General features: G+C 43.6%; 1 protein-coding gene across 6 annotated transcripts; it reads left to right on the top strand.

Annotated features, from left to right (window-relative positions):
• Nucleotides 1-24311: 24311 nt before the first annotated feature.
• PELI1 (pellino E3 ubiquitin protein ligase 1) lies at nt 24312-70286 on the top strand. 6 transcript variants are annotated; one of them, XM_030489966.1, is made up of 9 exons: nt 24345-24668; nt 25323-25374; nt 59306-59373; nt 61257-61401; nt 62491-62620; nt 64206-64307; nt 66342-66539; nt 66649-66837; nt 67818-70286. In XM_030489966.1, exons 2-9 carry the CDS (start codon nt 25337-25339, stop codon nt 68382-68384), a joined length of 1437 nt encoding a protein of 478 aa, XP_030345826.1. In that variant the 5' UTR covers nt 24345-24668; nt 25323-25336; the 3' UTR covers nt 68385-70286. The 6 variants fall into 6 exon arrangements, with proteins under 6 accessions (XP_030345830.1, XP_030345826.1, XP_030345829.1 ...); XM_030489967.1 differs by having other exon boundaries at nt 24355-24668; nt 25323-25370; XM_030489970.1 differs by lacking the exon at nt 59306-59373 and having other exon boundaries at nt 24312-24668.
• The last annotated feature ends 1250 nt before the right edge of the window (nt 70287-71536 follow it).

The following is a 71536-nucleotide window of genomic DNA, read 5'->3' as shown; positions in this document are numbered from 1 at the left end:
AAAATCCAACTGTACAAGGTTACAGCGAGGGCCGGGCTCCCGCAGCAGAGCCTTGTGAGTGGAGGAAATTCAGCTCAGCAACAGCAATGAGACTCTGCAGTGATAAAAGCTCAAAGCACATCCCCAAAACACAGTGTCGGACTTTGCATGAAACACGAAAGGGCTGTCCAGGGCAGGATGAGCCTGTGGCATCATGAGGGGCTGACTCAGAGACACATACAGCTCTCATCCCTCAGTGAAGTCATGAAGAAGGGGTTAAGAAAAGACTTATTTGGTTGCAGACAAAACACTAGCAACTGAAAATAAACAGGCAAGATATCAGCTCCCATTGAGCTTTAAATAAAATGCAGGGTTTTGGAAAAAAATAGTTGTTTGTTTCAAGCACAGCTTCAAGGAAGGTAGAAAAACCTTTGATCTCCTCAGTCTCTGCAGTGCAGCTTTCAGCTTCAGGTGTGCATCTTGTTGGGTTAATGTAGTGATTTTCTTGTATACTTGGTGTAGAAAGAAAAGAAATCTCACCTGCCTCATCTGTAATAACAGATGAGATTTGATTTGATACATTTAATTATGCTGTATGGCACAACAGATTCCTCAGTCACTAATAAATGTATGAGAAACATATGAATAAACGAGATATTGCACTAAAAAAGCCCAGCCCTGAGAAGGTATCAAAACAAGGATGAAAGCCTTTCCCGAGGCACTTGTGTGGCATTCGTGACATTGGAGGGATGGTCTCATTGCAGGTCATGGCTCTGGTGCAAGACATGATGGTGGTGGGGAGCTCAGGATGTGATGGAGACAGTAGTCCAGCAGCACCCAGGAAGTTTTCCTTTGAGGGATGTTGTTTCATGCCTACCTATCTGCTCTGCAATTCCTAATGCCTTGGCAAGCTGGAGCCTCCCATGAATGTGACCCTTGACACCTCCAAGATCTGAATTCTAGAGGGGGGACAATAGGGATGGATTTGTTTTTACAAATGTGCTTTTGGTTCAATAAGTGCCACTAAGCAATACAATTGGTTTGAGCTCTGTTTTCTCCTCTTCTTTCTGAGGGTCTGATTTCACAGCCCTTTGTTCCCCTTTAAACATACATAGATCACTTTAAAGATATAGCTGCATTTCCCTGCTCTGCTAATTAAAGCCCCAAAATTTGTGTTCACTGTGTTAATGCAATACGCCTGTCTAGTCCTTAATGTGCACAGAGATAACTCCATGTTGCAGCACTTTGATCGTGCCTGGACACATCTGCAGTGGCAGCAGCAGTTCCCACTGCCCTGATGCCAGCCCAGGCAAGGAGAGAGGGATCTCAGGGAGGAAGAGTACCTCCAGCACCCAAAAGGGACCCCCTTTAGTTAAAGAGTGTAGTGGGTACAAGTCCTCCTGCACAATGGGTTGGTGATGACCAGCCCCAGGCACATAATGGGGATCTGGAGTGAGGCTCTGCTTCCATGTATGAAGGAGTTTATAATCCCAGCCAGAGTACCCTCAACCCAAGGCTGCACCATCCCTGTTCCCCTTCTACCAACCCATCCATGCAACATTTCTGTCTGCTGTTTCTACTCTCAAACACATGTCCTATCTCTTCATGTGACCTTTGGGGGTGACATATTTGGTAAAAGGATGTGTAGCAACGTCCTCTATAACTCACACGATGCAGGAAAGCACCCACTTTTTTTACTCAGCAGGGTTGGAAAGTTAAATAGATATGTGGTAACTGAAGGGATAATTTCTTTGACCATGAAGAAAGTGAGCTGTGCATGTCCAAGGGGACATGGGACCCATGGGACCATGGGCACAGCTGATGTAGGAGGAGGTGATGTGGCTGTAATGGGGAGAAGGAAGAGGGACATGGTGAGATAATAGCATCCACAAGGCAGATTTAGGGACCTGGGTGGTTGATGCTGCAGGTGGGGTGAACACAGTCCTGTGGTTGAGTTGGTGGCATGAGTACTGTCCTTCAGACAACCATGAGCATGATTAGACCGTAGCACTTGGGCTTTTTGGACAGGGGAGAAGAGGAACATGTAGAGGAAGGAGGAGAATGAGCAAACTATTGCATGAAAAGAAATGGATGGGGACAAATTCAATGAGACCTGAAGAAGTTATTGTCTGAGGAAGGACTGTTGTGGGGGAAGAGGCAGGGAACCCATCGCTGCTTGGGGGGGTGCTCTGGAGGAGCTGGAAGCCTTGGGGAAAGCAGGACTTTAGCTTACCCCTCTAAAAGCATAAATTGCACCAAGTCGTCGCCCTCACTGGCTGTGCTGAGACTCCTGGTGTCCAGACAGCTGCCTGGATCAAAAAGGCAAGTGAGGTCCACGGTCATCTCACTTTTCTGCTGCTCCTCGTGCCTGTAACAGAGCTGGGAAACCACCCTGGTTTCCAGTGCCCAGTGGGTAGTTCGTCAGCCCCCAGCAGGTAATTCATTCATCAGCCCTCAAGGCTTTTCCCCTGCTCAACCCCGCCTCGACACCAGCAAGCAGACCACAGCTCCCCATCACCTCCACCAGCTTCGCCTGCTTCAACCCAATCTGTTTTGCATTGATGCAAGAAAAAAGCTGCACAAAGCTGTTTAGAAACAGGCCCCTCTGGTTATTTCCAGCTACTCCAAAGCTGTTTGAAATCATACACCAAGACCTCCTGACGCTGCTTTTTCCCTGTACTCTCATTTTTTCTGTCCTTGCCTCCACTCTGGTGGCCTATTTCACCAGCCCATCAGTCGGATGAACCACAGGTTTGCTGCACCGCAGCCACGCACCCGGAGCTGCTGGGAGGAGGCAGTACCCATTGCAGCCCCCAGCTTCCCATCCAGCACCTCCTCAGCCAGGCTGCAGCACAAGAAGCCAAGCCGTGTAGCAGCAGTGGCAGCAGGGTGGCAGCAGCAGCTGCTGTGTTCAAGAAAAACAAGCAGATTCTTTTCAGAGATGGAGAATTTGCTCCCCCTGCTTGAATGCTTCAGTCAGCTATAATAGTAATTACATATTATTAATAATTATTAATATTATATACTTACTATAAGTCTAAGGATAATGTCACTTTGCCACTGCATCACTACCTCTCACCTAGCAGCATCTCAGTGTTGCAGGCACTCCTTGTCCCTCTCTTAAGGACCTCCTGTGCTGCAGCTGATGGATCCCAGGAGCTGGTAGAGCTCTGAGCAGAGCTCTCTGGGCACTGTGTTCTTGTGGTCCTTTTTGGTCAGGCTGCTGCCTCCAGGGTCCCTATGGGGTGATTCACCTGCATGTGTGCAGTGAGGTTTAAGATGCTCCCGTCACTGCAGCGTGAGTGCGACATCCAGAAGAAAGGTTCACTGTTGGCTTTCTCTTTGCTTTTGAAAGGCAGAGACAGGGTTTTTACATCCCATCCTGTCATTGTGTCTGAAAACTCAGCATTTGCTTAGCTGTACGCTCGGCAAATGCAGGCACTGGTCCAGCAGTGCTTGGGGACCTGCGTATCTCTTGAGGAGTCCCAGCATCTCCAAGTAGAGAAATGCTGCATAATGTGATCTCCTCCACTAAGAAGTAAGAAAGCACTTATAAAAAACATATGTCTGATGTCTTTCGTGTAGGCATAAATTCTTCAGACTCTCTGATCCCTCTTTCTCATGTCCATTTATTCTGGAGGTTAAGAAATACGATATTTTTATCTTCTTTCTGTCTGCTCCCCCTCCTTCTTGGCCCCGCATCTAATATCTAATAAATAATGTAGCATCTGTCCACACAGCTGTTTGTGGTCTGATCTTATGTTATGGATTGTGATAGTGGAAGGGTTGAGCTGAACCTGCTTTGCTCTCTTTCACGTAGAAAAACTATGCCAGTATCCTCTGTAAGAGATGCTCCATTCAGGTATCGATCCCTGTATCAAAGCTATAAGCTGGTTGAAGCAACAGTTTTCCCACCCTTCACATTAGCACCCTGGCTCAGCAAATGGAGAAAGTGTACAGGGCTTAAGGGAATAAAACCTTGGGGATTTAAGTGTACACCTAAGGTTTAACAAGTGCTTAAGTGCATTCCTGAACCAGGGCCTGAGGGAATGATGTTATTGTATTACCCAGCCTTTGTGGGATTGTCATGGTCCAGCACGAGCAGCCAGGCAGACACAGAGGTTTCCTGCATCAGTCATATGGCTCTCATGAATTCCCTTCAGCATTAACTGGGTTGGTTTCTCCTCTCAGGACAAGGAATGCACAAGGAAACCTGTGATGCAGATGCTTCTGTGGCTATGTCTGTATCACACACATTGAAATCTTGCTTTAGTTCCTGATGTTTGCTCTTTGGTCTGGGGGAAACATGACTCTCGCCTGCATCACAGCAATAAAAAAAGCACCCTTTTGGGGCTGTATATGGGGAGATGCAAGCTGACCCTATGGTAAAGGTTTACTTTCATATAAGTGGGGTTCCTTAAATACGCAGCTCTGTGTAGCGGCTGGACCCCACTAAGTGCTGAGACCCCTCTGTGGCCAGCCAAAAGGATCCTGGGGCCAGGTTGTAGGATTTAATCCTGATGTTCAGAAACTCTTTCTGCAAATAAATCTTTTTTCTCAGTCTGAGAGAGCAGCAAAGTGTTGTACCACATGCACACAAGCACATGCCCACTCTAGTGGAGGAAGCCATCCGGGCTTGTTGGGCTGCAGGAGCAGGGAAAACCTCCCACCAAGCAGGTACTCACTGCACAGGGCTGGCTCCCCATAAACTCCTTATGCCTCCCCCTGACGCTTGCACTGAACAGACACAGTGGCTGCCATGTTAGAGGCCGGCTGAAATAAGAGTTTCAGGGAAACATAAAGTCAGGGTGAAACTCGTGTGAGGAACAGGGCCTTGGCCAGCAAATAGTTTCCATGCAAAGGATGAGGAATCCCCAGATGCTCAAAGTGTGTCATTTTGCCTTCTTTTTCACGCTACCTGGTTATATTGATATTTCCCATAATCAAACAATTTTTTAAAAAATATGAAAACATTTTAAAAATCCTTTAAAATACCTTTTCTTTTAAAATTATGTTTGCTTTAAAAATTACTTCAATCCTAATTGAAAATGAGGGAAAGGTTGGTTTTCAGGGGTTAAATGACTTGGAAACAGAGTGAAATAGCTCTGCTCCAAGTTATATGCAAATACCTGAACCAAAACAAAAAAATTGGTTGGGTGGGCTTTGGGGTTTTTCTTGAATCAAAAAAGTTAAACCAAGCCCAAGATGGGGGTTGTGAGTTCTTTTTCTGCAGCACCAGAGGAAGAAGAAAAGGCTGTGGGCATCCTATGAGTTTTCCTGCAGTCAGGGAGTTGTCACCCAGCCACACATGGCTGTTTTCCAGTGCAATAAACAACAGTGGCTGCAATCTCAGCTCAACTCTGATCCCTTTTAAGTGTTTTATCTGCTGTCCTGACATGCATCTTCTATTGCCAGAGCTCTTGTAAAACTGTTCTGAAGCCTGCTCTGCTGAGGGGATCCCCAGTTGAGCGGTTCGGTGGTTCTGCTTTAACAAGGGGGGAAACATGCTCACACCCCCCCTGAAATCAATGAGGAATGGCAGCCTGCCCTCTGGGAATACTCCTTTGAAACAGTTTCAGAGTCTTCAGCAAAGGCAGGAGGAATGGGAGAGTTGCCTTTGAACACATGGACATCCCATGGCAGGACAGACCTATTGAACGTCTATTAAGATCTAAGAGCAAATGCAAAGTGCATCTTGATCCCCACCTTCCCTAAGGGAAAGGATGAAAATCAATCACGCCCCCTCCACCGTGAAATGATGGATAGTGCCGAGGAGGCTGTGAGCGGTAACTTTCCTTCCTGGAGTCTCTCTCCTGCTATTGCAGCTGAGATCAGCCCAATGGCATTAACCTGAAATATGGTGTTTGACCAGCAATGAGGCCACCTCAGGACCTGCACAGGAACCACCAACTTTTTAAGTCTCATTTTTTTATTACAGGGCTCTTCAATCCTCCCAAGTGGCCACCTGGTGACTTATTTTGGCATCCACAGCCCTATTACTTTCTAGCTTTCAGTGGCCTCTGAGTAAATAGCCATTACCACCACCTTGCAAGCCCTTTCATGCTCTTTACACACATCATGCTTTTTCAGCATGCAGTATTACCAGGCCTGCCTGGTCTCTAGACGTTTGTGTGCACCAATGTATATGAAGAGCTGTCCTTGCTTGGAGAAGAAAGTGCAGCAAGAAATACCTGTTCTGGCAACCTGAGTCCTTCCCCCAGAGCGCTCCCAAGCTATTTGCAGGGATGCCACACGAGGCAGCACCGGCCTCTTCCTCTGGTTATTGTTGAGACTCGCTGTGGCTTTGTCAGGCAGGAAATACTTTAGAGGCATATGAAAGTCGTCCCTGAACTTCAGAACATGCTTGAAGCATGTGAATTTTCCTGCCGATGATTTCCCTCAGCCACCTCTTCCTGAAATGCCAGCTAATCCTGTCTTCAGGCAAAGCAACCCCCTCCCACTTTGCAATGGGAAGCAGATCCCTGCCTGCCCTCAGACTTCTCTCTGTTACTATAACTTTCTCTCCTCATTAGAGCTGTTTCCTTTAAATACTATGAAAAATCCATTTTATTTTTGGCTTACCCATCCCTAATGCTCAGCTTTCCCCATGCGCCCATTCCTGGGCAGCAAGAGCCTCCTCTGTGCAGGATGCGGTGGCAGGGGACAAGCAATGGGCTGTATCCATGGGGCACTAGGTGGTCCTCAAGGCTTGTCTGAAGCTGTTTGATGGCTTTCCTCAGCAGGGTCATGGGGGACGCTTTCAGAAACTGTCCGAAGCCCTCATTCTGTTGAAATGGGTGAGTTTGGAGACAGGGTGCTGGTGGCACCAGACAGGAGCACACCCAAATGCTCTGGCTGCAGGTTTTGTAGATGTTGCTGAGATGAGGACATGCAACTTGTTGAGCAATTCACATATGCAGGAATTCAGCCCTGGATATTCACATGGAGTAATCCTGCCATGAGATGTGTTTATATATGTAATGTGTTTACAGCTTCTGTAAACCACTTTCAGAGCCATAGAAGAAATTATTTTGGGATGCTTTGCACTGAAGGCTACTTCTCCATGGTGATAATTTCATGCTCCTGCTGTGCTCAGTTGATCCTCGCTTCGAAATAATTCTGGTTTTCAGATACAGGCCCCCTGTGTCTGTATCTGTATTAGGGTGGATTGAGTGTCTTCTGATGGTGTTGTCACCAGATGTACAAATCTGGAAGCTGTGTTGCACACCCATTTGCAATGCTGACTGAATTCTGCCCTTTGGAGAAAGGCTTAGCTCATATTCAACCCCGAAGGATCGAGAGAATTAGTTGTTGTGTTGCACTGTTCTCTAAGAACAGTGTGCTCAGCATCACGCACAGTTCACAAGCAGATGAGGACCAAGCCTTTCTACCCTGTAGCCCTAACTTGGTACCAACGAATACCTGCTGTAATTTGGCTGGCTTGCCCTTCTGGAGGGACACCAGCTATTTGTTGACAGACCAAGTCTCCAGGTCCCTCAGCCTCCTAAACTAAGCAGATCTGGACCAGGGACGCCTTTGGATCAGCAACGGTTCCTCACCTTTGAAGCCCGGTGGTGACTTGAACACCATGCATCCCAATCCAAGCACTCCCGTCCTTGGGCAGCTGGCAGCTGGGGAGGCACCAAAGGTCGGTGTCCTCAGGTCACACTGACAGAGGCTCAGATTCAAGCCCCTCAGATGGTGTGTTGGCTCTGGTCCAGGCTGGAAGACAGGCTCCAGAAGGAAGTGGTGCGTAAGCGGTGCAGCCCACTGCAGACAGATCCACCTCCCATCCCTTTCCAGCTTCTTGGCATTCCTTCGACACCCTTGTGCTTCCAACAAGGGGCCACATCGTGACTCCACAAGCGTCTGCACTGACATCTGCCAAGCAAGGTGCTAACTAGCATGACTAAAAGAATCCGAAACTGGCCCTGGGATTGCCAAATCTCTGCCTTTGACTAGAAACGCATAGTGTTTTTCACTAATGTTACGTGCCCATGGAAAATATCACCCAATATCTGATACCTCAATCCCCTTTTGTCCCTCCTTCACCTGCCTATGAGGGTTGCAGGAGCTCTGAGTCTCAAAAGCAGCTGGTGAAACACCAATAGCATGAGCTAAAGCACAGGCAGAGAGATGCCAGGGCTGTGCTTGCAGACACAGCACTGCAAGGAGTAGGGAGAAGCCAAACAACTCAAAATGCAAAGCAGTCCCAGTGGTCAGTTGTGCAAGGCTGGCTGCCATGCAATCTCCTTGCATGCTGCGTGTAAATGGGCAGTTCTCCTGTGTTCGTGCAGCAGCACCCAATTCACTTACACATGAGCACCCACTGAGTTTGTGCTTTCATATCCAAAATAATTTATGCCTGAGTGCTCGATTAATTTACACATGGGCAGCTGAACAACTTACATATGAGCATAAAGAGGTGTCAAGAAGTGCTCCATGCAAGAGGGCAGACCTTGGTGGGCAACAAGCAGCTCACAATATTGAGCTGGGGAGCCGGAGCAGGAGAAATTATATTGGTGACTTGGGAGACCAGGTCTCTGGGGACACCGAGGGAAAAAGTGTTGTATTTGTAATGGGCGTATATTCAAACTGCTGTAATGACCTTGGTTTTGTCTTGTACGGACAAGGCCTGATGTTTGTAATAAATGCAAGGGGTGGGATTTGTAATCGATACATGTTCAGACCATTGTGGCCTTCCTGGCTAAGTGTTTTGCAGGAGCAAGGTATGAAGTTTGCAATAAGTATTGCATTAAGGTTTTTACATTAACTTCTCCAACCTGGTCCTCAGGGACAAAGGGTGAAGTCATGAAAAGCACATGTGATAACGTTGACCCTGATAATCTAGTCCATGGTGAAAGGGCTGGAGCTCGTAACAGATAAAACCTGGGACTGTGATGCTGATAACCCCTGGACTCTGGCTCCAGGGGGCAAGGAGTGAAGTTTTATCGAGTGTATGAACATGTTTCTTCAGTATTAATCGCTCCGCCTGATCTGCAGGAAGGGAGAGTGGAGCTTGTAATTGACATGTATTAAGATTACGACAATGTTGTAAGTAAAGTTGGTAAAAGATTTGCGCTCAAACAGCTTTTAAGGATAAGCTTCAAGGAGAGGAACGAGTTGGGCAAGAACTGCAGGGATTACTGCATTCACCCACTGGCACTAATTAGTTCACACCCGAGCACCCAATGGGTTCATGCATGATCAACCGATTAAAGCACGCATAAGCACCCCGTTAATTCGTGCATGAGCACCCAGTGAGTGCCTGCATGAGAACCCAGATAATCCATGCCTGGGCAACCAATTAATGCACCCATGAATGCCTGATTAATTTACACATGAGTACTCTTTCTGTTCATGCATGAGTACCCAAATGACTCATGCATGAGTACCTGATTAGCTCACGCATGGGCACCCAATTAATTAATGCATGGGTACCAAATTAATTTATGCATGATCACCTAACTGGTTCCCACCTGAGCACCCAAACAGTTCTATATCCAAAAAGTGATGAGAAGTATGTGTTACCTGGCAGTAAAATAGATAAAGCAAAAACTTTCCAGGTTGAGACTGTTTTACTTGCAACACTACTGAGCCCTGCTCATATGGCAACAGTGCAGCATCACGTAGGACCTGTCACTGGGACATGGAAGTGGGCTAGAAAGAAAGAAGCAGGGGCTTCTTTTTTTTAGGTTTTACCCTAATGGTGACACTGGGATGATTGCCTGGCTTGCCGTGCATGACAGCTGGGGATGGGACCTGCAGGAACATTCCCTTCTTCATGGCTTTTTTTCCCCTTCTAAGCAGCACCCAAGATGAGTTTGGTGGCACATCCCATGGTCTGAAAGGCTTTACAAGCCTCTTCAGCCTGGACTTTTGGGGGAATACCAACTCCAGCTGCAGGCAAATGTGTTCTTTAGACAAGCTCTGGGATTTTTTGACTGCCAACTTTTAATTGCTTTGCAGTAAGCACATCAATAAAACATAACCTGACAGAAATGGGCCATTGGGACAATATCTGAGTTCTGGTTACCATGGTTTTTAACTTGCAAAGGGTCAGAGCATCATACCCGTGAGTGTCTCAGCCCCATGAGCATCATATGCGGGTCAGTTAGTTCACTTGGAGTTTTCTGCGTGGCACTGTACAGAATCCTCCACCAAGGTAGATGTTCAGCCAGATAGCCACTTTCTCATTCTCTGCAGACACATGGAGGGTGAAACTGCTGGCTCAGGCCAACGGCGACCCACAGCTAACCACTGACATTGGCTTCTATTTACCTGTTTGGGTGTTACTGCAGATGCTACTTATTTGGTTGTCATTTTTTTTTCTGTATTGCATGACCTAGCAAACATAAATAATTGACCATGGCAGGGATGAAATGACAAATAATAACCAGGTAAGTGCAAGCATATTTGCACAAGAAAGAGGCAAAGTAGGTGGTGCCAACATTGGCAACATTAAATCAGGTTAGGAGCAAACTCAGCACAAAGCCCCTTCACCTCAATGTAGACCTAATTCCCACTGATCTCAGATAACTCAGGGAAACCCAGTTTAAGCTTAGTGAAGCACTTACAGAGCCTTACAGGACCAATTTTGAAGCTCACACCTCCAAAACCAGGCAGCACTCAATTCAGACACACACCCTGAAGGCCAAATCCTGCCTTGGGCTTTGCTACAGATGCTCCTGGACAGGGAAAACCAGTTTGGTGTGGTTGAACCTGTGAATATCTCTCTTTGTTGGAGTATCCAGCTCAACACAGCAAAGCAATAGGGCTCAGACAGCATGCAGGAAGGAGAGGATGTGTGCTTGGGTGCTGCAATGGGTACTGCAATGGGTGCTGAGCCACCCTAAGGTGTCTCCTTTCCTATGTCTGTACATGGTCATGAAGGAAGCTCCCTTGACCTGGCATGGTGGGACTGGTGCTCCAGAGGAGGGTTCACTTGCACTCTCAACCCACCTTGCAGATCCTATCAATCCGTTCGAGGATGGGGTGAAAGCTGTACTCCTCATCCATCTCAAATGATACATCTCATCTCATGTTCAGGAAAGGATGTGTTATTCCTCTCTCTTACATCTGCTGCCCACCTGGGATGTTGGAAAAAACACCACCTTTTTCTCTGCCCTTTTCTAATCTTTGTTGTAGGAGGAAGTTTGTGACTTCAAAGCAAAAAGGGATGGGGAAGCCTAACTTTAGGAATCCTTAAAGAATAAATCAAGAAAAGCTTTTTCTCTTCCCAAAGTCTAAAATAAAAGGTTTTGTTGTGTTTTAAAAAAACCAAAAACCAATAAAGTTAGGCCACTGTTCTGCTGTCCCAGATAGATGTGAGCTGGCCACAAGGACTGAACAACCTTTAGCAGCGACTGCCAGGATCCAGGATGGAACACGGGGAGGCAGTGGGCAGGCAGCTCTGCTTGTAAAGTAAGCTTTGCATGAGCGCCCTGGTATCTTCTAAACACCCCTCTTACAGCTGAGGTCGAGGGGAGATAGCAAAAACCTTTTCTCCTCCCCATACCAGATTTGCAACCGCTCTGCTCCAGGTTTGCCAAGCAGCGTGGCAGTGAGAGCTGGCAAGCCTTTCTCGAAACGAAAGCCACGTGGGGCCGGATGAAGCTGAGAAGGGTCCTAAATTAATAAATGTAATAGTACAAGAAATCCACACCAGGGCAGTGACTTTAATGGAAATAAGCTGCTTGACTTTGCCCTTGGAAGTTTATGGCGTTTAAAACAATTGTAAACATGTCAGTGTACATGGATACGGTTTCTATAGCAGCACAGCAACAGTTAAGGGCTTGCTCCCAAACATACCCCAAAGGAAACTAAAAATAGTGTGTCTGTTGTATCAAAATCTGTATACATATTCGGGAAGACATACAGAAACCAGGATTTTGTGAGCCTCCATCAGCTTCTTTTCCCCCCAGTTTTTTCCCCTTTTCTGAAGGGGGACTGGGAGGACGGTGCTGGATTAAGCAGCAGCGAGTGGGGAGGGATGAGCCTGATGCTGTGTGTCCCCTTCCTGGTCCTTCCCGGCCAGGACCAAGGCAGGAGGATGCTGTATCCTCTCCTCCCTGCCCTGGCATAAATGGACCCACTGGGCAGTGGTCAAAGAGAAATCCAGTTTTCTCCTCTCTGCTCTGTCCTTATCGTTGCCTGGTTGCAAGCGATGCCTGCGCATGCCCACTGCTGTGCCACTGCCTTTGCTGCAGCCTGGAAACCAGTACAACTGCTGGCTTTTGCTGGCAGCACTGAAAGGCTTGAGTACATGGCATACATCATGTACACCACATACATCCTCCCTTCCTGCAGCAAGGCAGGGTGCAAAGCGATGTGCAGTCCTGGCCATCACTGCTGCAGGGCAGGAAGGGCAGTAGCAACAGAGTGCAGGCTCAATTGAGTTTAGGACTTGGGGAAGTTTTCTCTTGCCTTTGAAACAGCATTTAAACAAGCTCAGGAAGCTGGTTGCTCTGTGAAGCAGAACTCTGATGAGGGTAGAAAGTGCCTCCTCACTTGGCCAGCCTGTCCCAGGGGCCCATATCCCTGTCTAGGGTGGCTTTTGCCCCCAAGCGCTGTCACTGGCAGCATCTGCTCCAGCAACCCAAAGTTGCCTTTGAAGCAGAGGGCACTATGTTCATGTGGTTTTACAGCAGGAAAAAGGTGGTGAATGGCCTTTCTGGGAAGGAGGGTGTGTGCTTCCCAAGAGAACCCTTCAGAAACACGCCTGTGGCTCCACGGGAAGGTTTTGCACTGACGACATTCTTCTCGATAAGAGTGCAAAAGTCCATTACAGTCCTTAGAGACTGTGTTGAGTGTCACAGTAAAACCAAGGCGTGCAGCAGAGAAGCCAGCCAAAACATACAGCAGATACGCACGTCAGAGCCAGCACCAAGAAATTGAACTTGATGCAAAGCAAGAATTTTCAATGCAGAGATAAGGACTCAGGACCTGCTGTGGGCCATCTCTTTCCCAAAGAATACAATCTTGACATTACCTTTCTTCCATGCTCTTTCACAGTCAGGAAAATGCCAATTATAAAGGTTGGATGAAATGCAGGAATACTTAAACCCCATCCTTCATAATTAAACCGTTTCACTTCTTCCTTAGGCTTTTTTTTTAAAGCACCAGTCATCTCATGGTAAAGTACAAAAGATACAATGAGAGTTAAGTGTCCAACTACCCCACGGCACCGGTGCCATAGCCAGTGCATCATTCATAAACACAGCATCCCACCAGGCATTCAGGAGAGCCACAGGCACAAAGAGTGTTATTCATACCTGATATTTTGACCAGCTCTACTCATGCTAAAATGATGCTGTTTTTACAACATAAAAGCCTTATGCTTTTTGTTTATTCTTAATTATAAACAGGTACTTTCCTGTGTTTTAAACAGGCATTGCATGCCATAGCAGTTAATGAATGACTGGTCTCTGTTAATAAAACCTGCACAAGTGGATTTATTATGGGCATTAGTTTGCAAAATAGTACCTTCATAAAGAAACATTTCAGAGAAAGGCTTTGGGACTGTGGTCAGTATTGGGGGAAATTGCTTGCTAACAGGCTGAAATCATCATCTTCTTCATGGGTAGGAAACAGGCTCCAGCTTTGCTCTCTGCTCATGCAGTCCTATGCTTTGAGAGGTGGCTCATGGCCCTTGCTTTTTGCTTTGCTCTTCCAGCTTTTAGGATGTGACTACCCCCAGCGTGACCTGAATTCGTGTTTGTTTGGGGAAAATGGGTGCTGGGTCAAAAATACCCTTTGGCTGAAGCGTGGTTATGGCATCAGCTATGTGTTTATGCAACAGAAGGTGTAGCAATGACACCATCCCTGAGCCAATTGGGAAAATGGACTGAACTTCTTGACTTCACCTGGTCCTCCCTGCACATCATTCCACCTCCCACTCAGTCATTACCCTCAGTGCCAAAGAAAAAGGCTCTCCCCACCCCAAGACATCCAGAAAAAGGTCATGCCCATGCTCAGCCAACATTAAACTGCAGTTTTGGCTTCTGCCTTGCATTCCCAGCCACCTCCATGCAGGATATGCCAGAGGAGAGCCCAGACACACTGTCTCCCAGCTGATTTTACTCATGGGTTATTTAAAGCAGACATTGATAGCTCTGAAGTCAAGGCAGCTGAGCACAGCCACCAGTGGCTAATGAAGGTGAATGTCACGAGTCATCATCTAAGTGATTAGTATAATTAAACCAAGCTGTGAAATACCAGTGCGAGCATTAGCAAAGTTCCTCTGATGGGAAGTTTGCTTCACTAGATTGAAAACTAGGTGCTTCCTTTGAATTTCCTGATGCACTACCTGTGGCTGTGCAGGTTTTCCTTTGCATCAGCCCTCTTGTCCTGGCACAGTTGCTGAGCACTGCCCGCATCTTGGGGGCTACTCTTGCCATGACCACGGACAAGCTGCTCCATTGATTTTGGTCTTGCTGCCCCAAGCTGCAAAGCACAGATGAAAATATTTCACTGCCTACCTGACAAGGCTGATGTGCAGATTAATTAATACTTCTCAAGTGCCTTGAAAATTGCCAAGTATTATTGCTACATAACAACTGTTACTATGTAGGGAAAGTTCCTGCCACTGGATCCAGGCACGGACACCGCACGTACGTTTCCTGGCCTCACAGAGGTCAAATCTCACTTTTGCAGCCAGAAAAATCCTCCTTTTGGCCTCTCCAACACTTTGCTGCTTCTGCAGCTTTTGTTATTCCCTTTGGTACATTGGAGGGTGCAAGACAGTAACATCAGCTGTGTGCCCTATCCCAAAGCAACACAAGTGATGGTTGCTGCCAGCGTCAGGACCCAGGCAGCAACTGGTCTTGGCATGGCTGGGCTGTGTCAGAGCACAGCTCGCTTCCGTCGGGATTTGCTGGGCTGCCGATGCTGGGTGGCCCCAGAGCAAGCCTGTCTTCCCTGAGTGATTGGCCATATCCAAAAACAGCACCACCACCCAGCCCTGAAAAACTGCTCAGCTCCTGCCATGGTGGCAGTGAAGCAAGGGTGGACCTGCCGAGCAATGCGGGCTGTGATACCACACCTTAGTATCTGAGTGAGTCACAAGGTGCTCCATGAGCAGGTTGTTTCATTTGTCTTCCCCTTTTTGCACAATGGGGATATGAGTGTTTTAAAATTAGCATGTTTCCTCCTCCATTTCCTACTTTTCTTGCTGGAAAGCCTGATTTCCCCTGTCTGTGGACGCTGGCTTCATAGACATCATATTGGTCATTCACGCTGAGGACCATCAGTGTCGCGGGCACAGAGGAAGCGGCGTGAGCTTGGGTTATGCCAGTGACTCTTGGACCACCATTCAGCCTCAAAGACCATAGATAAATTAATAAATTAAATATGTCCTGAGTGGTTCCTAGTCCTGAGGGCAGCTGGCAATGTACTACTGCTGTCAAAGTCTCCTGTAGCTTCAGACAAGGCGGTCCCATCAAAACTGCCTCATCTGAGTGGTTCCCAGCTCATGCAATTTCCTAACCATGCCTGAGCAGTGCTTGGGCTCATTGGCCTGGTCCAAAACAATGCTGAGGCTCTGGCATGGATTATTTTGTTGTAGCAGACACAGCCAACTGATTTTAGGGGCCATTTATCACCAAGCCATTAGAGGCCATTCAGTGATGGGGTCCTGGCAAAGACCACTAGTGGTGGGTGGAACAATATTGCATCTTCCTCAGGATCATACAAGAGGACCCAATGGAGGCACTAGAGCCCAAGCTGGTGGGCAGGGAGGGCTGAGCATTTGCTAGGCGGGTGGGATGCTGGCTCCTGTTAGTGAGCCTGTGCTTTCATAGCTCTGATTCATTCTGGGTTACAGCAAGCTGCCACACTCCAACTCTGCAGACACCAGCCTGGGACATGGTGTTCTTCATTGTCTGGATAATATTCAAAGCATTTTTCCTCACCAACATTGCAGTGATTTGCTTCAGGCCAGCTCAAGTAAAACTGAGGGGCTGGGCTGCAGGAGGGGAGTTTTCCCATGGGAAAGGACAAGGTCATGTCAAATGAAGTTCAGTGACAGTAAATGCAAATTAAAGTGCAATGGCAAGAAACATTTTGATCTTTTAGGTGAAAGCAAGGAGATTTGGTATCGGCTGTATCAGTCCAGGAACGAAACACAGCTATGAATGGCCAAATATTGACTTCAAAATCCAGCAATGCCCCTACAGGCAAAAAGAAATACCAAAGCAGTGGTAGGATCCAGATGCAGACCCCAAGGAAGGGGCAAACACAGTGGGTACCGGCTGGTCTAGAGAAGAAAGATGAAGAGCTGCTGCTAGCCCTGTCCCACTGGGCCTTCAGTTAAATGGAGAACATGAGAAATTTGAAACGCTTGACATACAACCCTGGAAGCTCATTGCCCAATGCCTCTGCAGTCAGTAGGAGCCTTTGAGATCCTCCCCAAGAGACGTTACTCACATCACCAGCGGCATCTGAGACACTGCTTGGTTAGTGCTGGACATACCCAGAGGAGACCTGGTGGGTCCAGTCACAGCCAGGCCACCTTGGGTCTTGCTGGAGGCATGTCGCCATCCTCAACAAGGGTGGAAATGTTGAAGATGGCCATGCCAGCCTGACCCTGGCAGGACTTTCAATCATGTCCTAACTGCAAATCCCCCTTGAGCAATGATTAAACAAACCTTGTTTTGTCAGAGGCTACAGAGGCCTCCTTCTCTTTAGCTTCTTCCTCGGTCTGCCAGCCTTCAATCAGCCAGAAGACACCATGTTCATCATATTTTTTGAGTGGGAAAGCCAAGGAAAGAGTATTACTCTGTTACCGTGCAGACAGGTCATGTGGCTTAAATCATAGCTACAACAGGCCTTCTGGCGTATGAGTTGCCAGGCAGAAAGCACAGGATTTTTTCCATAACATGTGGAGGGAGGAAAAGAAGCAAAAAACCCCCAGCTTTGGCTGCCTATGTTGAATACAAACAAAAATACATAGACATCTGTGGATTTGTGTGTTTTCAAGGACTTACAAGCTGCTTCGTTTCTTCAGCTAACCCATGGTTAGGCAGCATGGACTTGGATGTGTTGCGGACTATCTCTAAGTGGTAAATTGGGAAGGGGACAGTGGCTGCTCCTCTCAAAGGAGGGTATGAAAGGGGAGGCTGAAACATCTGGGTGTAAGGTGGGTGCTATGGGTGTCCCCACTGCTTGCCAGTGCTTTTAAAATACAGTAAGGTACCATCTCAGTGTGTCCATTGCTCATGCTCCTGTGCTGGCCCTAATCCAGATGATATTCTGGGCCAAGCCCCTTCATTTTCTACATCAGTTTCCTCAAATGTAAAAGGGGCTGTGGAGGTCACCTATGAAGTGAATCCATCCTATGGGCACCAGGAGCACTCACAAGCTGATGTTTATGTACTGATTTTCTTATTACTTCATCCTCCAGACTGATACACCAGCTCTAACGAGCAATGCATAGTGTTTTCATTTCACCTAATTATGCATTTAAATATGCCTTGCTAAAGTAACACCTGCCTCCTCTGTTTTGCTGGTTGAGTCATGGGTTGGGTGAGGGGGAGATGCTACCATGTGCTCTTTGGGAAGATGCATGGGGTTGATGTCCTTACAGTGACAGCTTCAGAGATTGTGCTTTAGAGAACAAAAGAAAAAGAAGGGGAAAAAAACCCCTTTAATTTTGGGAGTGGGTGTCTGGAAAACCTGAGATGTGTGTTTGCATGGTCCATGGGAGGACCACTGTGAGGTTGAGCAGCAGTTTCGTACCTTCTCTTATCTCAGCCACCGGTGACATGCTCCTGGGGTACTGCTGGTGGAGGGCTGACTGCACTTAGGGGGGTACAGTTGGTGAAGAAATCACTGCAGAGCAGTGATTCTAGAACAAACTAGACCCATGTGTGAGGAAAAGCAATGAAATACACACCAGAGCCCACAGGGTGCACTTCTGTCCTCAGTGGAGGGACAGCAGGAGTCTTCATGGGCTGCTAAGTTCCTCTTTTGCAGTTATCTTCAAAGGGAGGTCCTCTGAACGCACTGCAGTTTTTGTCCCTCATCATCAATTAGTGTAGTTCAGTGGGATTGATACATGTCCATCTGGGTGGCTGGCTGCCAGCAGCATCCTAACCAAACACTGTGCTGGTGCAACAGTTCCATCCCTCCCTCCTCTCTGCCATTATGAAGTGCCCCTTGATTTTACATCTCTGCAAATACACTTTGAGAGGATAGATGTTTGCTTATTAACTTAAAGCAAATTACATTTCTAAGAACTGGTGGAAGAACGTAATTTAATTGGCGCACACGATCAGTCTGGTTGATTGTGAATGATTGCACAGCCACCCCTTTACTCTGCCTCAGCGCAGAGCAACTAAGTACAAGCACACACCCACATCACTGGGCATGGAAAAGGATCAACGGGCTGCCAGGCTCAGGGTGGTTTTTAAACCATGATTTGATGTTGAGCCTTGATGGACCAAAGGCTGAGTTGGTAATGAGACGGAGGAACTAGCATGCTCCTTTTGAAGAACCCGAAAACCTGATGATCAGGGCGATGTCTGCACTTTGGGTTACAGCATCATGTCATATGTTTGACAAACTCTGACCTCCTGTCAGCTGGAGCTAAATATTAATTTGCTTAACCCTTCCAAGAAGGAATTCAGCAGTGACTTGTAATCTCAAATATCTTCACGTGACCGAAGTCTGACTAATGGCTTAATCACAGCTCGTGGCACTGAGCCATGGTCATTACCCACGCAGGCACTCACAGCAGCACATCGTGGCACCAGCAGCCACCCAGGGCCCTGTCATCATGCTTGGTCCCCGCAGCTTCCGTCCCCAGTGGAGTTTGTTTGGGTATAGGTTTGAATCCCTCTGAATTTGGGTGCTGGATGAGAAAGGTGATGCTAACCTGTATTTCTCAGCCTGGGGAGGCAGCTGGTTTAGCGAGGCATGAGGACACCCCTTGGGGACACAGGTTCTCCCTCAGGAATGAGGAGCATCTCTGAGGTTTTGGGGAGGACTTGGTGAAGTATCCTGGCAGGCTGAACTTGGCAGCCCAGGTCTAGAAGATGATCTGGGCATGGTCAGAAGATGCACCGGAGCCAGAGGGGGAATTTTGGACCAGCCATGTGCTTTTGGGGAGGCAGGATGTTCAGCAGCATGGCCACGAGCCCAGCCAAGCCACTCTGGTTTGGGGTTATTTTATTTGATGTGATAGACAGGAGCAGTGCAGTGTGAATGAGCTGTTGCTATTGGGGCCATATGCAGCTTAGAGCAGCACAGAAACCTGGCCAAGAGCCTTTATGATTTCTTCATCACTGCAGTGAGATCACAGGGCCATACGTGCTCTGATGGGAACATTAGGGGGGACCATGTGTCGATTTATTTTATATCTGGCTCGGAAAGCCTGTTCGACACAAATGCTGGAACAGTGGCTGTCAGAAAACAGAAAATAGTTGTTTAAATATCAAAGATGACTTCAGAGCTTCACTTCACTGGGCAGCAGCTCCATGTTTCAGTGCTGGGAGGGGAAAAATGGTCTGAAATGAGATGGATCAGCAGAGGTGATGCTCTACGTACCCACCCTTCCTTCTCCAATCAATTATCCATGGTGCTGGGTCACCTCAGGCCAGCTTGGCTCCCCCATAAATGAGTCTTTTATGTCTCAGCTCCCTGCTGTCTCACCATGGAGTGGTACAAGCTTACGGGACAAGGGGATGTGTCAGGATCAGAGGGAAAACCAGCCCCCAGGCTTGCTGCTGGCAGCTAGCTGAGTTATGAAGTCCAGTTTTTAGCACCAGCTTCTCCAGGCCTGTGGGCATGTCACAGAGGACTGTAAGCCCCGAGTGGTGGTTGCTCTTTTTCCATAGCAAGAGATGTGTTAAATATAAGGAAATACCAAAAGCAGCCACTAAACTCAGCTGTTTCCTCTCTTGTTTTTTTAAAGTGGGGAAAGAAAAGCTTTTTGAAAACTGTTCCTCCTACAAGAGGAATGCTTTGTAATGATGATTTGTCTCTCGAGCTTCCTCTGAACTGTGTTTGAGAAAGAAATGAACCCCGAGGCAGGATGGAGATCAGAAAAGGAACTGTGAGCAGGGCTAAGCCAGGCAGCTGTGAGAAGGATGAACGCTTGCGCAGACTGAAGAATGGATTGGACCAATTCATGAAGCAGAAGTTCCTCACAGAATCACGGAATCAACTAGGTTGGAAAAGACCTTTAAGATCATCAAGTCCAACCATTACCCCAGGACTGCCAAGTCCACCACTAAACCATATCACTGAGGGCCTCATCTACACAGTTTTTGAATACTTCCAGGGGCAGTGATTCCACCACTTTCCTGAAAAGCCAAAGGCTATTCATAATAAAGGTGCTAATTTAGAGTTAAATAAAAGAGGGTCAGCAATGGGACACTGGCCCTGGCCCTGCTGTGAATGCTGTAGATGCTCTCCTGGACAGGGCCAGGCTTGGGTCCAAGACTGCAGGGGTGCTGGGATAATGGAAATCCCTCATCTGTGCTTTTTCTTCTGAGGGAGGGTGGCACAGCCGGGCAAGATCAGGAAAGAGCCTCCCAAGGGCCAAAGTGATAAGCCTATCAGCTACTACAGAAGAGTACAGCGGTGGCAGCAGCCTGGAGCAGCTCTTGGGAGCTGAACAGGACCCCATTCAACATGGCAAGAGGACATGAATGACAGGGGCAAAGCTCTGTACGGTGAATGCCGAGCTCATCCTCTGTCCCCCGGCTTTCTTCAGCATCCTCTTCGGGTGCTTCTGCTGGCTGCACCTAATTCCTATATGGCTTAGTAAAGTGAGCATGGGACAGCAGCGTGAGGTCTAGCAATCTAGCCCCAGCACGCCCCAGGCGTAATATTCACCTCCCCACACCTCAGTTTCCCCTAGTAAATTGGATAATAATGAGATCTATTAACACTGTCATGTTACATCACACGTGTGGCAAATGATTCATTACATGCGAAGTTCCGAGCACGTAAGGCAGCACGCAGGGGTCAGGCAGCACGCAGGGCTCATCCCAGCGTGATGCCTATCTGTGAATGAGGTGGCTTTCCACCTATCCCTCACCTTCTTCCTCATCCCATCTCCCCCATCTTTTTTCCCCCATCCTGGGGAAGAAAGTAGCTGGAGCCTGGGACAAGGGATGTGGCTTCTTTCCAGGTGGGATCCAGCAGGCTTTTGGTGCTGGGACTCATGCCAGGAGCTTCCCCACCACACCTCCTTGCTGCCATCACCTGCAATCCTTCTCCCATGTGCCTGCATGTGTGCTCCTTACTACCTCATGGCCAAATCCCATGGGAAGCAACACCCCCAGCAACTATGGGGAGACGAGGGGTGCACTCCTGCTCAAGGGTGAGGGTATGACTTGCCCTGTAGCACAGGATTAGGGGATGCTGGTATCGGTAGCTCAGAAAGAGGGGATTAAAGAATGCCTCGATCTGAGGACTATAAATACCTAAGTTGGAAATAAAGCAGAGATAATGGGCTGCCGAGTGCGAGAACAAAGTCACAGCAAATCCAAAGGCAAACCAATAAACACTCCATGGAGAGCTCAGTTTTAACACCGGGCTTTGTTTGCAGCAGTCACCAAAAGAGGGGGTGGATTTACCACCAAGGCTATTTTAATCTCAGGTGTCAACCCTTCTTTGAAAGAAAAACTGCCTTTGAGGCAAAAGCTATTTTTGGGATGCCCGAGGTTACGCGCCAGAGGTCAGAAAGGATGATCACCCTGACCCTTTTGTTCTTATAATCTGGGAGCTGCAAGTTATATCTCTTAATCTCTCTTTAAAAATCCCAGGGCCAATGAAACTCGGGTTAATGACTAGTAGAGCTGTGCTTACGCAGCTTGGCACCACTGTTTCTAACCCTTGCTAATTCCTTAGCAGCTCTCGGTGTGACAGCAACAGAAGCATCTCCACTGACTTTATGTGTCGTGCTGGGGCAGGGCAATGTTGTTTTCTGAGTGATGCAGTGGCAAAAGACCCCATTTCCCTAAAAAAATCTGTTTATTTGTCACTAAGTACAAGAAAACAAAAATAAATTTGAAGGCCACAGCCAGGCTGTGATTTCCATTAAGCTACAGAAAACATAGAACAAAATCATATAATGTAGTCCTTCTTGCATTGCTAGAAGGGTCTTTCAGCTGAACTAGTATTTCAAGGTATTTATTACAAGAAGGTATTTTGTCCACACAAATGTTCTTGAAGAACCACTACAAGAGTCATCACCATCATTCGGAGCAGCCTATAGTATGGAGTGATCTCTGTGTCTTACTCAAAATATGTTTTTATATATTTATTTAAGCACACACAGAGCAAGACTTATCTTGACAGGATCAGGGCAGCACACCACAGATTATAACATCCAGGATTATTTATTTCACTCTCACAAAGAAATGAGGCTAAAAATCCACAAAGCAGCACCAGGTGTGAGCCGGAGTGGTGTCAGGCTTGCACACCAGGCGTCAGCCGCTCCATTCAGCTCATATTCAGTCCTGAGCCTGTGTAACAGCCTTTGAGCATCACCCCTGGCTCCTGGCAAGTGAGTTTCTTATTCCACCATTCTTTACGTTATTAAAAAACAGTAGGCTTTGGTTTGCAGATATGGGGAGGTTTGCTCATGCAGAAACATTTCTGTAACAAAGAATTTTGAGGGTTTAGTTGTATCTGTAAAGGATCCGTCAGTCTCTCATTCAAATTCTCAAAGCAATGTGAGGCTCCCACGCTTTAAACACATGTGTAGCTGTGGCTGCTGGCCATGGATCCCCGCAGGTGGGGACTGCTGCCCTGCCATCTATCTTCAACATATTGCCCCGGCGTTCCACCATGAGGACCAGAAGGCCAGGACGGAGATCCATAAATATGCGTAGATGTTTGGAAAGCCAACTTATAATGGAGGAAGGGAGAGTGTTTGCTGCATCCCTGCCCCAGGATGTGCTGCAGCTCTGCAGCCCCAGTGGTACCCAGCTCCCAGCATGGCCAAGCCACATTCGGGGGACTGGGAGGCTGCAGTCTGGGTTTTGCTTGCTGGGGCTGGGCTCACTGATGGCAGGAACAGCCCGATCCCCTGAAATGGTGACACCCCACCACAGATGTGATATGCGCATATATGCACACGTGTTATATATACACACATGCATATTTATGGATAAGTGTATGCAAGTGCACACATATATATATGCACATGCACAGACATATATACATACATATACATATACATATATATACACACATATATACACATACATAGATGCATATACATGTGTGTCGAGGTGGGCCCGTACAAACCCGATGGAGTTCAACAAGGCCAAGTGCAAGGTCCTGCACCTGGGCCAGGACAATCCCAAGCACAAACACTGGGCAGAGACTGGATTGAGAGCAGCCCTGAGGAGAAGGACTTGGGGTTGTTGGTCGATGAGAAGCTCAACATGTCCCAGCCATGTGCGCTTGCAGCCCAGAAACCAACCGTGTCCTCGGCTGCATCCCCAGCAGCGTGAGCAGCAGGTCGAGGGAGGGGATTCTTCCCCTCTGCTCCACTCTCATGAGATCTCCCTCTTGCAATCCTGCATCCAGCTCTGGGGAGCCCAACAGAAGAGGGACGTGGACCTGCCTGAGCAAGTCCAGAGGAGGCCATGAAGATGATCAGAGGGCTGGAGCACCTCTGCTATGGACACAGGCTGAGAGAGCTGGGCTTGTTCAGCCTGGAGATGGGAAGACTCCAGGAAGACCTTACAGCAGCTTCCAATACCTAAAGGAGTCCTACGGGAAATCTGGAGAGGGGCTTCTTACAAGGGTGTGTAGTGTGTAGTGACAGGACAAGGGGGAATGGCTTTAACCTGACAGAGGGGAGATTTAGATTAGGCATCATGAAGAAATTCTTCCCTGTGAGGGTGGCGAGACACTGGCACAGGTTGTCCAGAGAAGCTGTGGCTGCCCCATCCCTGGCAGTGTTCAAGGCCAGGCTGGACACAGGGGCTTGGAGCAACCTGCTCTAGTGGAAGATGTCCCTGCCCATGGCAGGGGGTTGGAACTGGGTGAGCTTTAAGGTCCCTTCTAACCCAAACCATTCTGTGAGTCTATGTTTCTATGTATACACACGTATTATACACATATAGACAGACACTTACATACAGAAACATATGTACATATATAGACATGCACATACGCATATTCACAGATATATACACACATATATACATACACAGACGTATATACACATACACATGCTTACATACACCCGTACCCGCCAGTACACACATAGCGGAGCTCCCCGCGGCGGGGAACTACAACTCCCATCATGCCGCCGGGCGGGGGGCGTGGCCCCGCCCGGTGTGTGGCCCCGCCCCCGCCTGTGGGGTGCGCGAGCGCGCAGCGGCTGCCGACCCAGAGGGCGGGCGGCGCGGTGAGGCGAGGCGGCGGCACCGGCGGGCGGGGAGGAGGAGGCGCGGAGCCGGCGTCCATCGGGTGTTCTCTTCGGGCGCTCCCCGGCAGCTGCAGCCGCTGTTTCCCTGCCTGTCGCTCGCCACACCGGCCCGCGGGGGCTGCGGACGCTCTTTGCCTTTCCTCTCGCTCAACCGGAGCTATCGTCGGCCGTGAGGAGACGGGGTCGGAGGCTGAGGCTGCCCCTTTCCTTTCCCCCTTGGTCCGCGGTTCCCCGGGGGATTTGCGACTGCCGGCGTGGGGTGCTGCTTCCTCCAGCTTCCTTCTTCCCGAGGGTGAGTATCGCGCCTGTCGCGACAGAGCCCGTATCGCGAGGGAGGGTGGGGGGCCGCTTCCTCGGGCTGCTTCCCCCCCCTTCACCCTCCTTCCCCGCCGCTTTGTGCTGCGCCTCGGTGGGGCTGCCGGTCTGTTACGGTCTTTAAAATAATTTTCTATATCTATTTTCCTTATCCGGAGGTTTGGGGAGTTTGTTCTCTTTTCTCCTTTCCTTTTTTTTTTCCTTATTTTTTTGGGTCTTTTTTTCCCGTCCCACCCACCCGGAGTTGGCCGAGCCCCGCTCCGGGGCTGGATGTGCTGGGGAAGCTCTTTGTCATGGAGCGGCTGCCGAGCCGCCTGCCCTCGGGAAGAACACCACTTCAAAACGAAAACAGAACAAGAACTCGCTCAGTGTTCGCACTACGGGGCTTTGCCGGGCTCGGGGGGTGCGTTTTTTGGGGCGGTGAGGGCGATATATTTGTTTTCGGTGGGGAATGAGGCCCCCCCCCCCGCTCAAGTCCAGGCTCCATTTATCGCAGCCCCCTGTGCCGGAGCGCTCAATGGGAGCTGCACGCAGGCGGGGAAAACAAAACAAAGGGGGATTTTGTTTTGCTGTTGTTAACCTGCAAAATCGTGGTGGGAAAGCTTTTTTCTTTATTTTTTTTATCCCCTAGCTCTTCCAAATTTGATGTTGTTTCACTCCGGAAGAATCCAGATAGCTGGTAGGTAAGTTGTGTCCTTTTTAATTTTAAGCTTCTTGAGGGATTTGGAAGGTTTCTCTCAGATCTTCAGGCTCGGCTCTTTTGTGAGCAGCCTGGCATCCAGCGCAACTTTGGTCGGGTTTTTCTTTTCACTCTTTTTTGTCTTTCCCCCCCCCAGATAGTTAAATAACTCAGTTTCAGGAAGAGCTAATAACAGGGGGACATTTCTGCCTCTAACATCCATGGAAAAAGGGTTTTAAAAGGCAGGGGAGAGGAGGAGCAATTGTGTTTTCAGCTGAATATGTTTTGCCTCTTAAACAGGGTATTTTAAAGCAATCGCTGTGGTTTTATACCGAAAGCTGAGTTGGTTTTCTTTTCCCCTTTGTTTTTGTTTTAACTACCCCCTCAAAACCTGCAGCTTCTTCACCTCTGCAAAATGCAGCTTCTAGAATACATGCAAGCAAAAAGCAGCCTAGCTGTACTGCTCGTGTTTCTGGCATTCCCTTTTAAAGGCCACTCATTTGCGTTTGCTGGGACGACTCTGCCTTGAAAACACCACTTGGCGAGTAAAATTACAAAGCATTTCAGCTAGACCTGGCGGCTCCGCGTTAGAAGGACGATGGGTTTATATTTTCCATTTTGAACACGCGTGGGGGGGGGGAGCCGGGGGAAAAAAGGCTGTTTCCGGTTTCTGTTCATCAGCTTTTCGTGGTTTTTTTGTTACAAAGCAGCAGCCAGATGACCTGTTGATGATACATCTTCTGTTGCTTTTTATGCTGGTAGGTTAGTGGAGATGAAAGCTTCAGCTTGAACAGGCTACCCAGATGTGTTGTCGTGCGGTCCGTGTGGCTTTGTAATGTTTTAGGCCGACAGTTTGGAAGTGAGTAATGTAGTTCAGGCGTCTGCATGGGACACTTGCTCCTCTCCTCTCCCTGGCCTCCTTCCCTCCAAGAAAAAGCCCAGTTTGTAGAAAATGGGGCATTCGTAGTTGGAAAAGTAGACCCTTTTAGTGCTGTGTAAGATTAAGTGTCCTAACTCTTTTGAAGATGTATGAATGGCCTGGCAGGAAGCTTTAGGAATGCGTTTTGGTTGTATATAGGCAGCTACCTTAAGCTTAAACGTCTCCTATTTCAAATGAATTAAACTTGAAGGAGCACCTCTGTTACGCTGAATGTAGTCTTGTGAAGTGTGCATAATGAATGTTTCTGTTCTTACTAATCACTGAAATGTATTTCTCAACACAGCAGGTCACCATGCTACTGTTCATCTTGGAAATTAAAATTTTAAGTAACTACTGGTCTTTCAGTTAAAGCAGAACTTAGATATTAGTATAAAGTCTGTCTGCTACAACTGTTTTGTATTTTGGTATCAATGCTGGTTTCTATTAAGAAACTAGGCATGGAAAACAGGATCCTTTCACTTCAGGATTTATCATGAGCGACTGTGTTTGTAGATGCAAAATAGAGCATCATCCGCTTGGAGCCAGTGGTGTTTAAAACTCTTATTCATTTGGAAGGAACTAATTGCAAGTATATCTTGATATAAAATGTCTTCTCAGACAGGAACTCTGGAATACAGGAAGGCAGAAAACCCGAAGCTGTTTGTAGATGCTAATCCGTGCCCTGAGCTAAAAAAGGAAGAATGAGGGTGTTTCAGGAGAAATCAATCACATTTAAGTGCGTACTTGTAAGCGAAATTACACAGTTGATTAGGAATTCCTGCAGGATGCCAGTAATTGGAGGTACTCGTTGCTAGCTGGTCACTGTGCGCCTAGCTGGTTCAACTGTAAAAGTTTTGACTGTACATAAAGAGGAAAAAGTCCAGCTCTTTTGCTTCCCAGACGTTCATTCCTTAATCTCCAGATTCAAAAGCGTGCTGACACACTGTCAAAGGAAGTGACAGCAAAGAGATGGTGTAAGAAGTAGGTCGAGCGCAGCTAAATGCTGCTGAGTTTCAGTGGAAAAATGTAAGCGTGTTTCCATCTGATCTGCTTTCTGTTTCCTTTCAATCTAGAGGCTAATAGGATGCACCAGTAAATCTCATACTCCTGCTACAGTCCCCCAATTCTCATGAAATTAATACTGCATCCCTAATTGGGCCCAGTTAGTCTGCCTGGATGGAAGGATTCATGGGGAAGAAGGTAAAATAGCAGTTTAGCTCTGATCCCATGAGGTGCAAATTGCGTCAGTTGGGCAAAGCTTAAGTGGCTCTGTGCCTCCCAAGAGGCGCATAGGCAGCCTGTGGGATGCATTTCCCTCTCCCTGTGCTGCTGTAGGCTGTCCAGTGGGTAGCTGGGGCATCGTGGTGTGTTCTTCATGGCCTTAACGTTTTGCAGTGGATGTGGCAATTAATACTCACAAGTGATTGTGTTTCTTGTTTAAAATGTTTGAATCGATACATTCAAAAGCCAGGTTAAAGACAAAAGTTCTTTGGCATGCTAGAAATCATCCTTCAACTTAAAAAAAGGCAAGCTATATGCTGTTGCAGCATTCTCCTAAAAGCAATAAATCTAGTGACAATAACTTGATTTGCAGAAAAATTACAGCCTGGAACTACGAATATGTTCTTTTCCAAGTATTCTATATTTCTATCGATTGAAAAGGAGATCTTGTTTCAAGTAGAAAGAGGTGCTTTGGTGCTTCGCACAAGTGAGTGCATAGCTTATGGGATACCCTACGTGAGCCCTGTGTCATGGACTTCTTTTGCTGACCCATGTCATGTGATTTGGAGCACCAAATGTTGCTAGCTGCTCAAAATGACCTTTCTGGAACAACCCTGTAGTCATGAATGGATGTGAAATACTTGACCGGAAAGCTCTACAGGGAAAGTCTGTTGTCCTCTGCTGGCACCTCGTGCTGAAGGCAGGTGGTCATCAATAGCAGTCTTGCTCCAGCAATGTCTCCTGGCTGGCATACTAGGTGTAAATGTTGTGAGGTGGTGGTTTGGGACGTGGGCTCAAGTGTGAACTAGACAGCAGCTTGTTTGAGTCAGACTGAACTCAGTGCCTGGGTGGAAGCATTTGGTTAAGGATTGACAGTATCCTCTGGTCCCTGCCATGCAGGAGCATGGTTCAGTTCATGAATAGGTAATAAAGGTTAATCTGCTAACCTTGTCTCTTAATCCATGCTGCTGAATTCAATGTTATTGACTTGACTGCCGCCCGTGGTACTTACTGCTATAAATGCTGAATTTTGGACTTGAATCTTATTTACTCGAGAGCAGAGTGGACTGAACCTGGCAGTGCAATTCTGGCTGCGGTTTCAGGATTGGGAGTGTCCTATAATTTTACTCTTCTAATTGAAGGTATGTGGCAGTTGTCAGAGTAGGAGCGGTCAAAACCTCTTACTCTAGTCCCATAATTATATTCCTCTTGGGAAGAGGATTCATTCAATTGACACATTGCACTACTTTCCTTGTTCACCACTGGAGTATGTTGTAGAAGACTTTGGATATGTATCATGCTGGCTCAAAACACTCTTCATCTCCCTTGATGTTGTCTGTACAGCTACGTCAACCAGATGTTTTTCTGTGCTGACCCTGTTTGTAGCAGATTAATTGCATAAATGTGTTTTTAGAAGGGAGAAAAGCATTCCTTTTGGGAAAAGCTTTTTTTAACAGTACACAGATACTTGGGCCAGAGAGGTGCCGTTCTGGCTGTATGAGACAGGGTGGGCGCATATGTGTTGTGGGGAGCAATTGCACCATCTAATTGACTAAAGTTAATCAAAATCCCAGATGTAGGCAAGCTTTTGCTGATAGGGTGCTTTTGTCAGCCTGTTAGTTTACATATTAAGTGTTCAGGGAGATAAGCGTGGTGGTTTTGTCAGGAAAGCTTTGGTCCCTAAACGCTGCATTTCCATTTGTGGGTCTGTAACATTTGTCGTAGTGGCTGAGGCTCTGTGTTGTAGACAGCATGCAAATTAACAGCAAGGAAAGTAGGAAAAAGCTGAAGTTAGAAAGACTAGAAGTGATATAGAAAATATTTTTTATTATTAGGATAGTTGATAATATGAATAGCTACTAGAGAATGCTGTTCTGTGGATTGATTGAGGTTTTGAGTGGGATGTATCAAAAATATTTTGTAGATGCTTGCAAGATACGGAATTGAAGCAAGTTGGTTGAGTAAGATTCTTTGGGGAATAGTTTATTTGAGCTAGGACTTGAAGAGAAGATGGGGAAAAAACCCAAACAAACCCAACCAAAACCACAAAAAAGAGAAAAAAAAAAACGGTATAAAGAAAACACAAAAGCCTGCCTAGACAAAATTGTCCTTAAGTAGACCACCATCAATGATTTTTTTCCTTCTGTTGCCAACTGATTCATCTGCCTGGATGTACTTAGTTGCTTGTACTTCACCTATGCAGTGTTTCTGCAACTGTATAACCATTTGAACTTCATTACAAATGTTTTAAAATACTTTCTCCTGGGCTGGAATACCTGTTTTCCTTACTTCATGGGCAAAGTGGGGGGATAGACATCAAATTCAAAGGGACTGATTTGTTTTCTGTAAGATGGCTGTTAAGATTTGCCATTGGCGTCAGTGGAATTCAAGCCCTTCATGAGTTTCTGGAGGCATAGCGAGAGCAAACTGCATGATCTGATTTGAGCATCTTACCCTCTCCTGCTTGCCTCTTGAGTGTTTCTGCTTAATTGTCTGATGGTTCATCTGCGGTAGTGTGCAACTGGAAAGTAGCAGCTGTTGAGTTGGTTTCCCCCTCCCTCTGCCAGCTTGGCCTCTAGGATGGTAACCCCTTGACCTGCATCATAGAATCATAGAATAGTTTGAGTTGGAACGGACCTTAAAGATCATCCAGTTCCAACCCCCTGCTACGGGCAGGGACACCTTCCACTAGAGCAGGTTGCTCAAAGCCCCATCCAACCTGGCCTGGAATAGTTCCAGGAATGGATTGTCCATAGTTTCTTTGGGCAACTTGTTCCAATGTCTCACCAGCCTCACAGTGAAGAATTTCTTCTGATTCACAATCATTCATATTGTTGATTTGTGTTGTCTGAATTGTTCTTTGGGTCAGGGCAACCAAACTGGCATCTCTGTGTTAGTTATAGCTTGAAATGCTTTCATCCAGCTGGTTGTCTTTGCCCAAGAAGTGATCAGCAATGGCTGGGGCAGCACACAAAGCACCTACGTGGAACTGTGGGCTCTTGGTCCGAGAACTAGTGTGTCTATGCAGCCTGCACATATGGCCCCCTTAACCATCAAGTCCATTGGGATGCTTTAAGGCAACATTAAACTAGTAGGAAAATTAGGCTTAAGGTTTCATGTGTTTGTGGCTCTTTTTCTAGTGTTAGGATCATGCCTCTGTGACAGTTACAGATCTGCCCCAGTGTGCTTGCTTTCCCTGTCCTCAGTTCCTTCTGCTTCTAATGGTCAAGCAGTATTAAATAGTAAAGACTTGATTTTAATATTGTACAAACTTGAGTACTTCATGTGTATTTTCCTTGTCCTAAGACAAATTAGTCATGTTAAATAATGTTAAGTGGTCCCTGAGGAATTCCTGCCAAGAATCTCAAGGCTCCTCTTCCCGAGGTGTTAATATGTATACTGAGATTTTTGGCTGATGCCACCTTGATATTCCTTCCACTTACGTGAAGCAGTTGCAGTTCAGCACAATATTTTAACAAGAATAAATATTGCCTTAATCATGGTTTGACACAAGATTCAGCTGGGAAAATAAGTAATGGTTCTTTTGTCACATCATGTAGCTCAACTATTTATTTGGTATGAGGGTAAGGGAAAAAATCCAAAATGCATTGCACATGGAGGCTTACTATAAAGTAATTTGCTTCCTTTTAAAGAACTTGTTGCTTATTTTCCTTCTGTAATGCACCTCTTGGGATAAACTGCTAATTCTAAAAATATGTCAGTTCCGCCATTTCCCACTAATACACTTTTTCTTTGTTTGGCTTGGTTTGCTTTTTCCCTGAGCCACTTTAAATGCTCCAAGGAATGCTCAACATGGAAGAAATAAATGCATGTAGGTATTTGATTTGCTGTATTTAGATAGCTGCTGGTTTTCATGGTTAGTGGAGGATGACTTTGAACTTCTGTTCTACAGTGAAAGAGACTACAGGGGCCTCAACCCTTAGCTAATGTCACAGGTAGGATATCTGCTTCCTCTTGAGTCTGGCTCCTTTCTGCTGGGCAAGTGCTCTATTTTGAATTTAGGAAAGGAAACGTAACATGCTACAATCTTCTGACAAACTGCAGAGTTCCTCATGTGTAGGAAACTTGTGGCTATTCATGTATGGGAAACCAGAGTTACAGACTGTTCAGTTAATACTGGTATTTCCATCTTCATCATCAATCTCTGATGATAATTTGGTTTCAGATTTACGAATGATGCTTTCAGAACTCCACAAAAAGCTGTATGGTGAGTGCAGTGGCTGTCCATGCACAGCTTCCTAGGGGATGTTTTTCCTTAAACTGGGTGTGCTCCAGTATAATGTCTTCTGTGCTTGTGTGGTGGGTGGCCCAATCTTAGCCCTAGGGCACAACCTGGGCTTGAATGGTCAACACAGCTGAGGGTGGTAAACTTGGGCTAGAGAGGAGGAATATTGCTTGCTGTACACTTGTTAACAGTTTGGTATGTTCAAGTGACTGACTCTTTTGTTCTCTCTTTCTGCTTTGAAAGAATGAATTCAAGCCACATGTAAAGACCATCTCTGTTTTTACTCAGAAAATGTTTCCAGCTGGTTCTTGCACTGGATATAGGTTCTGCTATTTAATTGCCATAGTAATGTTAAAATGTTGTTAACATCACTAGAGATTATTAGAAGTTGAATAATTAGAGGAGAGAAGATAATAGTCAAAATGTAAAACCAAGTCATTGTGGTAACATCTAACTTGAACACTTGCTACCTGTGTGTGTTAGAGGGTATTTGTTTAATGTACCTTCAGCAAGGAGCTGGGAGAGATCCAGTGGTGATGGTAGTGCTGACACTTCAGATAAGGACTGCTTCCTGCTCCAGTCTGCTGTCTCTGCACCTTTTAAAGAGTTAAACCATTCTGTATGTTTTTATATACATATATACGTGTATGTAAGAGGAACTCAATCAGTTTTGTGGCCAGTGTATTAGCTTCGTATTAGCTTTCTGAGCAGCAGATGTGAAAACAGAGTAGGGGCTTGTACCTCTTATTGCTGACTGAGAAGGGCCAGGATGCTGTAGTAAAATGTGGGGGCTTATAAGCCACTTGTGACTTAGATGTAGCAACTGCTTTTGAATTTCTCTGCCTATATATACACTATTTATTTTTTTTCTCATTGAAATAACTGTGCATATTTCACTGTTCTGAGATGTGCGTAGTTAGCAAGAGAAACTCCTACCTCTAGAGGGAAAGTGTTACAAGCTTATTTCTTGGTATCTTTCACTTACTGTAACTTTGGGGAGGAGCAAATTCAAGTTGGCAGAGTCTAAACAGGAGCAGAGATAGGAGCCTGATCCAAAAGATGAGGGAAGAGTTAACCTTTACCTTAAAGCCAAGAGGGACCAGTTGTAGGGAGAAGAGCTTATTTATCCTGTCAGTAGGCAAGTGTAGCAAGTGTCTGGTGTCTTTCAGTCTCTTAGCGTCCACAATAGCAAGTATTGTAGGCATGCTGCTGCTATTTTATAGCTGTTAATGAAGAGGATTAACATATTTTTCTGACTGTTTTGTTATATGTTTCAAAATCTCAGTCATCAAGAAATAGCAGTTTCAAAGATCTAGATAGTGCTTGGCTTACGCATAGAGTGAGAAGGCATGTGAAGTTTCTTGCCTCACTCTGGGCAGATGTCAAGCGTAGCATTGCCTGTTTTCCCTTCTCTTGCTCTCCAGTTTCCCAAGGCAGGGCTGGTGCTGTGATCCTTCTGTGCCAGCACCTCATACTGGCCTTAAAGACAGGAGGGGTGTGTTCCCTCCCGAATCCCTGGGAGATGTGGGGAAGCATGTGTAAGTCTTCCCATCTGTAATAGCAGAAAACCTAGCAAAGCTAGAAGTGTGCTCCACTCTCCTGTCCAATTAGGAGTTCAGTGTACGGGAGGTGGTGGGGAGAGGAACTTGTGCGCTGGGATGATGGATGATGTCTCCAAAGCCCCAGATGGGTGTTAGGCTTGTCTCCCCCTCTCTTTCCCCCGCTTTCGTTTTGTCCTTATTTTAATAAAGGTTAGAAACTCACAGGTGTGTTGATGCTTAATTTGTTAATGTTTGGAGGTTACCACAGAAATGAGAATTAGTATTCAGTTACTAATCAAATCTTGCTCTGCCCTGAGGCATGCAAACTAATGAAGTCCCAACAAATGTGAAGGTGGGTGAAAAAAATGATAGTGCAGCATGAGCTCCCCAAGTTCATTCTTCCCATTTCTTCTGCTTCCAGTGTGTCCGATGTTTAGAAGTGTCAGCATGACCAAGGACCAAGTACAGTTTATCTGAGACACAAGCCTGATGCTGGGGAGGAAAGCACAGTGATTTGGGATATGGGGAGGTTACTTGTAACCTTTGTCACAAGTGGGACGGATTACAAAATGACAAATAGTGATTCTCTGCCAATTGGCATCTGCTCAATTCAGTATTACACAAAGCACACCAATTAGATTTAATACAAATGTTCCCTCAGAAAGATCACCTTGATTTAATTTTTTTTCAGATACATAAAGTAGAAATGGTCTGAGCCTCTCTGTTTGTTCTTTAAAGACTTAAGTGCTGTATTTCTAGCTCTTGGCAGACATTGTCCACAAGAACTTCATGTTCCATTGGGCTTATGCCAAATTTAATGTACTGTTTGTACTGAAAGCATCAAAACCAGACTTAACTTTAATTTTAGATTTTACAGCTACCATTATTAATTTTTCTTAGAGCTGTTCCATCCAATCTGCTATCATTTTAATTTCTTTTCCCTGCAGGAATTTGGGGAAGGATTTGACAGTCTTTATTTGTGTGGCTGGGGACTGTTTATGTGAGTGAGAGCTGTAGATCAGACATCTCTGCAGTGGCCAAAGTCTCCATTTATAGAAGCTACATCAGCACACTACATTATTTGTGAACTCTTGTCTTTAATACTGGCTGGTACGCTGTGACTAAGGGTAGTGGTATAAACACAGTCCATTGACTGCCTTTCAAGAAACTCGAATTTGATAAAAACCTGAGATGGAAAAGGAATGTTGCAATCAACTAAACATACCAAAAATTGCAAACTTTCATTTTGCAGTGCTTGTAGGCTGTATGAATTGAAGTCTGCTCATAAGACCTTGAACTCTGAAGAGACAAAAAGGGGAAGAGATAGGGGAGAGAAACAGAGCACAAATACGAGTTATGGTAGGTGGACAAAGAGAGGAAGGAAATAGCTGTGGGAAAGGATAGGGTATAGTGCAAAACAGCCAACCAACATGGGCTGCAGTGTTCATAATGCTACAGGTCTGCTGATCCCTGCCTGACAGCTGTGTCTGCTGGCCTCGTATTTTGGCTGTTCATCTTTTATTTTCAACCCTCGGGGCCAAGTAGCTGTGCATAAGTATGGCTTCTGGCCAGGTGGCTCGCAGCCCTCGGGGTGGAGCAGGATTCCCCTCCATTGTGCTGGTGTGGAGGAGCATGGCGCTCAGTGGAGCCTGGGTTTTCCCCCTCTGCCTCTTTTACTCCTGCTGGTGAGCCTCCTTTTATTAAATTACGGTCTGTTTTGGTTTCTGCTTTGCAACTTTACCTACTGCTAGTGTCACTGAAGTCGCTCAGCTCTGCAAAGACATGCATCCAAGTGGGGAAGAGAGGTGTCTCTTGATACAGAGACTTAAAATCACAAGGAGTCCTACACTCCCTATCAACAGCCACTATTGTGATTGAAGTAAGTGGGAATTCCTAGTTGGCCTTCATTTTAGGCTTAACCATGGCACTTAGTAGTTTTTGTTAGGCCTAACTCTTATGCCAAAGGATTGAGTGTGGTTCTAAGTCTAACTTTAGTTGTCCAGTCCTCAGCCATAGTTTATAGTTCAGACTTTACTCCATCATAAGGATGGTGATCAGTCTTCAGAAGCATTACTGAAGCTTTGACACTCTTCAGATACCATCCCACAGTCTTCTGAGACCATATTTTCTGTCCTCCACCTGCCTTCTCCTTCCAGCTTGGCACACATGTGCTGGAGCCTCTGTTGGGGCCTGTTCACTTTCTGCAGTTTACCTTTGCCAGGCAGTGCTAGGAGATGCTTTCACGGCATGCAACCAAATGACTGATTTAGAACAATTATTGGTTAGAAGAGTTTTTGCAACCATAACCTAAGATGTGTTAATGTCAGTATACCACATGTTTTATTGTAGCAACTGGTTATGGAAGTAACTTGCATTAATGTTAGCAAACTGTGCCTCATTTTTGCCTCCCAAAAGTGTTTTGGTCATTTTTATCTTGGTGGTGTTTCTCATAACAAGAACTGGCGTACATCATGCCGCAGAACTGAGTAGACTAATGGTGCTTGTCTTCCTCTTGCCTCTCAAGTTGTCCCAAGCCCTAGACCCCTAAGCATAGCAAAAACTAATAGAAAATAGTCCTATGGAGAAATGTACAAGAAATTACTAAACCTGATGAAGGCAGAATAATGTTGCAAGTGTGTAATTGAGACAGAATTTGAAATTTTTAGTTTATTGCGGTTACTGTGCTTGTTTTCAAGCTTAATTTTCAAATATCCTTCATATAAGCTTGGTATTAACTCAATATGCATGCTAATAAGATTATTGCTGTGCTAAGCTGTGTTTTGCTGATGAATGTAGCTTTTGTTACTTATAGGGACAAAGTAAGTTGAATAGAAGAGCGAGTATAAAGAATACAGAATTAGCTCCAAAGTTAAGGATAGGAATAGTTATGTTCCCTTGTTTTTCAAGATTAAACACAGCTTTTAAGTACTGTGCTCAGGAACAAATTCTGACATCTCACTATTAATTAGTCCATGCATTTAAAAATACATAATTTTGCTGTTTTTCTGGAAATGAACACAAAGTCCGCTATAGGAAAGGTGGTCCCAGCTCTCTGTTCCTGGCCTGTCTTCAGATGCATGTGTGGAACCTGGTAAATCCAGCTGAGGAACAGATTGGGGCGTGAATCTGTTGATACTACGGTTGTGCAGAAACCTTACATCTAAATGCAGGGTGGCAGGCAGGACTGCTGCTTTTGCAGTGGTATTTTATGCTGTCTTGAAATTGTTTAACCACAGGATGTGCTCCAGCTATATGTTAGTGGTAACAACTAAGTGCAGGCATTCCTGCAGGTTGTGAGAGTAGGTGATAAATAATAGTTGTGTGATTCAGTGGTTCAGTCTCTGCATGCAAAGCTCATGCCTGTGCATTAGTGGCCAGGTTTGTCAATGATAAGAAGAATTTATTTTGGAAGGGAACTCTGGAGATCATCTGGTCCAGCTCCCCCTACTCAAAGTAGTTTGAAGCTAAAGCCAGCTCTCATCCCTTTATTTTGCATGGTCTTGAATAGCATACAGCCAGGGTATCTGCTGACAGTACTTGTCTAGTGCTTACCTGCAACTGTCAATCTTCTGCGAATGTAAAACTTACTTACCCAGTATGATTCCAGAACACGTTCTTAAATTTCAGTACATCTTGAGCATGTGGAAACCAGTGACTGGTAACTGAATTCCTTGAATAACTTTGAACAACTAAGTACTTGAGTTGCTCTGCATTAGGAATACTGACTGGACACGAGGACATACTGTGTGTAATGACCTGTTATTTGTGCTTTTCTCTAAGTGCACTTATTCTAGTAGACACTGAGCTAACATTGATAAACCTCTACAAAACCATTCTTCACAGTGGCTGTGAGCAGCAGGTATACTTGTCACCACTCCTCTCCGAGCTGACAGTTCTCAATTGCTGGTGCTAGCTGTTTGGTGCTAATGTGGATGGGGCTTAACCATATGGTCTTACTCTGACTTTCTCTCGCAGTGTTGAAAAATGTTGTCCTGTCTGCACTAGCAGCTAACTGATCTGAACCCATTGTTGACAGCCACCATCATCAACAGGTCATTTTCCCTCTGCAAGTGTGGCTTTTGATTATGTATCGTAAATCCAAGTGGAAGTGCGGTTACAATCTCACAGTTCTTGGACACGGTGAGTTTCCCTCTACACAGTTGCTCTAAAAGAACAGATTTTTCTACTTGCACATGAACTTCCTTCTCTAGATGAAAAATTTGAGGAGAAAATTCAGTAACTCATTTTAGAATTCCCTTAAAATAGACTTTTTATTTACCTCTTCAAGATTTTGATTGAGTTTAGTTGGTAGAAGTACAAGTGTAGAACAATACAAGCTCTTAGTATTGTCTTGCTGTTACTGTATGTGACAGTATTTGTTCTCTAAACAATGTCCTTTTTGAAGTGGAGAGAGAATGGTTTAAGTTGTTCATTGGACAGCATCTCTGTACAGCAACCACTTCCAGCTTTTATAAAACTGCAGATGATTATATTAGAGAGATGCCTCCTAAGCTCTACCAAATTGTACTTTCTCATGTCATAATGCTGGATTTCTACTGAAGGTTGGTTCCAGGTTGTTACTTCCTGCTGAGGGTGATGCTTTCTCCCTCCCATCTCCCTGGGCTGTGCACACACACATAGCCCCCTCCCCAGATCTGAGCTGTGCAGCATTATACCCTTCTTTGCTCCAGACCTGCCAACCAGAGTTTTTCCACGAGCTGACTTTTCTCACTAACTTGAGAGAAACAAATTTAATCACAGGAGTTTTCCAAGAGGTTCAGGGAGCTGTGTCCCAAGGTTTGTCATTAGACTGACTATATACCCTTCTGTTGTGGTAGGCTTAAAATTCTTGCATTGCTTTCCATAGCTTTGTCTGTGAATGTATCTGTGCCTTGTTCTTTTTCCGTAGCCCTCTGGCTTGAGGACAATAGCTCCTGTCTCCTCTTGCTATTGCTTGCACCAAGGTGGTAATGTGGCGGTGTGAGAGCATCAACTTTTCCTTGCTTGGACCAGTTTTCATACCAAGTTAATGCTAGTGAAATTGAGAGTACAACCTCAAGTATAATGGGTGTGATTAATAGTGAGAAGTCTTTTGGCATGTAACTTTGAAAATGTTTACAGTTTTATTTTACATCTCAGGGGATTGGAGCAAATAGGCGTGAGATGCTAATCATAATAATGTTTCTCATGATCAAAGGTATCAGTACTTCAATGGCTGCTATTTTTGTTTCAACTGCCAAAGTCTTAAAATTGGCTATGAGCAGTCATTATTGGTGGTTAACAGCCCAAAACATTGTAAGCGTAGAAGACACCACTTCATTATTTATTTCATGTGAGTTTACTGACTTGAATTCATGCTGCATATTTATTTTAGCTTCTGATCAGCTATGTATTCCACTGTGCCTGTCAATTTTCTGTCAAGTTTCTATCATAAGTGAATTCTTATTTCAAAATTCTTTAACTCTGCCAGTGCATTTCAAGGTGAAGCTCAACAGATAGTATAGTGTGGTCTAGAGCTTTAATAATAGTGTAGCTGTTAGAGCTTTGTTTTATCAACTCAAGAGTCTCATCTGTTAGGAGGAGGTTTCTATCTAATGAAAAATAGTGGCTCAGAGAGAACTTGAGTGCTCAAATACTTGTGTATAAGCCAAAAGACTTGCGAAAAACCTCTCACTAAGAGTGTTATTCCTAAGAGTTGCGGAACATAGCTGAAGCTGATAGCTTGAGAAGCTGGAAGGTAACCTAGCATTTGAGTGCTTCATCTCTTCACACAAACAGTACACAACTTAAATGCTATAACTGACACTGAGCATTGTCTGTGACGCACTGTAATTATCCCAAAGGTCTGAGGCTTATCCAGAAATCAGAATGGTGAATTAAATTACGTGTCCAGCCCAGATCTGCTCTAGTACAGTCTTGCTTAGGTAGGCTGATAGCGATCTCGCTTACGCTGGTTAATTCAGTTGCCTTCAATGCAGTTGAATCCTTAATTGCACCTGCATAATTAGGCTCAGGTATCAGGTTTGACGAGGTGACCTGGTAGATGAACAAAACCAGAATTTGGACTTTAGTTTCTTTTCCTTGCTAAATAAGCTTTGACTTTGATTTTTGCACAGTACGCCTAGAAACAAAGTCCTGCTGCTCTATAGAATTGATCATCTGTTCAACAGATGAGCTACAAACCTCAGTTTTATTTTTGTGAAACACTGTGAAGGCTTAATATAATAATAAAAAGAGAGGGAGAACTCAGTCTGTTGCTACATTACTGTGCCAGGAAATAATCCTTCCTCCCTGACCATTTCTTTGGCTGTTCAGTCATGGTATGATGTAGTTTTATTTTTCTAACAATGGCTTTATTTAGATTATCCTTCTAACTAATGGCTTTGGCATGCTTTAAAAAGACACTTAAAGAAGAGGATCTTGTTGCAGTGTTCCAGTCTTGGCTAAACTTACAGGCTGCGAGTATTATTTTTATTTTTTTAAAAAAATTTAATTAAGAGATTCTTCATTTGTTCTGTAGTGAAAACCATCTTTGTAGCATGTTGAGTTTGCAAGCAGTTATCTGAAAGTCTGAAGTTTTGTCAAAGGATGCAGTTGTCTGTATGCTGGAGCTGGTTTAGATTACTCTCTGCATTTCTGGTCAGAAAGAGATTCCATGTTGCTTCTGATTAACAAGAAAGCTTTTCTTATGAGCTTTGATTTCAGTTGGCTGCCACTTCACTGAGAGTTGTTATTTGTAATATTTCAATGCCCCTTTGTGTCAGGTCTTCTGGTATCTTTGCTTAACTTTTGTATTGAGGACCTTTATTTTCTCAGGTAAAGACAGGTCTTGCTGTTTCAGTGTATGCAGCTATAGTGGGATTGTTTTGGGGGTGGGGATTGCAGCCTTTCTCTTTCTTTTTTGTCAGATTTTTACATTTTAAGTAGACTTCTATATCAGAAGTTAAGGAATAAGCACCATGCTATAACTTTAGGAAACATGGATATTTAAATCAGTTAATAAAAAAAGGGTAACATGAGGATGTTAGGATGGAAATTACATTTATTGTGATTGTATTAACCTTTTCGTTTTGCTAAATGTGGGTGGGTGATCTGGAAAGACAGGTCTGAATATAAAAAGAAGCTCAGTAATTCCTAAACTTGCACGCTTTAATGTTAAGCTCAGTCTTGTTCTTTGAAAGTATGAGCAAATATAAGCAAATATGAGCATGCTTAGCTTTCATACCAGAAACAGTAAGAAATAGGTCTCCATTGCAAAACTGAGAACATGCAGTTATTCCCAGAAGTGGTGCTTTGCTCCACAGGCACTGAGCCCGAACTCACGGTTCTTGTTGGGTGAGTTTCAGGACTGCAGCTTTGTGTCAACATCTGTGCTCCTGCATTTTGGCTGTGACGTTTGTATCCTTCTCTTAAGTAATTTAAAAAAATTACTTATTTCTAATATGAGGTGGTTACTGTAACTTCGTTAGATTTTTAAATATAATTAAAATTATATAGCTGTATATCGAATGTGGCAAGTTCTTTCCCGCCATGTTATTAAGCCATACTTTCAAATTGCAAAGCTTAAGTCACAGATTGGTTTTAAAATGTAGACGTTTTTTAGAAGACAGTTTTTTTCTTTCTTTCCTCTGCATTAAAATGCAGTGTCCCCTTTCTAGTAAGTAAAAAAGGCCTTAGCTTGAATATGGTTACTAAAAGGAAAATGCCAAGAAAATTATTGGCGCTCATACTCTCCTTGTGTTGTTTGGTAACGTTCCATAGCGTTGATAGCATTTCAGAGTAGTTTGGTGCTGCTGACCTCACGTGTTTTTGTCCTAGCAATCATGTTTACAGACAAGGGATAAGTATTATAAAAGAGAGACTAGAGGAGGGCGAGCTTGTGACAGTGCTGTATTTATTTATATAGTTCAGAGTTTATTTCGGGGACATGTAATTCACACACTTCCATCAGTGAAATGCTGAAAGTACAGAATGACTTCAGAGTTTTAAAGAGTTTAAGTACAACAGTGGCTGCAAAGCCAGAGAAAGTCTTTCCTTTATGTTTAGAGAATATATATTACTTGTGCAGCTGGTGTTAAGTTGCTGAAGGGAGACTGAGCATGCTTGGACAACTTGTTTTTGAAATTCCAAATGTCTGCCACTAAGTTGCATGGAGGCAATACATGCTGCTAAAGGCAGCAACTTGCCTATTAGTTGTCTTAGCAGGTTGGCTTGACAGACTCACAGCCTTTGTCTCACTCGCCTGGCACTTCGTAAACTCATTCTGGTTGTTTAGTGTCAATTTGCCATACTGGTAGTTCTTTAGTTTATTTAGTATGTCTGTTGTATTGTTAATTACTTGTATGGGCTTCCTTAAGTGCGTTTTTGTACTCTGGATTTGAATTAGTTCAGGAGCTTGAATGTGGTCAGATGTCTGCTGAGTCTGCGTAGTAACCTCTTAACACACGCCAGGTTGGCTGCCTGAGACTCTTCATACCCTTTGCAGTTGTATGCTGCTGTTCTGCTCTGCAAACGGGTGACACAAGACATCCTTAACCAGGAGGGTAACTAATGACAAGCAGCAAACTGAATGTGAGCAAGATGTATACAAACCTTCCTGAATGCGTGTGGAACGAGGCACCACTGTGCTCAGGATGTTCAGCTGTTAGTAATTGAGGAAATGTTCATAAACAATGTCAGTCCTGAGAGGGCTGCCCTACCCCTAAACCTTGCAAAGACTACTTCTGAACAACCAGATTTCTTGGAATGAATCAGGCTGCACTGAACAGCTGACTAAAAAAGGGCAAGGGAAGCAGCTCCTCCATCCTAGATTAGTACTTTGCTATACTAGAAAAACAGGACTTAAGGTTTCCCTAGTACACAGAGGTGGACTTGAAAATGCCCAAACAGTAGTATATTGGTAGCCTGTATGGGTATTGGGAGTGCACACCATGGGTTAAAGTGGAGGCTTCTCAACCTCTTTCTCAGGCTTCAGAAGGGAAGAAATCTGTATTATATTAACCAGTCACTTTGGTTAATAAATAAGTGCATGCTGTAAATCATGTGAAATTGATTTCGAAACTGTGTAAAGTACTACTGTGTTCTGAATAGTCTGGTGCTATTTAAAAATTGCTTAGTCTTGGTGCTGTCAGAACTGTGACTTCTTGTAGTTCTATGCTCTTTTTGGTATATTTGCCCCAAAGTGTTTCCTATTTCCTGAATGGAAAAAGTTTTCTTTGAGAGAAAATGAATGGTTCTTTACTGCTTAAACCCTGCCCCTGAATGCATACAGGTACAAAGTGCAAAGCCAGGGTAATTGCTAGAAGTGAGTTTGCAAGTGCATGTGCCAATACAAATCTAGCCCAGTCTGTGAATGCTGAACTACACTTGGTTTTGAGGCTTTTTCAGGTAACTTTGAAATATGAGCTGGTGCCTACAGGGAATCAGAGTCGAGCCAGGATACAGCTTTAAGCGTGTAGGCTTTTTAGAAGAAATTATTGAGCTATTTTGCTTGAGAAACATTATGTGGGAAGTAAGTTTAACATGCATTGGATGATGACAAATACATTGAACTCATGTCCCCAAACCTCCGTTTTAGGAATCTTATAAATTTCTAGGCCAAATCTTAACGGTTTGTATTCATACAGACTTCTGAGTTTGGATCAAGGAAGAACATGACTTTTTTTGTCTTCAGGAGCACTTTCCTCACTAGTAGAATTACTAAGAGTCAAATAACTGTCTTGCTAATATAATTTCATTAAGGGTTAGTGATGTGATTTGTCATTGAAAATGCAAGGGCAATCCATGAAACTCCCAGATGAACATTTTAATGCTGCCTAGCAATGGGTGTATGCTTTGAAAGTGTTCTGCCAGTGTCTATCAGGATCCCTGTACTCCACCAATTTAAAGTTACTTCTGTCTTCATATGCTAGATTTTTGTCTGGTTTTTCTTTCCTCAGTGTCATACTCTGAGAGGACAAAAAGCCATACAGATTCTGGAGAGCACGGCTGGTTTTTAACACAAACCTGCTACTATCTTGGTACACAAATACCTTTTGGTGTGTTTCAAAATGTATCTTACATGATCTACACACTTGAAAATATTTTTCCACTGGAGTTGTTGTGGTTGTAACTGAAGATCATACTAACTTAAAGTTGCCATATTCACCTGGATAGCTTCTCTTATTTCAAGGTAACATTTTTTTCTGTATACATAGCAAATTGAAAACTGGGCATTAGTGACACCTTGAAAGCTTCCAACTATAAGTCAAATGTTAAACATAACGATTTCCTTAGCTTTTAATTAAAACTGGACCACATGATCAGACCAAAGTCTCTTGAGTCCCTGTAGAAGTAATATAGCTTCATCTCCATAGTTGAGGTATTCTATCCTTGGCTTTTTGTGTGAGAATGTATTTGGCACAATAATACCAAATGTCACGTGTGACAAGAGCCAAGACAAGAACCAGCTCTCTCCTGTACCTGAAAGTGTATTCTGCAGTCTCAAGCAAAGAGTAAAATTTAGGGAAGTCATCCCTAGCCCTGAATTTGCGCTACTCTTTATAGAGATTCTTTATAGAGATTCTTTATAGAATCATAGAACAGTTTGGGTAGGAAGGGACCTTCAAAGGGCATCTAGTTCCAACCCTCATGCAATGAGCAGGGACATCTTCAGCTAGATCATCTTTGGGAATGACCTTTATGTTGTTGGGTGTTAGTGTCTACACAGAGGTAAAGTGCAACTGCCGGTTTATTTTTATAAGTAGAAAACCTCTTATCCAAATTGGATTAAAGTGTAGGAAGTAAAGTATTGCTCCTCTCTAGATATGCTAAATCATGTATTGCCCATGGGATCATAAAGGAAAGAAAAAGATATAATTGAATACCATGGGATTTTCTTTCTCTGAGCAGTAACAAACTGGGAATTAGGTAAGTGATCTAATATGAAGAGGTGGGGGAGATAATTGAACTTTGTCCTGCTTGAATTGCTGGCTGCAGGAGGCAATGAACATGGAAACTTTAAGTGTGCAAAAAGTTAGGGTTGTGTTTATGTAGAAGTACAAGTTGTATTAGCGTAAAAGCCTGTTCACCTTACTCATTAAGAGACAGCTTTTAATGTATCTGGAGATATTTCAATATACGTCTATTAGAAACTTGCTGCTTACGCAAAGAAATCAATTCTTGTTCTCTTGGGTTGTTACCTAAAGTAACCTTTGTTCTGTACTGGAGCTTATACAACACTATTTAAAATATTCCTAAAAGGACATGCTTGAATGTCAGAAATATTTATGTATTGATATATATTAACTTATGTATAGGGCTGTAATATATACTATCAGGCCACTATAAAACCCCGACACTTGGCTTGCAGAGAGCAGGCAGACCTCACGCAGGTATCCCGCAGTATGTAGGTCATATGCTTTTACATTTAAATGCTGGAGGTGATATGTTTAGAAAGGTTTTGTACCTTATATGAAGACTGTCCAAAGTTTGAAATGAGGAGGAGGAACATAGTAAGATGGTACATTTATTAGCAGTGACTTAGAAGATATTCAGGTATGAACTACAGACTTGGAACGTTCACATGCAGAGGTGAGGAGAGCAGTGTAGAGGTTATTCAGCACTTTTTTAACTGGAATTGCAGATGAACTGCAGTCAAAATGGTAGGTGTCAAGGATGTAGTAACAGGGTGGTGCAGAATTTAGGATAAAGCAGAGGGAAACTCTGTTGGATAAAATTGGCTTTTGTGCTTCATAACCTCTCTGAGTGAGAAGGTACTTGCCTTGTGCTGAATAGTATTAAAACTGTCCCTCTTAAGATAGTTTTTTCTCCTAGAATGTGAGGGTGTGGAGCCAGCCAGTTAGAGCTGAATTGCTATTAACTGAATAGTTTTTCTGTCCTTTTTTTGCTTGTTTATGTGTAATGTTTTCATCACTGAAAGTGAAGCAAAGATGTGTTACTGCTTCTAGAGACTGTCTTAACTTTCTCTGAAGAAGTCCATGGCCAAACGATCTAGCTTGTGGGAATGAAAACTTTCAGGTAATGCAGGTTCAGCTAGTTCTGCTAGAAGGTACCTTAAAAGTTTTGCAAGCACGAAAACTACGTCTTGGAAATTAATTCAAATTGGGCCTCCCTTTATTTAGGGGAAACCATAATACCTGAAGCTCAGTGAGTCGGAGTTGTGCTGTTCAAAGAACTCCAAAATACAGCTAAACAGTTCTTTGAGGAAGTGTTTGTGCATAGTGTAGGTTAATTGAATTTGCAGATATGGTATTTGGCGTGCAGAGTTTTCAAGATCCAAAATGTTCCTGGAGAACTTAAAAATAAGAAATAAAACCTTTCACAATAGCTGTTTCCAGGTACTTGGGAAACTCAAGTTTACTGTCTTGGAAAGAAGCCTGGTGCAACTACATCTGTGTGTTTCTGAGTGAGCAGATGGCTTCCATCGGTTTGACCTTTTGGGAAACGAGTGTGTTTTCTTCAGAATGATGCCTTACCTATCAACCTTTCAGTCTTGGATTTTACGGAATCCAGCGTGTCTGATGCTTCAGGCTATTCTTGAGAAGCCAGGCGAAGGACCATCTGTCCTGCTTTAGGCTGGGATAGAGTTAATTTTCTTCCTAGTAGCTTGTACAGTAATATGTTTTTTTGGATTTAGCCTGAGAATAATGTTGATAACACACTTATGTTTTAGATGCTGCTCAGTAGCACTTACCCTGATCAAGGACTTTTCAGTCTCATGCTCTGCCAGTGAGGAGGGGCACGAGAAGCTGGGAGGGAGCAGAGACAGGACACCTGACCCAAACTAGCCAAAGGGGTATTCCATACCACAGACATCATGGCCAGTGTATAAACTGGGGGGAGTTGGCTGGGAGGCACTGATTGTTCCTTGGGGATGGGATGGGCATTGATCAGTGGGTGCATCACTTGTCTTTTTTGGGTTTTATTTATCTCTCTTTCTGTTGTCTCCCTTTTCATTACAGTTACTGTTATATTAGTATTATATCTTTCTTTCAATTATTGTTCTTATCCAAACCCATGGGTTTTATCCTTGTTTCTGATTCTCCTTCCCATCCCACCAGGGGAAGAGAATTGTGCGAGCAGCTGTGTGGTACTTAGTCGCTAGCTGGGGTTAAACCGTGACACCATCTTAAGGGCAGCTCAATTCTCAAAGGTCTTGGGCAAGGATTGCTGTGAATAGAGTTCTGTAGTGTCAGTGCTGAGCTGCTTACTGGGACACATCTCTCATGTGGAGCTGTTGTAAAGCACAGGGTATGCTGTGGGTCTCACTCTTCCAGTGTTTAATCAGCCCAAACAATCTTTGGTGTGGCTACAGCAAGCTCTCTGCAGTCTTTTTCGCCAATTGTTTTATTTTTAAGCAAATGTTGAATCAAACAGTCATAGGGAGCCTGTGAACAAACATGAAGCTCCAGACTGGTCTGCAAGACTGCTTGTCATCTGCATTTCTCCAGCATTCAGTATGCCTTTCCTATTTCCTTAGGGAATGTGCATCTTGAGAGGCTGTTTCGTGCTTAAAGCTCCCAGTCTCTTGCAGTTATAACTTGATATCTGGGAAGCCAACTCCTGTTTTGAGCATCAAGTTGGACTAAATGACCTCTTGAATTACTCTGTGATTCTGTGAAGTCCCTTATGAGGAAAGGGGTTGACTCAGTCACTTGGAAACATAAGCACATAAGAGTTGGTATTCCCACTGTCCTGTAGGTATTTCTTTATTCCTGCCTGAGATTCCTTCCGCTCATGTGAGGTTAACTATGAAATATGTTCTCAGTCCAAGGATCAGGAATTTTGCATGCACTCTTCTTGATGGGGTCTGTCCCCTAGGAAGTTGAAAATGCTTAGTTGGTACAGTGCTATAAGCCTTGTGTGCCTACCGAAGCAGAGATCAAACTGAAGACAAAGGGCCAGTTGTTTTTTTCAGTCTGCAGGATGGGATATGCATTGATGTTAACGTGCTGTCCTTGAGTAGGAGAAAGGCTTCCCTGGTGTACTTGAGATGCAGGCACACAGAGATCCAAGGGTGGAACAGGGCTCCATAAGAAATGCTCATTAGGTTTGTCTAATAGCAAAGTATGACTTGTCATGGGAAATGCCTCTGCAGCGCGATGATTTGTTGCTTCTGTAACTAGGCTACTGCAGCTTCAGAGAGAAATTGCTCCACAGTTGCCTAAGGATCACCATGGCTGTTCGATGACAGACATCTTAGAGTTCGCAAATCCCTTTGAAGGAGAATTTGCTGTGCCTTAAGAACTTGAGGTTCTACTTGGCTCTTTTACTCAGCTGTCCTGCAAACCTAGTAAGTCTCTCCCACTCGTTCCAGAAGCGGTCTGTTTAGAAGAGTTCATAAAGTACCATCTACCCTTCACGTTACAGAAACTTGAGATGCAGAAAAATGTTCTTGTCTGAAAGCTGTTAGCAAACAAAGGTCCATTGTTATAGCTCGGCCCTTACAAGAGTTTTCTTACTTCTTGCCACAAGGCACTACACAGTAGTGCAGGGGATTAGGTCATTTCCTTCCCTCCTCCTCTTCCTGCAGATTATTTGATTAACATTTCTATTGTATACTCTAAATAACATGTTCCTGGCTTCAGGCTGCTTCCCCCCCCACCACCCCTCAATCTCTTTAAAACACTGTAGTATGACTTTATTAACTGTATAACACGGGAGCTCCTTGCAGAGAGATTACATGCGACGTAACACAATGAAAGATTAATGGGGCTGGCAAGTCAGTAATCTTTCTTCTTCTCCCCCCATGCCCCTGGGTTAGACTTATGGAAACCCCCTAATATGTTAATGCTTTGCAACTCATGAAATATTTGTCTTTTTTGGATATTATTGGCTTTGATCAGAATTCAGCCACTGACTGTGTGGGAAATAGTTAAGGTGGTGTATAGCGCATGCTCAGCCTACAGTATCGAGTGTACAAATATACTTCCCCGTCAGGACCGTCACAGATCCTGGTCTTCCACGTTTTCACTCTCTCTTCTCAGTGTTTCCTTCAGTCTCTACTCCTCAGTACCCTCCTGTGCAGCAATTTCAAGCATTTACCCCGTGTGTGGTTTTTATTGTGCTCCCTGCCCATTTTGGTAAATAAAATTATCAACAGACATGTTTAAAATGTCCACCTCAAATTTAGCAGTAATATACTGATGAGGTTAGCTTCTAGGATGAGGAACTTGCCATTCAGGCTTCTCGGCTGCCTGCATGCTAGAGGGCATAGCATTGCCCTTTGCCTGTATCTACAAGGCTGTCTTTTTAATTGATACAGCTAGAAATGCATTCCTCTTCAAAGCCCATTTTGAATGTCATGTGAAATCACGTAATTATATCAAACTGTACAGCATCTGCTGTGAGTCAGATAGAAGAACATGACGATACAGCCCTTTATTTCTCTAACAACTTCAAGGAAAGAACCTCCCCTGCAGTTAAGCATCACTTCATGAAATTAGCAGCGATATCTTGGGCTACAGATTTCATTGTTTTAGTCTGGCATGGTTGGCAGCATCTCTGCTCCAGGAAAAATCAGATATCTTGCCTAGCGACAGCATGCTTGAGGCGTTTGCTTCCAGTCCTTAAGGCAGAGCATGGTTCTTGCGTGCAGTGGAAATCATTGTCCCTCACTTTCACTATGAGGAAGGTTTAATGCTGACACAAGAACAGATGAGTAGAGCATGGATGTGAGTAAACACGGGCAGGGAACCAAAATGGTTCAAACTGTGCAAGGTTCAGAGGCAGTGTGGCTAGAGGCAAAATAAACCCTCAGAAATCTGCTTTAGGATGGGGCACGATTAGCTGCGAAAAAGGCATTATGTGGTGTAGTTGTCTGATAGCAGAAGGCTGTGCTCCAGAATACCGTGGGTCACTAACAGGAAGTCAGGTGGGATGTAGAGATAAGGACTGTTACCTGCATGAGGCTGTGCTGGGCAGTAGAAGGCATACCCACCTGCAGTTGCTTACTCTGTAGTTTCTGGCACAGGGTGCCCAGAGAAGCTGTGGCTGCCCCATCTCTGGCAGTGTTCAAGGCCAGGTTGGACACAGGGGCTTGGAGCAACCTGCTCTAGTGGAAGGTGTCCCTGCCTGTGGCAGGGGGTTGGAACTGGATGAGCTTTAAGGTCCCTTCTAAGTCTAACCATTCTATGATTCTTATGTGGCAGCAGCATAAAGTAATCCCCAAGTTTATTAACCTGAACTCTGAGCAGTGGCATCTGTAAATGAGAATATAAAGGAGCTCTAGAAGCAAATTGGTGTTAAGTTCTGCTTTTCAGAATGAACACTTTTGAAAGTACAGTACAACTCCAGTGTTACAGCTTGTGTGAGAAAAGTAATGCAACCTAGAAGTGGTCATGCCAGTGTAACTTATCACTACAGCTAAATACCTGAATACAGAGCACCTTTTGTACTCTTGTTGCCGTATCTGTGTGTTAAGTGATACTGATACAGTCCTGATATGTGTGGAGCTTTTTTTTTTTTTTGAAAAGCAAACCACATAACCAAACCCTTATCACTGATTAAGCAATATTAAAGCTGCCAACATTGTATAGGCCAGGACAAAGTGTAAAATACCTGAAGGTGATGGGGCAGGTGGGGTTGGGCAACTTTTCCACACACGTAAAAAGTGCCATTTTAAGGTTCTGCAAGTTAGCAGTGGAAAAGCTGGGTTGATGTGCCAGTGGTGTGAGGCTGTTGATTTTTGCAGGCAGGAAGGCTCAACTTTAATCTCAAGATGTGGCTTGTTGAGTCTTTGGCTTTATTGATGAGGATGGGATTCAGAAGGTTCCCATCCTCTCACTTGCATTGGTATAGTAGGTTTGCAGAATAAACCCACAAACAAATAAGCAAAATTATTTGGGTTAAAATAGTTGGGGTTTGTGTGTTGTTTTGGTTTTTCCATAAACCCTTTACCTGTTTAGTGATAATGACCACATCTCAGTATGAAGTAGCCAGAAGAAGAGTGGGAACAAGGGAGCACCTTTCTCCAAGCACATCTCAGTGTTCATCAGCTATGGCTCAGTCCCTTCTGTGGAAGGAAGTGATATCTTTGTGCTTAGCAGTCTATGACAGGAGCAGGGTGAAAAGTGTCTTTGAGCTTATGTATAGTTTTATTATCCAGACTGCAGCTTTTCAGGTAGGTGACAAGATTCTGGATCAGGATATCCTTATGGTATTACTTAGGGGAAGTTTGACATGGAGTACAGGTTGAGGAGAGGTAAAACATGTGTACATTGACCTTGTTCTCAGCAGTGAAGCTGACTTATGTGGAGTTGCGGCTTATGCTGTTTTATGGCATTATGAACAAAAAGCTTGTTCCGTGGTGCTTAGCTTGGAGTGCTGCCAAATGATGTGCCTGCCCCTTCCTGCCTTTGGTTCTGCTGGTGCGACTGCACAGCCATGCCGTGAGCTGAATTGGGAAACAGATCCTGCCGGAAAACACCCGAGCAGGTAAACCAGCTTTTAAAAACGTGGACAGATCAGGGACACCAGTCCGTAAAGTTGTGCTTGAATAATTGAGGTGGCAAGCCAAGAAAGGAGCAGCAGCAGCAGTAGCAACAGTCACCTCTAGAACTTGGAGGTGCCAATTGTCAACCTACATATACACTGCCTGAGCCGGGATAACCATGCACACCTTCTTGGACCATTACAACTGTGATGTAAAACATGATGTAAAGGTTAAGCTGCTGCGTTGTATCATGCTTGCAGCAGCCTCAGAGCATTTGCATGATCAATTCTAAAAGGCAGTAACTTAGAAGCTGTGGTGACTTGATCACTGTTTTATGGCTCAGACATTTAAATTATCCCACCCACTGGTTTGATGCAGTGATTTTTGATGTTAGTGGAATAAGAAATGAGCTCAGAACCTGGTCTGGCACATGCAGATTTGCCTCTCCAAATGTGCATCCTACAGGAATGAGCTGTAGCAGGATCGTTGGCTATGGGAGTCCAGTACGCAGAGGTGGTGTCTGCAGGTGTGTCGTATGCCCAGTTCTATGGTGTTAGTGAAAACAGGGATAGCAATGCCTGAAGAATTTGTGCTGGTTTAATTCTCACTGTGTTAAGAAATCACTTTTTGTGTGGGAGGTGAGGAAAGCAAGTTGGGCTAATAAATGATGATTAGATAAAATAAAAGGAGAAAGAAGGTATTGCATGCATGGGTACAGTTATGTAAGGGAAGTGGAGAAGGAAATAGATCGATGTTTCTCAGAGAACCTCATCTACAGAGCTGTCGGGAAATTGGGCTGCAGGATCATTCTCAGCACACCCTCTGCTTCCTTTTTTCCTTTTTGGGGCCAGAGATGGATGAATTTATGGAGCGGGGAGCAGGATGCAGACTCTGACTCCAGCCAATGGTGCGCGGCGCAGTGGTGTTTACCTAGCTTACGCAAGGCAGAGCCAGCCCCTCTTTAGTCAGAAGGCGCTACCCACAGCTTAAGTAAAAGCACACAGAGCAGAGGCACTCAGTCTGGCAGTTGCTGGGGTTTAAAGGAGTTGGTGGATTTCGGCTGGTTTTAAACGAGATCGAAGGGGTGGCTTTTTTTCTCTACTGTGTAGACAAACTGGAGGGACAAAAAGATACCGGTAAGTGCTGTGCATGCCATTGCTATTCCCTTCTAGTGTTGTATTGTTTCGGTCTCTTTTCTAAAAGCTTCCTCAGTTGCAGTGTTTTTCAGTGAGAAGCTGAAAGATAGTTCAGGGATGCGGTTGAAAGGGAATCAGAGAACGGGCAGTGTGTCTGCAGTCTGCTCGTCCATCTAAATAGGAAGATACATTCAAAATGCACGGTATAATAAATGCTTCTTGTTCGTAAGAAGTGTTAGTTGCTTCTCATTTTTTTAGGGTGGAGAGCAAGATGCCTTGAAGCTGTCACCATTGCCTAACAAAATCACACCAAGGGAAATTTCTCATAGAGCCGTTAAACGTTGGTGTTGCCTAAACCAAAAAAAGGCTTTAAATGTAATTGTAACTCCTTATTTTTGCGAGATGATGTAGTATGCTATGTGAAAAGGCTTTAGTGTAATACAAACACCTATTTAGCTGCTACTTTGGTACAGAAACTGCCTCATCAGGAAGTCAGAGGCTTGTGAAAAGCAAAACGGTAACATTCAGATGTGTAGAACAAGAAGTCATTGTGGTTTTCTGCATGCACAGGGTCCTCGGCTCTGTGTTCCAGTTCAGGTGCATCAGACAGCCGATCTCCCTGGCCTCAGTCATCAAAGCATAAAAAGCTCCATCTATTTGTGTAACCGCCCTTTCAAAAATAAAATGCCTCTGTTTCGGTGTAAACTTTTAATCTGTATATGGAAGTTGTGCTTCTGTCACCGACTTGCAATGAAAGTTGGGGCTGCTTATTTTTAAGGTAACGCCGTGTAATTTGTCTGAAGGCAGTAAAGAGGGTAATTTGAAAGGAATCCTGACTGCAGAGTTCTCTGTATCAGAACTGTACTTTTGCCACATTGTACCAGTATTGTACAAAAGGGGTTTTTTTTGTTTTCCTACTTGTACTTCTGCAAGGCACTCCCTGAAGCCACAAATAGGTACTGGTATGGCTAATGAACACCTAATGTTCTACCATGCTTTTGTTGTATTGTTTTAAGGCTTCATGCATCACAGGTTATATAAATAATCTTCTAATCTGAGCGTGAAATCAAAAGTGTCCCTTTTGAACAAAGCGTACAGTTTGTAGTAACATCCAAAGAGCGAGTACAGCCAAAAACTCATGCAGAAAGCTGCAAATCAGTCTTAAGCAGCTCATGTGAGTCACTTTCACGGGTAGTTCAGCCAATGGAGCAAGTACAACCTGTAGGGTTTGGCTCTCGTGCTGCAGGGGCGGTGAACGGAGGAGCTGTGCCTTGTGCACGGCTGTGCGCGTCGTCACTGGTATTACCCGAGAGCTGACGTGGAGGACATGGGTGGTTAAGGGGGTGTAGGCTGCATGTAAATGTACCTCTGTAACTGGTGAAGAACTTTCTCAGCTAATTAAGGTTAGAGATAATATTGCAGTGACAGTTTTAAAATAGACACCTTGTGCTAAAAGACAAATGTTTTCAGCTTCCCACATGCGGTCTGAATTACATCATGTATAATCTGTAGGAGGCTATCGTGGTTTCCTCAGGGGAGGATCAGCTGTTACTTTTTGTAACTGAAAAAAATGCTGGATTTCATTATTGTTTTTATTCCAGGGGAATATTTTCAGAATTGATTTTTGTCAATCTGTCAGAGTGGATCATTAGATGTTACATAAATCTTCCAGGTATAATACACCCAGCCACCTTCTCATCCCATCAACAGCAGTTCACAATAACAGGACTGAAGTTAGAGGGCTGATTGAAATCAGGTCCCTGTGCTTAGGTGTGTTTTTTCCATGTTCTGAACAGGAATGCTATTTTTGAGTACTGTCATAAAGTACAGATTTTCATATAGGTGCCTATAATAGAAGTCTTGTTCTAAAAGACTTGTGCTGTTCATTGAACGAGGTTGCTTGTCCTCACAGTGCTGTTCCTGACTTCCCTAAAATTGCTGAGAACTGCTCAGGTTTGCTTCTGAGGCTGAAACAGAATTTGAAGCAGGACACTGGATGTTTCCGACTGCCACTGCTGTTTCTTAGACTGGAAAAAGTTAGCTGTAGGTTTGCTCCTGTGTGTCAAGTTAATGCTCCTTTGAAAGATGTCTACAGACAATGTGCTGGGTTTTTTTTGGTGTGTGTGCTATGACTCTTGCATGACTTGTTTCCAGGATGACCAGCCTACTAATGGCAGATGTTCATGGTAAAAAGGTGCTTTCATTCTGTTCATGAGAATGAAAACCCCCTCCACTGAGACCTTACAGATGTTCTCAAAGCACAGCAGCAGATAGTTGTTTGCATTGTTTCATGCTTGGTATCCTGTGCAGGAGAGACTGCTTGCTCATTTCAGAGCTTGGCCTTGTTGTCTTATTTTCAATGTTTTCATATCATAAGACAGTCTTGTGTGTATAGTGGATGACTAAGCTTATTCAGAGGTTATAAAAGAAAAAGCGAACGGTATAGGCTAAGGAAAGAATAAGCCATACAAAAGCAAAAGGCTGGGCTGATTTTCCACACTCCCAAGGCTCTTTTTATATATGTGTGTGTGTGTGTGTGTGTGTGTACTGAAAAACTCCCTTTTCTAGAAAGGAGAAAATGATCTAATTTCCTTAGAAAGGTAAAGCAGGGCTACTGATTTAAAGTGACAATGCAATTTGAATACATATCGGCTTCATCCCTATACCTTTCCTGTGCATCTGTAGTGAAGGATGTAAGCTGTAGATAGAATCTGTCTAACCTCAGAAGTGAAATATAAAACCTGCAGAACTTCCAGGTATGTATGTGAAGGAAATATGAGCTTGTTTTTGACTGGAAACTGGGAGAAGTGTGAAAACTATGCTTGATAAACACATACTCTTCTGCATCCTCTTTTGCCCAGGTGATTGCTTCAGGAAAAAATATTTTAATAAAAGCTTCCAAACAGATTGTTAGGAAAAACAGTTAAAGGAGAGTAACTCTCCAGTGGTGGTTCAACCATTATGTAGAAGGAAGTGATTTCTCAATCTTTGTCTCAGCTTTCAGAAACAATAGTGACGCAAGGAGCTGATGCCTTGTTGCTTGCACCAGTGGAGATCAGTAACATCACTGATGTTACTGATGTTTGTTACTGTTGTTTGTGAAATCTGGCAACCTGGACTTGATGGGCACTCGTAATCAAACAAGAAGTTGGTCTGCTGGGATTTACTTTGTTGGGTCTTTTATGGTTTGGTTTTCTTCTCTCTCACTACTTATTGCCTCTTCCTTCTTCAATGCTTGCAAATATCTTTATCTGGACAGAGTAATAATTCTGCACGGATGTGTCTCACAGTGACTTTAACTTTGATATTCTGTTCCTTTAAATCTGGAAGTTAAGATTTTTGCCTTTGAAGGAGTGAGATTTAACCATAGAAAACAATATGCAGCACTGAAATATTGTGCATGCATTCAGAGGAATTTGGCTTCTGAGCTTACAGTTGCAAGATTGCTGAGTGGAAATTGGAGTGCTAAAGAGCTTAAACGTGTAAATGGATATTGGCAAATTTGGTTCCTACTTGTTTTTTGTCAGGTAACTGCACTATTCAATGTGAATTCTTTGTGTGAAGAGCAGTGTGGGGTTTTAAATTGAAACGAAGCTGTAGACAGTAATGGGTCAATCTCAGGAGGATAAAGATGAAGTTTTGTTTCATTGGTAATAGAGCTACTCATAATTTATGTCTAACTGATCAAAAGTGCACCTATGGTGTGTATTTCAGTTGCATGATAAAATTATGTTGGGCTTTCTAAAATTAATTGCATTCTTAGAATAATTTAGCCTGGGAGGTTTCCTGGACCAGCTCCCCTACTCAAAGTGGGACTGGACTGCCTTAGGTCAGGGTGTTCAGAGCCATGTGCAGCTGAGGTTTGAGTATCTCGGAGGATGGAGATCCCATCGCTGCTCTGGATTGTTTTCTCTCTAATAGCTAATCAGGATTTTCTGTGTTGCAGCTTGTTTGTTGCCTCTTGTCCTGTTACTGCATACCTGTCAGAAGGAGCGGGTTATATTTTGGCTGTATCCCCCTTGATCTTACACAGAATTGCAGAGGGAAGAGCTGGGTGTGAGAACTGCAAGGATAGCAAATGGAGAACTACAAATAGCAAACTGTATAAAAAATAAGAACATCAGTAGACAAGCTGTCTTGTGCTTTATTTCTAACAGCCAAAAAAATTCCAAACCTTAGAATATGTAGATATAGAGCATAAAGATAATATTATAAAAATGGGGGAAAAAATGCCATTTTTGCATCCGAATCAGCATATTTTTATTTTAATATACTCATTGACAGAGGACTTCTTTTTATACTGTGAAAGTGGGTTTTTAATGCAGTATTTTAGAAAAGGGCTAGTCTGGCACTAGCTGCAGTTGCTAGCAGCCTATAATGCTGGCTCTGTGTTTAGAAAATGATGGTAATTTATTACAAAGAGACTTTTATTCTAGTATTTTTAGCTCACAGCCGAGTGTTTAATGAACCTCTGCTTGGGCTCATTGAATTCATGTTCTCCCCTCCCCCTGGCCCATTTTAACCATTAAGATACTGCTGCTCTTGCTGCAATTCCAAAAGCTGTGCTTGATCTATTGAATAGTGAGCTTACTCACAAGGTGCTGTGCCTTAGTGCGAACAAGACCTGAAGATTTTCTGTAGAAGCCACCAAAGGCTGTTGTATGTATGAGTTGTGTGTGAGTCTCAAGATCCAAAAAGGCAGCTGAATATTTGAGGGTGGCTGGTAAGCTAAAGATGATAGTTCAAAAGCAACCAAAATTCATTCTCTGTCCCTCACAGAAAACGACATGTTCCATGAAAGTGGGCAGACTCTCAAACTCTTCATCTATTCTGAACCACAGTTTGTGAGGTCTGCCCAGAGAGTAGTCTGCCTCTAGATTTAGGCTCTAGTGTTTGAGTGTGACAGGAGCGAGTACAATGATATGGCTTTTCCTTCTTTCCTTCTATTCATCTTGAATGACTACATTCAAGATGCGATCAGAAATTTGTGGCTTGATTTCTGCCATAGTAATCTTTTGCCTTCTGTGACTCAAGTGAACATTGAAGAACAAGAAGGCTTGTAAGAAACTGGATTTCCATTCCTAAACAAATCTAAATACAAAAACAAATACTAAATACTTTTTTCAGTTTAGATGTCACCTCTTCTGTCCAGACAGGTTGTGCATCCAAGTCCCATCCCTGGCAGTGTTCAAGGCCAGGCTGGACAAGGCTTTGAGCAACCTGCTCTAGTGGAAGGTATCCCTGCCCGTGGCAGGGGGTTGGAACTGGATGAGCTTTAAGGTCCCTTCCAACCAAACCATTCTATGATAACACGACTGTGACACACACAGTATTGTGCAGGTTACCTTCATTGAGCTTTCTCTCAATTCCAGAGGAACCATTTAAGAATAAAAAGGTATTACTTATAAATAAGTTCTTGTTGCAGTTGCCTATTTTTGAGACTGAAAGACAGTAACTGGTACTCATTGTGGTTTTGTGCTAACCTCTTTCCCAACCATGTAATGCCTTTCCAAAACTTTTTTTTTCGTTCCTGTGTGTAAGTTGCTTTACTCACACAATCTTTTCAATTCTAGAATACAGGACTGTGCACAAGTAGAGATTTTGGGGCTTTGGTCTCTTCTCTGTAGCAGAAGGAGAGATCTTGACCTGAAATTTGCCACTGTTGGTTCTGTGATTTTTGGAAGACTACTGAATGGGGCAGGATCTTGTAACTAACACCTTATTCCTTATTAGAGTTGAAGGTTCTTGGAGGAATTTAGAGCGGTCTGTTGTTCAGAGCCTACTCCAGTGAAGCATCATTGGAAGAATATAATTAATCTTTGTTACTTCTGGGACTGAAATAAGTCTTCCTTCAGGGTACAGTGCATCAGACAGGTCATAGTGGGTGAGAAGTAGTGTGTACGTTGCACTGATTAAGGTTTTTTTAGGGGTGCTGAATTTGGTATGTGATTGGGTTGAAGTTAACTGGGTGTTAGGAGTTGTCAAAGTGGTGTGTACAGTTCTTAAATGTTATGAGATATATTAAAAAAAAAAATCAAGTTCAAATATTCAGGCCATGCTCTTGAAAATGTACAAGCAAGATGTTTTACTAAGGATAGCTCTAGATTTCTTAACTCTTGAACCTTCCTTAAGTCAAATAAGAAGTGAGCTTCCATGATATGTGCTGGTCCCAAAATAAACTTGGCTGGTTTTCTTTAAATGTGAAACAAAAAGTGTATTAAGGGGGAGTTTAGCATTAGACGTTGGACACTTTTCCTTATACTGATATTTTCTAGTTAACTTCTTGCATTGCTGAAGTGTGTCACTTGGAATTTTTTGCCCCTTGTATGTGTGGTTTCTGCTCAGTTATCTCTTCTGAGGAGGTTAGTGGCCACCTGGTCAGGTAACTCTTCAAAGCAGAGTCTCCTTTAACTGTTCGTATATAATTACTTTTAATGAGAGTCAGAAGCTGACTCTGACTGGGAGATGTATTTTTTTTTAGCTATCCATGAAGTTTATTTCGGGTGAAGAAAGGAGAAGTTACATCAAACCTTTTCTTGTACTAAAAGTTAGAAGGCAAAAGTTAAAAGTTATTTTTAATGCTTGCCTTCCCACCTTCTCTAAATGAATGGATTATCTCTTTATCAAACACCATAGTGTTAGGTAGATACTATTCAAACCTTTTTTTACCCTGTCATGGTATTTACTAGTCCTATGCCATTTCCTAATGGGTGTTGCTGTAGATTTCATGTCAGTATTTCTTCCAAGTTGTTAAATGTCAATTCAAAAGACAACCATTACATATTCTAGCAAAGAAACGTGAAGCATTGCATGCAAAATGCAATGGCCAAGACAAAATTAGTTGTATGTGGAGAAACCTGAATTGCAGGGGAAGCTGCTGAGGAGGTCAATATTCAAGTAGGAAACAGGTTAATCATTTGGGGAGGAGATGAAAACATGAGGAGCTGTTTTTAGAAGACAGTGTATAAGCAGCTATGATGCAAGAAGATTATTTTACAATAAAGCAAAACAAGAAATGCTTAAGTTGATCATAAAAATAATTTATAGAATTGTTTTTATCCAGGTCAATACCTAAGATTTCTACTTGCTTCTTAAGTAGAAATACTTCCAAATGGAGGTGCGGCCTGAAAACCAAGCATTTTTGAACACTTAAAGCTATAGAGTTTGGTATTAATGTCAGTAAATCACACCTGCTGTGTCTTCAAAGGCACATGGTTTCAGGAAATTGCTGGTGTGGTGCTACAAGGTGGGGTTGTGATGCTGAAAGGGAAGGAAGGCCACAGGTGGCTATAGCAAACATGAAAATGGTGAACAGGGTGTAGTGGGGCTGCATTTATCAAGGATAATCTCCACTTCGACGTGTTATGACTTACTGGCATGATAGGAATTTGAAGTCACATTTTCATATGATAAGCTTGCTTTAAATTCTTCATTTTAGAATGAAGAATTTAAAGAATGAAGACACCTTGGCCCCAAACTACAGCAGTAAGAACCCTCACCATCCCAGTTAAGTTATTGCTACACTTGGGTCAGCAATCTAGAAATGCTTTGGCACAAACTACACTGCTTTGCTCTCTCCTGTGCTGCTGTTGCTATTCCTGTGTGACAGATGGGGACCGTTGGATCAGTATAAGGCAGTTTCTGCACCAACTAAATGATGGATACCCTAAAGCTTGAACGAGGATAGCTGCCCAGTGAAAATGCACACTGCTTCCTATGCAACAAAACCATATTGGTGTAACTGTTGTGTCTACAGGACACAGACACTTCACAGTAGTGTTGTGCAGATCAGATTTATTACAACGCGCTCGCACATCTAGCAGTGGGTCAGGATACTGTTGTAATAATGTCATATGTGTGCTAACCACAAAGGGTCTTCAGTTAACTTCTTGTTAACTATGAAATCCACAGTACTCAGACTTGAGAACAAAGGAGAAGAGATTTGGAAAATCATGAGAACTGAAAAGAAAAAGAAGGGTTTTGATTTAGGTTCCTGGTTGTGTTCTGCAGGCATCACAGCAAAAGTCTGTAGGACAGTAAGATGTCTTTGCATGTATTTGTGTGAAGGCCTCCCACTTATGTGGGATGGCATGTAAAAAAACATGAAAGAGCATACTGAATTTTCAGAGACCACTGTGAGCTGACTGCAGGTGGGGATCAACATATCCATGCTAAATAAGAAATAGGTAGATTGAGAAGAGATGGTGAAGGCCAAGCTTCTCTGAAGGAGCAGAGAGGATCAGGAGAGATCAGGTCAGTAAAGGGATCTTCACATTGGCTTCTGAACAAGTATGAGCAGGTTGTCAAGCACTACCACATCCACTTCTTTGTCGTTAGGACATAAGATGGGGGTAGGTAAAATGTGCATGTTGGCATCTTTTTGGCTAATATCTATGGTCTAGTTGAGGAAGAAGAAAATGGAGATAAGGCATTGTAGTCATGGAAAGTTGATGATAGGATTCAAGAAACGTAGTCCAAAATGTATATTTGCACAGAAGGCAGAACATTAACCGTCAATACTATAAAAGCTTAATATCTTCTTTGTTGGTGTGAAACTTACCTGGAGGTACCAAGGGAATGTTCTTATTTCTGTTCAAGAAAACCTCAAACAGGCTAGCATCAGCTCTGGTCTTTATCAAGCAAGTGCTCTCTCTGGGTAGGTCGGGGTGGGTTGGGTAGGTCAGAGGTGTCTGGAAATGTTATTAATGAGAAGCTGTAAAAAATCCCAATGTGAACTCTTTCTCAAAGCAGAAGCATGGCAAAAAATTGCACTTCAGGAGACTGTTCTCATTAAGAATTATGTGGAATTCCTTCAGGAAATGTCCTTCAAACAGCTGTTTGCATCACTTCTGTTTCTAGTTAAACATGAGAGGTCACATTGCACACTTCAAACTTGTATGATAGCCTATATCAAATTGTGATACAACTTCCTTCCATTTGCAAATCCAGAAGTTTCTTAGAAAGCTCTGAATCAGATATTTTCCATGAAAATGTCTACTTCTATGGCCAATGGACTAGTCTTGCATTTGTTGGTTTATTTTTTTCTTTAAATTTAATCCCTATGTGGCTCTGCCTCTTGATAGCTGGTTGAACCAAACATTCTAAATGAAGCTATGTACCATTTATACTAAAAACTAGCATGAAGGAAGACAACTTTGGATGCTTTATCAAGACCATACTGTAAATGTCTAAGTGCACTTGTGTTTTTTGTGATCTGGTAGTTCTTCTAAGCAATTCAACCTTAATTGTGGGTTTATATGTATGGTTTTAAAATTACTTCAGGCATAACCAAAACCACAAAATACCGTACTGTATCAGGTGTGCAGGTTTGTGTAACTGATGGATTTGAGTCTTTTCTCTTACATTTAATTTTATCTTTCTTTTTACAGGAAATAATGAACAAAGTGTGCCACAACTCTTGATCAGAGACCTGAAATTTGAGAAGAAATCATTAGCTAAGCTCATGTTTTCTCCTGATCAAGAAAATCATCCTTCAAAAGCACCAGTAAAATATGGTGAATTGATTGTATTAGGGTAAGTGTTTGTGTTTTGTTTGGAAGTGAGAATGAAGGTAGAATTTCAGGGTGCACTTCAAGCAGGTAAAATGCAGGTTGTTGTGAGATAGTCCCACAACCTACCACTTGAACTCCCTCTTTTGCAGTGTACCTAGTGAGCGTGCAACTGAACAGTGAAGCTGATCAGCTTTTCTTCAATAGCTGAACTCATGTAAGGGGGGAGTGGAAGGAAGGCTGCCTTTTTCAGTGGCAGCCAGGCATTATACATTGCAAAATTACACTGCAGTGTGCTTGCTGTTTTGTGACAGTTTGAGCGCGGAGGCAGGACTCTAAATACCTGAGTAGATGTAAGTTGATTTTCAGCTCTTGTGTTCATTGCACGTAAGCGTTTTGTGACAAAGGCAGCCAATTTGTGAAGGATTTCCCAGCTGGTCCTTGGTTGGGCCGAGACAGATGACTAATGTGATTATGTGGAAGGAGAGGGTCCCTAGGACTTTAAAATAAAAGGACTTTAAAATAAAAGTAGTTTTATAAGAATGTAGTAGCAAAGTGCAAACAGAAGATGTTAATAAAGCAAGTTTGCCAGCTGGCCTGTTTATGTTGACATGTTCAAAGTGAGACTCGGAGGGGTTTTTGATGGATTAAATTGGAGTCTCGGAGGACAGCATATCTATTTCTTATGGGTCTTTATTTCAGTCAAAATTCTCTGCAATACTAGCTCTCCATCACAGTTTTTGAGTATTTAGAATCTTTCATTTGCAGAGTGATGCCATTTAGAGAGAAAGCAGCAGATAGGCATATAACCATACTTGTTCTCATGTGTGGGACCCAAGTCTTTCACTTGTCAGTAGTAGCTTTGAGATTGATCTGGGTAGAATTCCTTGCCCTACAAGTTTTATGTGTACATGCTGTAATTCTTTGGGCATGTTTCAATATTGTGTTTATCAATTCTCAGATTTAAATGAGACTGGAACTCTGTAATTATTAATACCATACTAATTAAGAAGACTTTGTATTTAGAAAGAAAGTTCTTGTGGGTCTGTATCTCATGGGAAGCTAAGTAATACAGGAAGATGGACTTCGTTCTTTTTCTGTGCTTTTTTGATAGGTACAATGGGTCTCTCCCAAATGGAGATAGAGGAAGAAGAAAAAGTAGGTTTGCTTTATTTAAAAGGCCCAAGGCAAATGGGGTGAAACCTAGCACTGTGCATATTGCCTGTACCCCTCAAGCAGCAAAGGTAAGCTCAATTTGTCTAGTTAAATATAATTTCTCCTGGTGCTGTCTAAAGAGTTGAGTGAAGTCAGTGCTGTTATGCTGAGATGAAATGTAAAAAGCATGACGTTCTGGCTGTGAAAAGTATAGTTCATGTTTATCCAAGGTTTTTTGGTACCCATCAGGGCTAGCAAGAAACTGTTCAGCAAAACAGGCAGTTGCCCAGTCCTTGCTGTGTCCGGAAAGAAAAATGTTCATATTTGAAACATGAATGTTCAAGGCACAGGCCAGTCATGTAAAACACTTTCTGTTTTGTTTTCCTTCCAAACTCACTGCAGGCATCTGGCCTAGACTTCCTGGTTTTGCACTCCCTCATGCTTTAGGGCTAACTTCGCTTCACGTGAAGCTGACTTTTAAATGATCCTTTGCCAAAGCTGTGTGTGCACTTGCTACTCCATCTAACGGGGAGTTCCCCAGGGATGAGGACAGGTGGTTTTTGCAGGGCATGTTTTATAGTGCTTGTAATCAGTTTCAGAGTTCCCATTACAAAGCAGTAAAGGAAGGGCTTAGGTCCTGCAGTTGAATTGTATTTCATGGCAAAACTAATACATTATAGCTAAAGTATTACCATGAAATACTTCTATGTTGTGGAGATTCAAGTGTATGTGCAATCATGTTCAACAACAACTGGAGCATTTCTACTAAAACCAATGGAATTTGAGAATGCTTAGTGGTTGTTTAGAGATCACCAGTGTCAAGGCCCTTAAATACAGTAGTGTTAAGTGTTTGACTCCCTGAATACCTTGACACTTAACAATATTGATTCCTAAATTCAGGGTATGGCATAAAGTATTCTGAAATCAAAGGCATTTTTTTAAACCAAAGTTCTTGTAATAGAATTAAATCTATAGGAGATCTGTGAGAAGAACATTTGTTTTTACTAATTCTTTATGGTCTTCAAGTAAGTGGTATTTCGAAGCACTTTTAGAAGAGTGTTTGTTCAGTTCCCAGGAGGTAGTTGCAGAATGAAAATCTAGACTAACTGAAACCTAGATTACTTTGCTGTGATTTCTGCTATGCTATTTCTCAGCCGATGCTGAGTTTCTCCATTTTACCCTACTACTTGTTATGTTTTTTGTCTATATGTCTTAGTATTAATCACTGATTTTGGTATGAACTCGGATCCTGTTTTTAGAATGAAGTCCTTCAGGTTTTTTTTTTGTCCTCGCTTTGCTGTTGAAATTCAGGCTGGGAAGGCCATGGTGTTCAGTTTTAGTCTTTGCACTCAGTTGTTTGTTCTTTTGTGTTAAGGCCAGCATTGCTTTAACATGAAGCATGACTAATAATATGTCTAGGTTAGGTGTATTTTGTTGCAGCATATGGTGAAGAGACCAGTTTGGTCTGTTGCTGAATCAATCCTGCAGCTTTTTTTAATGGCCAGGACTGGTTTTTGTGAAGTTTAACTACAGGTGTGTCAGTAACAACCATCTGTCTTAATGCATTAATTGAGCAGAACAGGAGCTTGGTTATATGTATATTGTCTGCTTTGCTGCTGTATTCAGAAGAGTTACTGTTCACTGGTTCAATAATATTTGGCATTTTGTCCACAGGCAATAAGTAATAAGGACCAACACAGCATATCTTACACTTTGTCTCGGGCCCAGACAGTAGTAGTTGAATACACACATGACAGCAACACAGATATGTTCCAGGTATGTAAAGGAAGTATATATATATATATATATACACACATATATATATAAAAATGTGTTCTCACTTTTGGTGGTTTCTAACAAGACGTTCTCTCTACAGGCTTTTTCCCTCAGACCCCCAAAGTTTGCATGTGTCACTTTCTGCACTTTACTATTCAGAGACATTTCATTCCGTTCATTCCCAGGCCATCACATGAACAAGGCTGTATATCTGAGCATCTCTTTTAGGCTTGGTCAGAGGTGAAAGTTGGGTTTTTTTGTGACTAATGCATGCAATTATGGTTCTGCCTTTGATTGCCAGTCCACAAGTCACATAACCTGTCTCCTAGTCTCTCCTTGCAACATGAAGAATAAAGAGCACAATTCTCTTCAAGCACTTGAGCTTTGCTTCTAGCATTTACCAAGGGATTTGAGATTAGCCAGTTGGAGACAGGGTAGAAGAAATACAGTGTGAAAAGACAGGAAAGCTTTTGACACAACTAATATGAAAAGTACCCCTAACTCCTTTAAGCAAACCCAGAAATAAGTCTAAAGCGCTGGGAAACATGGTGAGAGGAGGCCCAGTTCTGATGTGCTGGCAGTTCAGAGCAACTTCGCTGCAGTTCCTGTATGTATGAGAAGGAACCACAAACACATCTGCAGCTGTGGTGTACGCTCATATCTTATAATTGTTTCCTGTTTTTCTCAAAAGGAAGGGTTTTGTTTTAGGGTTTTTTTTGTGTGTGCTTTGTTCCTTCTGATTTCCGGACTGATCTTGCATTGATTTTCTTGTTGTTGTCACTAAATTATGGCAAAGAGTTTTGCTGTCACAGCATTTAGCTGTGACGCCACTGCAGGATCTAAGGAGGTGGGAGGTGTCAGTAAGTGGTGGAGGAAGCTGCTCTGCAACTGCAAATACCTACAACAGAGCAAAAGGGCTGTAATGAACTAAGTGCAGCATAAGCTATTGTTTGTGTGAGCGTTCTCTCTTCAGGCATGCTGTGGCATGTACGCTGCTTTAAAATTGCCAGTGGCAGTCCCTGTGTACTGATGGGTTATCCTGACTAAGAAGCAATAGAAAAATACATTCTGACAAAGCAGTTTCAGTCTCATGAAAACTCTCCAGCCTTCACCAAAGAGCACCTCAGGCTTTTGGGTCTCCTGCCCAGCAGTTAATCAGTCTTAATGTGACCAGCTATTAGAAGAGGCTGAGAGCTCTGGAAGTGAGAGAAAGGTAGTGGGCTTTAAACCTGGCTACACTGATGTTTGGGAGAGGGATATAACTTCTGTTCCTACTTTATAAGGAAAAGGACAAGATGAGTTGACCACAACAGCAGTGAAACTCATGCAGTTCTATCAAACCCAGGACAGCTTTGTGGGACTGCAAAAGTTATTCTTCCATGCAACCAGAAAAGGGCACAGCTACTAGAAAAAATGTGATTTTAGTCAGATGTTGCATTCTTGTTGTGTTCTGTGCATATTAATGTAACCCCTCCCCACCGCAGACATCTTGTACCTGGTCTTTCCTGACAGATTTGCTGCTCCCTAGTGCCCCACCAGAGCTGGAGAGTCAGCTCGTGCAATCTTATATTCCTACATCCACACCTCACATAGTCTGGCATTGTTCAGAGTATTCTGGGCATTCTAAGTGACTATCACACCTCTTCCATCTAACTGCTGTTTCCTAGCTGGTTTGGTGCTGCTGCTGCAGCTGGTCTGGCTGACCCAAGTGTAACCTTTCTGATGAGAAGGCCTTCAATGGGAGGTTGTCTCAGAATTGACTTAATTACATGATTTTACTTCCCCTTCCTTCAGTTGGCTGTACTCAGCCTTCAGAATAGCTTTGGTCACATGGAGGCAGAATAACACATCAATTCAGATTAGGCTTTAAAAACCTGAATTTAGATTGGTGGAGGGGAATCCTTTAAACTGGAATGTCATGATTTTTTTTCTTGATGACTTTTAAATGTTTTGAACTTCAATATTCCTAGACTCAGAGGCAAACTTCTGAAGGTTTGGTTTTGTTTATGTTTGGTTTCTTTAATCCCTTTCCAGATCGGTCGGTCAACGGAAAGCCCTATAGACTTTGTAGTGACAGATACAGTTCCTGGAAGTCAGAGTAACTCAGATACGCAGTCCGTGCAGAGCACTATATCAAGGTTTGCCTGCAGAATCATCTGTGAACGTAACCCTCCTTTTACAGCAAGAATATATGCTGCAGGATTTGACTCCTCAAAAAACATCTTTCTTGGGGTAAGGGAACTCTCTTTTTACCTCTCTGTTCAGTGTAGGCTTATTTTTAAACTAATTCATAGCTCCACTTCAGCCAAATTAAAAGTTTTCACTGATGTGATTCTCTTAGGAGAAAGCTGCAAAGTGGAAGACATCAGATGGGCAAATGGATGGACTAACCACAAATGGAGTTCTTGTTATGCATCCTCGTAATGGATTTACAGAAGACTCCAAGCCAGGGGTGTGGAGAGAGATATCTGTGTGTGGGAATGTGTTCAGCCTCCGTGAAACCAGATCAGCTCAGCAGAGGGGAAAAATGGTAAGAGTGGTGACCAGTGTTTTACGCAACCTGTTCAAAATGGGTACAACCATAAGTGGTAAAGCCTGGGATCTGCCTCATGGAGTGTAGATGTCACCTCTGTAATTAGTTACCCTGACTTCTTACATGAAGGTGTCTGGCTCAACCTGAATAACTGATGTTTTATCTGCAAACTAGTACTTTATTGCAGATCTCTCCTAAACTCTCCTAGACTGCTCTCCTAAGTTGAGTTGCCAGCCTGCTGTGCTCTTCTGCAAACTTCTGTGGTCATAGTCATGCCCATGTTTAAAGAGTATTTTCCTGATTCTCCCTTTTGAGTTTATGCTTTTAAGGTTTCCCACTTTTTATAGAATAATAAAGAATAATTATAATTTTTTTGACACATGCCTATATACCTGGATATCCATTTCCACCTTGGCATTCTGAGTGTTCCTCTTGTTGCCAAAGCATTGCCAACATTACCAGGAGGTAATTGGTTTGATTTGGTATGATTTGGGATCTGTTAGCTGAAAGAAATACTACATGAACACTTATTTAAGTGATGCATTTAGCTGGGAATGCTAACAGCTGACTTTTTCTGGAGGAGAGGAAGGCCATGTGGAAAGGTGGGTTTGAAGAAACAATCTAAAATGTGATGGAGGACTAAACAAGACTTGTGCTATTCCTCCTTGATGCATTTCAAGTAACATAGTTGGGACTGCTGTAGGGATGGAGTTGAGAGAAGTTGTTAAGGTTGGAGAGGAGCGTTTCATGCCTTACTTTTTTTTTAAGGTACACATTAACCTCTTCTTAAGAAGCTTTGGTTTGTTGTCTTTCTTTTTTAAAGAGAGCAGAGAGAAGCTGCCACTGGGCGCTCTACAGGTATCTTGTACAGGACAGTCAAGAGCAGCTTGAAACATTTTGTCTGGCAGATTTGTATTATGAAAGTGCCTTATGTTGCTCCTCAGGTAACACCTCTCCTTCTCTTTGTCCATCACAAGGTTGAGAATGAAACGAACCAACTCCAGGATGGCTCTCTCATTGACCTGTGTGGAGCAACACTGCTGTGGCGCACTGCAGAAGGGCTTTCACGCACTCCTACCGTCAAGCACCTGGAGGCCCTAAGACAGGAGATAAATGCAGCCAGGCCCCAGTGTCCCGTGGGGTTTAACACCTTGGCGTTTCCCAGCATGAAGAGAAAAGATGTTGTAGACGAAAAGCAGCCGTGGGTGTACCTGAACTGTGGCCACGTCCACGGCTATCACAACTGGGGAAACAAAGAGGAGAGAGACGGCAAGGATCGCGAGTGTCCCATGTGCCGCTCGGTGGGCCCCTACGTGCCTCTGTGGCTTGGATGTGAGGCGGGGTTTTATGTGGATGCAGGACCTCCAACTCATGCGTTCAGCCCGTGTGGACATGTGTGCTCAGAAAAGACAACTGCATATTGGTCCCAAATTCCTCTTCCTCACGGTACTCACACTTTTCATGCAGCCTGTCCGTTCTGTGCGCATCAGCTGGCTGGTGAGCAAGGCTACATCAGACTCATTTTCCAAGGACCTCTTGACTAACACACGTGTTTCCAAGGACTGCAGTAAACTGATAAGCTAAGAGATCCTGATTTTTTAAACCAACTGTTTTTCATATTCTCTGGGCTTTGCTGGTTTGCATTAAGATGAAGAATTTGGGGGTTGTTTTTTTTGTTACAGTGGCTAAATCCCTCTCTATTGAAAAAAGTCTGGAAATGGAAGAAACGGGGGGGAGAAGAGGGAGAACTCCTGCTTTTTTTGGTTAATGTCTACTTCTGAAGAGGTCAAAGAAGTGTTGTAGAGTGAACTTCGATGCCTTCCGTTTAATGGTTTTGAATCACATGCCCACAGTGTTTGAAAGTTGTTTCATTCTTTTTGTATATGGAGGGTAAATAGTTCAAAGAACATTAGTTTACAGCTTGGATGCAAACGTTGTAAAATATAACATGTATATTAACTCTTTTCTATTTATCTTTATTATTGAAAATACGTAGAATGTTTAGAGAGTAGCATGGTCATAGTGTGTTACATCCGGCAATTGGATGCGTAGAGTAGCTCTGGGTGGAGAAGAACATGAGATGGAAATGGTAGAAGAATCTTTTAATCTAAAATACTGAGTTCTTAGAATAGTTAAAATGCTTTTTAAACAAAGCTAATGCAAATGATGATGGCATAAAGGTGTGCTTTAACCATGTTGAAAGGTAGCTAAGGAGGATTTCTTGAAATGTCTTTTTGGTAGGTAGGACTGTACTTAAGATCTGGTTATGAAGAGAAGTATTTACCAGACTCTTTGAATATGCAACTTAGTCTAGATTAAGGATTTTTTTCTCCCTTCATGCTAACACATCTCTTTATTTAGCATTAGTGACGTTTGTGAGGGGTTTTCCAATGTTAAACGTGAACAAACCTGAAAGATGAGGCTCATTTTGTTCCTTGCTGTTTGGGGCAGGGGGTGAGAGGAGAGGTGGATGCACCCATGTACATGTGTGGGGAGCAGGGAGCAATTTGTGAATTGGCCACAGCCCCAGCTTGTGACAGGCTTGTCAGTCAGATGTGGGAGCCACAGGCTTCATGCGCTTGCCTTTACCTTGTTGCGAGGTGCAAAAACTCATCTCAGCCACAGAACAAAGTCGAAGCCTGGTACCCAAGGGATGCGTGCCTGCATCCTGGCATCCTTGTGCATCCTGTCCCAATTGGCAATCTGTTAGGGGAGAGCTTGAGCTGGGACTGGACCGGACTCACAGACCTCAGTGTGTGTGGTGCTTTGGTAAGGTCCACTCACGCTGCTGTGGGCTCTAGTAAGTCTCTCTCCGCTCTCCCTACCCATCCTTTCCCTCTATCCACCAGAAACGGCCAGTGCACTACATCCAGCTTTGCTGCTAACCCACCATGCTTCATGGCAAATACACAACCTGACCTTTTTAGGATTGAGTTGAGCTTTTTATGGCCAGCTTCATACTTTGTTCTTTTCTCAACATACGTACTGTATAATTGGCAGTAGCAAATTTCTGTACTTTATAGCATAGCTTTAAGTTTTCCTTTCGAAGCTGTTCTTAAAGTTTTCTTGGTTTAAAGAGAGACCTATGTTGCTTAGATGTCATGAATTATTTACTTTGGCTGTCAATTGTTTCTCCATTTCTAAAAAGAAATTATATATATTGTTTGGTTCACTCAGGAAATGCATGTGTCAGGAAACCTGTATTATAAGTTCAGTCAGCTGTCATGTACAAGTAACTGCTGTTACTCCCTGTCCACGGAAATATAACTGATTTTGACATTTTCCAGATTATATGCATTAAGTAATGAAACTTATGCAGCAAGAAATCCCTGTATTGTAGTTGTTCTAATCATTTTATTCAAACTATAGTATACTGTAGTTTTAATTTTTATTTGCAAATTAATTTATTCAAACTACGTGAGTAAACACTTTTCAAAAATAGAAAATCTGGGATTTGTCTGTTGCTTTGTTTCCAAGAGGTGGGGAAAGTGGCTGGAGATGGCCCTTCTGCATCATGTGTCTGTTCTGCATGTGTGGATTAAGATCACAGAAAAGCAACTGTAAAGAGCTTGCATGTTATCCTGGTCATGGATTTGAATGGCTCCTTTCAGATGTGACCTGGTTTATATTTAACCCTGCTTTAACAAAGGCAAGATCTGTTGTTCAAAAGACATGGTTAAATGATGTCTTCCCCCAGTAGTTACACATAATGAAATGTAAGCATAACCTTTGAATGGCTGGGCTCTTCTAAAATGGCAAGAGCTCTTGGTTCCATCTTCTACAACATCGAATTGACACATTTTCTCTGGTCCCAATCTTGTTGACTAAGAGGATATGAAAAATCAGAAAAGGATGTGATGCAAGCTACAAAGCAGAATGAATAATATAAAGAGGAATTGTGAAAGCAGAGAACAGGATGGGAGCAGGCGTATGCAAAGCGGGGTGCTCACCCTGGGTCGGAGGCACAGCTGGATGCTGATGTGGAGCCAGCAGTGCTTTTGGGCACATGCACACCTGACTATAGAGGGGACAAAGAGAGGTTCATGCCCAACACGTTAAGCCTCTGCCCTATTACGATGATACATTACATTTTCATTACACTTGTCTATCCCATCCTGCCAAAACAAGAGGAAACCCCCCAGAAGAAGGTGCAGTCTTTGCAGAACTGGCTGTTTCTGGGCAGCATCAAGCTGAGATAACCCTTCTGAGCCTGCTCCAAGCTCTTTGCCTATTGTATACTTTTCTTGACCCAAACTGGGCTTGTTAATTCCATTTTTAACAGGGCAGAACATGGATTCAAATGCCTGAGGCACAGAAGTCCCACTGTCAAAAGCAACATAGCAGCAGTCAAGTAGTTTGGGGAACAATTTCCATGCAACATGGAACGTAGCTAAAAGCAGTAGCTTTGACTGCAGTTCCCTTTTGGAGTTCCCCCTGGGCTTCTGTTCTTAAATAAACAATTTAAATAGAAGGTCTAGTACTCCATAAACTGTAAAATGAATGTCAGATTAAAAGTAAAATGATCCCTTTGGCTCAACCAGCCAACTGAGGCACTCTGAACTCAGAACCTCTGCTTCTGAACAAATCTGGGAGCTGGGAGAAGTGCAAGAGCTTGCACCGTGCTGGCTCTGAGATGATTACAGCTCCACTTGTGTGCAGCTGAAAGCAGCCCCTTGAACCTGCAGAAAACCAGCCC

Source organism: Strigops habroptila, chromosome 6 (assembly GCF_004027225.2).
Source record: "Strigops habroptila isolate Jane chromosome 6, bStrHab1.2.pri, whole genome shotgun sequence".
Lineage (NCBI taxonomy): Eukaryota > Metazoa > Chordata > Aves > Psittaciformes > Psittacidae > Strigops > Strigops habroptila.
This window is presented reverse-complemented; position numbering and strand designations above follow the sequence as displayed.

Coding starts and splice junctions, on each gene's coding strand:
- PELI1 (XM_030489966.1), top strand. CDS start 25,337: ATGTTGTTTCACTCCGGAAGAATCCAGATAGCTGGTAG. Junction 62,621..64,205: donor GTACCCCTCAAGCAGCAAAG/GTAAGCTCAATT, acceptor TTTTGTCCACAG/GCAATAAGTAATAAGGACCA. Junction 66,540..66,648: donor CAAAAAACATCTTTCTTGGG/GTAAGGGAACTC, acceptor TGATTCTCTTAG/GAGAAAGCTGCAAAGTGGAA.